This window comes from Lampetra planeri, chromosome 2 (genome assembly GCF_965212315.1).
Source record: "Lampetra planeri chromosome 2, kcLamPlan1.2.h2, whole genome shotgun sequence".
NCBI classification, from domain to species: domain Eukaryota; kingdom Metazoa; phylum Chordata; class Hyperoartia; order Petromyzontiformes; family Petromyzontidae; genus Lampetra; species Lampetra planeri.
Genome location: NC_136108.1, coordinates 16,011,727 through 16,066,329, shown reverse-complemented (window position 1 = coordinate 16,066,329; position 54,603 = coordinate 16,011,727). Strand labels below are relative to the sequence as shown.

Below are 54,603 nucleotides of genomic sequence, written 5' to 3'. Positions count from 1 at the left end.
GACGGCTCCCACACCATGGGTGAGGAACCTAGCAGCGGGGGGGGCGATTGATGATGTTAGCCTGGCCGTTAGCATTATCGAGGGATGGATCTCGGGGGCTAGCGACCCCCACAAGAGCACTGCCAAAAAATAACTGGGGATGTTAACACTCGGTAAAGTAAAGTAAAAGTAAAATAGTGCCTGTCAGATAAGATGGTCCAAAAAAGTGTAATTAAGTCTTTTTTGCGTGGTTGATAACATCTTTTTAATGATTACTAAGTTAGTTACTAAGTTAGTAATCATTGGAAAGATGTTATCAACCACGCAAAAAAGACTTAATTACACTTTTTTGGACCATCTTATCTGACAGGCACTATTTTACTTTTACTTTACTTTACCGAGTGTTAACATCCCCAGTTATTTTTTGGCAGTGCTCTCTTCATTGTTCAGCCAGCATTGGTATAAACATGGGCATTTTCGTTCTTTTGTCTATCATGTGTATCAGACCTCCCCTCCCCCCTCTCTGTCCATTGTGTTGGCGTGTGCAGCAGCAACCGCGTCCAAGCCGTCGTCCATTGTTTTGGCCCCGCTCCCCCCCCCCTCCCGATGCATTGTACTTAGCACTCCGTGCTGTCTTTGAGCCCCGCCCCCCTCCCTCCCGATACGTTCCATTCATTGGCTACCACATTCTGATGAGCCCCCCCCTCTCCTCCCCCCTTCAACTTGCTTATAAGGGATTACTTCTTGAATCATTGCCTCACTTGATGCAGCTAATTCGGCTGTGACGGTCCCACCTGATGACGGTAGCTTGTGTTGCCTCCGAAACGTCGTGATTTTTGTTTTATTTTATTTTATTTTCATTAATTTTGATGTTTTACCTACGTGACTTTACCGAAAAAACCTAAGAATATAACGCCTTCAGGTTCACCCTCGCACTCTCCCTAGTCGTCTAGCCTAGCCTTAACACAACCCTGACCGTGTAACACCGACGGCTCCGACCGACACAGCCAACAACTATCCGGCCGTGCAATATCTAGCGAAGACGAAAGCGACGAAGGCGGCGAAGACGACAGCGACGACGAGACGAGTCCACTCCCAGAACCAGCAGCCCTGAGCTCCCGCTCTCAGCTGCTTTTATGCTACCCGGCGTGGCCTGGCTCCGCCCTGGCCGCATCTCCCTTCTCGAACCCACTAGCGGGTTCCAGGGGCTTCCAGATGGGGTCTTCCATGACCCTTGCCCCAGTCCCTCCGCCCTGCCGACACACACACCGTGTATACGCTCACGTACATATGTACGACTCGTCCACAGCAGTTTCCGTTGCTGGACAACAGTCGGCGCTATTCCACTACACATGCAAAATATCCATCTTCATGATGAAATGAGGATTTCACTGTGGTATTTTACGATAGTTTTTTTTTTGCCAGTTTGTGGCAAATCTGATAAATACTGTTATAAAACAAATACAAAATACAATTCACCAGGTAGTACTACATTTACTGGACCCAAAGAGACGATGGGCTAAATCAACACTCAATCGATCCACATTCTTGTGGTCGTGATCAGTGGCGGCTCCTGCAAAATCTCTCAGGGGGGGCAAATGTCTGGATGATTGATAAGGATAAGGTCCACCCATGCAATGGATAAATTAACAGCTTAAGCATGTAAAGGCAACTTCACTTCTTTAATATTAATGAAAAATAAAGTGACTCTTACAATACATCTTGTTTGTTTCTATACTCACTATTAAAACAAACCACTCAAGTTTATTTTATTCAAGATTCCACTAGGTGGCGACAAATTATATTGTTGGATGAAACGTGCTTACGTATGATGACGTAAGCACGTATGATGACGTAAGCACGTTAGGGCCAGCCCTCCCGGAAGCCATAGAGAATGCATTGCAGCGCCCCCGTTCGAAAAAAAACATCTTTGAATGTAAGTCTATGGGACCACTCGGGGCGATTCTCAGCTGGAGGGAAATCGCCCAAAAAGAGGCGGTACTCCACAGAACGTAGCATGACGCTGATTGGACTATATCCAGAGGCACAGTGACGGCTAGCCTGACTCTGTGGTTGAATGACATTGGTGGTGCGTCGCCCAATCGCCCTAATGAAGAAACCGCCCCTGGTCGTGATCCTGTGATTTCACCTCAGTAACCATCATATCATCTACATCTTGGAACCAAACTGTAAAAATAATCGAGATCGTCAAGGACTGCTCAAGTTGACTTTGCAAAGAGCATTTTTTAATTCACGGATAGCAATCACCCTCCGAGAGCAATTGGTCTGCTGCTGCTCTTAATGCTGCTGCTGTTAAAACATGCAAGGATGGGCAAATTGTTGCTCTCCTTTAAAAGCTGTAACCAACCTAATGCAACCACACTTTCATCTCTCTTCAAAAATGAACAGCTACTGAGTAAAAAAAACCTTCAGAGTGCTGTTCACTATTGAACTTGACAGCACCAAAAGAGTGTAATCAAGAATGCATGTACTGAGTGGTGAAGGAGACAAGAAAATGCATAAGGGAACTGTTACATAAAACAATGATACACCTATGCGGTATATTTGGAAAGCACTGGCACCTTCGGTTACTTGTATAAATGTTTTGCTTTGTGTAATTGATTTGATCTGATTTAACAAAAGTTTTACTGCTGCCGACACGATGGATGTACATCCCTAAATAATAATTCCATAAATTTCGATTTAAAGCTTTCGTGACTGCAGGGATTCATCTTCTTGGTTCTTTCGGTAAAGTCACGTAGAAGGGAAATAACAAAATAATAAAAATAAAACATAATAAAATAATTATCACGACGTTTTGGCCACAACGCAAGCAGCCGTCCTCAGGTGAAGAACAGGTCTGTCGGAAAGCTGTCTTTCCGACAGACCTGTTCTTCACCTGAGGACGGCTGGTCTTTCGGAAAAAGCTGTCTTTCCGACAGACCTGTTCTGCACCTGAGGACGGCTGTTTGCGTTGTGGCCGAAACGTCGTGAGAATTATTTTTATTATGTTTTATTTTTATTGTTTTAATAATTCCATAATTCATGCTGACACTTATTTATAATGTATGAAAATACGCAGCTTCGACTTATGAATAAAAAATGAAGGGATCTTTTGCAGTGCACTCCTGTGAACTTTTTTCTTTCAACAACGTAATTAACTTCAATTAGCTACAGCAATGTTCGGCCTTTAGGCGTTTGTGGTTTCCTTCAATTTTAAATGCAAACTGCACGCTGAGGTGGTGAGCCTGTGCGACAAAAGATCGATAAAAAACACTTTTTTTTTCAGTGTAAATTGAAAAACATGTTAAAATATTCCATTTACTTTACATCAGTTTAGATTCTATGGAACGATGGTAGTTTGTATATGACGCGACATTTGAGTTAATTTTAACGTTAAAGTGTGGAGTTGCTGTAGAAAAAAAAGTTTGACATTTTCTCGAGAACATCACATTTTCACGTATATCCGTTGAGAGTTAATGCTGCTAATACACAGTCGTGTGTCCATAAATGCAATGTACCTTGGGAATCTTAAAAATAAATAACTGCAATGACAAAATATTGATATCCATTTGAATGAAGGCTCCATGTTTTATTGTCATGGAAATTATTTAATATACAAGACTGTCCACTTTATGAGAATTCCTGAATTGCCCAAAGTTTGCTATTGTGATAACGTCAGGCCTAGGTTTATTAGGAGGGGGCAAAGCCTCTAATTGTGTAATAAACGTATATGTCAATTGGCTTTTTGAAGGTGTGCGAAATTTGCATATGTGCCATTTAATGAAGCTTAACGTATTCCATGTTTTATTTCTCCAGCTTGCAATAACAATGACCATCTAAATTGACTCACTGTTTTAGCAGTCTTATAAATGTATTTTGTGCAACAAATTTTTGTTTTACTGACCAAAATAAATCAATAACAGCTAAATTGAGCACCTTTTGGTAAAATACAAGTAACTGGAATGAAGCCCTGTTAAATATCATGGAATGGGCAAACGCAACATTACTTGGATTTGCTAATATTGTGCGGTCTGGTTTGAGATGTGGATATTTTACAACAGTGTGCTGTTGCATTATTAGCCCCCATTACGCATCTTCATTTATGCAGCATGCTGGTATTGATGATAATTAGTGCCAATATGATATTTTCCCCAAAGGGATTACCTTTAGCTCATGGTTTTGTTAATCCTTTTTTTTGCTAAAGTGACTACGTAGATGCTTTAGTGGGCATCGTCTTTACGAATGGAGCTGTCGTTTTAACATCTTCACAACAAAGTTATTGGAATATTTTGCATCAGCCAACTTACCTTAAAGATTATTTATTAACATGGTTATTCTTATTACTATCTCGCCTCTCTCTAAGAATGCAATGCAGTATTCTACCAATTAAATAGGAATGTCTTCTTGGTTCTTTAGGTAAAGTCACGTAGAATGGAAATAATAAAAATAAACCATTATATAATTATTTTATAATGTTTTATTATTATGCTTTCTTTTTATTATGTTATTATTTCCATTCTACGTGACTTTACCGAAAGAACCAAGAAGACATTCCTATTTAATTAAAAATAAAACATAATAAAATTATTTTATAATGTTTTATTTTTATTATTTTATTATTTCCATTCTACGTGACTTTACCGAAAGAACCAAGCAGATGAATCCCTGCAGTCACGAAAGCTTTAAATCGATAAATAGGAATGCTTACCAAGAATCATTTATCAATCAAATTAGTAATATGTTATATATTTTTTCTGCCAACCTACATGTCATACCTCGGGGCATGATCTATTGCTGGCCAATGTCAATCACCTCTCTGGTGGCTACAATGTAACTTCCAGATTTCATAAATTTGACATACAGTCTTGCCAATGGACAGAATCATCCTTTCATGGCCACATTTGCAACACTGAATGTAGCTTTGTCAGTCATATATTCTCATCACATGTCTGTGTGTGTGTGGAGGGGAGTTAGTCAGTCCAATAATCCCAAATCCATGCAACAAAATGTGTAATGTAAAGACATCTGCCTGACATTCTTGAAACACAACTAAGTCTATGAAGATAATTCAACACCTTTGTCAATAACACCGTCTTAAAAGCATATCCTATGAGAATGGATCATTGCATGCAACAGCAGATATGATAAGTTTATCCTTGGAGGCAGTGTTATTGATAAATGTGGTGAGTTCTGTTATTTGTGCTTGTGCAATACTGCCAACGCCATATCACTAAATAACGTGTTCAAGTCTATAAAGGTGACATTCCTGGCAAAATCACTCATTCCCCTCTATACTCAGCTAATCCGAGTAATACAAAGCCATACAAAGTGACCACAGTTTTCATCTCTCTCCGTGCGGATTCTTCACATTTCTGCTCCATCCGAACTGAATTGTGTTTAAATATAGCTTTGTAGCGAAGCATCATAGACCACGTGTAGAGCTGTGTGCCTTGTCCTGCTGCTGTCCCCACGTGTTATTTTCTCCCAATACACCTCCTCCCCCTATCATGCCCTCTTGACCTGAGCCCTTAGAAATAAATCACGAATGAATGTAGCCTTACAAATGACCTTGTATTTTAGGAATGGCTCACAAAGTCAAGCTACAGGCCTTGTCTGCAGCTGTAATGGCAAAAGGACAAGTACTCTTGATGTGATATGCTGCGAGCGTGATAGGATACTGCCCATTGTTTTTCTTTTGCCCTTGGTCACTGCACGGCCACCGGTGTTGTCAGCGCCTCCCCTTACACTGAGAAAGATGAGGACACTATATTTGTGTTTTATTACTGTGGGTGATATTGTTGGGGGCTTGCTGCGCATGTTATTTTGGTTGTTTTATTGTGTTAACAATGTTCTATCCATGTCTTTTGGTCATGCCTCAAAGACCGAAAGTTGTACCCAGAAAATAAACTACATTTTTTCATGGTCTCTTGGGATACAATTCCGTGCACCCCCCCCCCTCCCCCGCAACCACTGTCTTTCGTTGGACTCGGCTCTGTATGAAATCCGACTGAGAATTTCATGCAATGGAAGGTCCGTACTTGAACATTGGCTGAAATGTATAAAAGAAATGTCCACTTTAGAGCATCTGGGGTCTCTTGTCACGTGGCTCATTGGTGATTTCTGGAAGGAACTGATCTTCCTTATCGATTTGCTTGACTCCTTCCCCTTTAATGATCTCAACTGGCCAAATCCTTTCTTTTATATATTCAATTTATTCGTTGCTATCTTCTCCGTACTTTCCCTCTCTGCCTTCATGTCTCTGGCATTTTCTTGGTTTCCTAGATCACTACAAGGAAATACTGATTTTATATGTATACATCGAACATTAGATTTTTTGTCGACCAATGTTCTGTCTGCTCTTTTGTTGAAAACCATAGAAAAAATTAAACAATGGGGAAGAGTATTATGAACCAATCCTGCCCACCTTCCCCTTAACAACTTACACAGATCAGCATGATGAAGTATGGTCCACCCCCATGACAATCACGGTAAAACCACCCCCATAGCAATCGCCTTCATTCAGCAGCAGTGGATAGACAATGGGTGATGATGATGACGTTCTCATAGGTGTTACCAGGTCAGCATGTGTGTTATACTGCCACCAAGTGTATGCCACGGTCATAAATCAATGAACACGTGGCAATGCCGGACATGGCAGTTTTGGCAATGGTGAACATGCAGTGTGACGAGCAGGTGCAACTGTTGTAAAAAAAATATATTTTGGAAGTCAAGCGTGAACCTTACACCTGAATAAGTGTAAAAAGAGAAAATACTTTGTCTTTCACTGAGACAGAAAAAAAAACGTTGACTTTGCAGCCAGATGGCAGCTGCCATCACAATATCCTAATGGCAGTGTGCCGTGAGTGGTGTGCTGTTTGCCTGCGGTGCACTTTTTCCGGATTTTGTACATTGATCTTGAATATGTGAAGCGCATAGCAGTGTCTTGTTAATATTGAATGCTGTCTGAATGTCCATTTTCAAGTTGTTTGTGCATCAAAAGGGCACATCCACTATAATTTCATTCGTTAACAGCTGAATTCAACATTTTACATGCTTGATATTATGTTCTAAATTGATCACTCTACAATAAGTACTGTATGCATTTTCTTTATCATAGAGTACATATTCACTCTTAATTTTAGAACTGTCGTGACTGCAGGAATTATTATTTGGTTCTTTCGGTTAAGTCACGTCTAAAGATAAAATAATAAATTAAATTAAATAATAGAATACGACGTTTCGATTGCAACAGAAGCAATCATCATCAGGTACAATGAAATAGCGACATAAAATCTAACCAGAAAACTATAGACAGACACATTAGCAGACAGACATCACCAAGATACATAGAGAGAGCAACACAGGCAACAGAGAGAGGTGATCGTCTCTGTGGGGTGGCCTTAAATAGACAGAGTAGGGCGGACGCAGAGAGAGGGAGGGGGGTTAGAGAAAAAATCAGCATATCAATGAGTGGACAACAAAACGTGGTGCTGCAAGTGCGATGACACGGCAAGCAAGCCTGAAAATCAGGAGAAGGACACACCAAAATTAAATAACCTAGTAAAATATCGAAATGTAATGTAATACAACACAGAGGGTCGGTCAACACACAATTAACGCATAGCCTGGTTGATTACGTATTTCAAAGATTGCTAAATTAAAATTTAAGTGTGAACATTCCAAAGAGAGGACACAGGTAGAGAGAACAAGTAGTCAGAGAGAGAGAGAAAAGAAGATAAGTTTAAAACTTCCCCGTAGAAGTGGTTCAATCTTAATTTTAGAACTTTCGTGACTGCAGGAATTATTATTTGGTTCTTTCGGTTAAGTCACGTCTAAAGATAAAATAATAAATTAAATTAAATAATAGAATACGACGTTTCGATTGCAACACAAGCAATCATCATCAGGTACAATGAAATAGCGACATAAAATCTAACCAGAAAACTATAGACAGACACATTAGCAGACAGACATCACCAAGATACATAGAGAGAGCAACACAGGCAACAGAGAGAGGTGATCGTCTCTGTGGGGTGGCCTTAAATAGACAGAGGAGGGCGGACGCAGAGAGAGGGAGGGGGGTTAGAGAAAAAATCAGCATATCAATGAGTGGACAACAAAACGTGGTGCTGCAAGTGCGATGACACGGCAAGCAAGCCTGAAAATCAGGAGAAGGACACACCAAAATTAAACAACCTAGTAAAATATCGAAATGTAATGTAATACAACACAGAGGGTCGGTCAACACACAATTAACGCATAGCCTGGTTGATTACGTATTTCAAAGATTGCTAAGTTAGAATTTAAGTGTGAACATTATTATTTTATCTTTAGACGTGACTTAAACGAAAGAACCAAATAATAATTCCTGCAGTCACGAAAGTTCTAAAATTAAGATTGAACCACTTCTACGGGGAAGTTTTAAACTTATCTTCTTTTTTTTCCCTCTCTCTGACTACTTGTTCTCTCTGCCTGTGTCCTCTCTTTGGAATGTTCACACTTAAATTCTAACTTAGCAATCTTTGAAATACGTAATCAACCAGGCTATGCGTTAATTGTGTGTTGACCGACCCTCTGTGTTGTATTACATTACATTTCGATATTTTACTAGGTTATATAATTTTGGTGTGTCCTTCTCCTGATTTTCAGGCTTGCTTGCCGTGTCATCGCACTTGCAGCACCACGTTTTGTTGTCCACTCATTGATATGCTGATTTTTTCTCTAACCCCCCTCCCTCTCTCTGCGTCCGCCCTCCTCTGTCTATTTAAGGCCACCCCACAGAGATGATCACCTCGCTCTGTTGCCTGTGTTGCTCTCTCTATGTATCTTGGTGATGTCTGTCTGCTAATGTGTCTGTCTATAGTTTTCTGGTTAGATTTTATGTCGCTATTTCATTGTACCTGATGATGATTGCTTGTGTTGCAATCGAAACGTCGTATTCTATTATTTAATTTAATTTATTATTTTATCTTTAGACGTGACTTAACCGAAAGAACCAAATAATACACATTCACTAATTATTAATGTATTAATAAAAAAAAATCTGTCTGTACACCCTTATCTGCGTATTTGACATTAATTTAATGTTCATTTGTAATATGTAATATATATATACTGAGGTTTATCGTGCATTCAAACCGTACACTGTATTATGTCGGAGGAAACCTGCTGCTTTGCAGGTTATTTCAGGGCAGATGGGACGTTGATTATTCGAGGTAGCAAGTGCAGGCTCGCAATACTTTCACAGGTTTATAACTTGAAAATTGCCCGCCAAAAAAATAAATCCCATTTCTCTCAGCCGTTCTCTTTCGCATTTTGTATCATACAAGACATCTGAAGAATAAGAATAATCGTGTTCAGCCCAGTTCTAACTACAAATGATATGAGCACTGTAAATGTCTTAACTTCTAAAATAATCATGATTACATTTTTATATAGTAACACATTGCCTTGCTTATGTGTTTTTACTTCTAAATGTTTACTTATCTGTTTTTAATATAAGCGTACATGTACAAATACGTACATATATTCCCTTGCATAACTAAGTTTGCATTTAAAATGTATTTCATATTCTACACAATATAGCCAACAAAATTAATTCAATAAAACATTTTACTCAATGTTAATTGACAATGTGGAGGGTTTTTATTTTCAGCATGAGCTCCAAAATATTATTGAAATCAAACTCAAGTTAAATTTTATATTTTATGTGACTATCATTGGCATGTTGCATTTTATAAGTCCTGTATAGTACATGGGCGTTTGGTTATATTGCTCGACTTGGCTTGTATGAATAATTGAGAATGATGGTTCACTTTCACATTGCAGTACTGTACTTTATTCTGTATTTAATTTTGGGAGGGGAAAATACCATTTTGATGAATTTGTTCTTACCCAGGACTCCCTTAAAAAAAAAAAGTTTCGTTTCACTGGGCTCCTACCTGGATAGACATAAAGGACTTTCTTATGCCAATAATTTACCCAGGAAAGTTCCATTGAATATCGGGCTCTTTTTTTCCCCACATTGGTATGTTTGGCGAATACCATTAATGAGCATTTGGTATATGGTGAGAATATCTGGAGAAAATCCACACATTCACCACTTTGCACAGAGATTAAGTCCACAGGCAAACCTTGATCCTCCTACAAAGAAAACAAACATATTCCAAGTAGATCCCTCTTGAAACAGAGTCGGGAGACCCAATCAAGCTTGATAAACACTGAATATATATTCATATATTCACATATATCTGTATAATGGTAACTTTCCCTTTTGACACTACATATTACCAAATTGTACTGCATAACAATGTCTTGAGGATAACGTTTAAATCAAAACACTATAGTGTGCATTTGAATGTATTATCTCCATCACATTCAGCAGCAGAAATAACAAGAGCATGGTATTATCTAGAAAGAATGAATTAATTAATAATAAAAATCTGAAATAGTATACAGTATTGCCAAAATAAAAAAATATATATGGCAAGACTTCTAAATCTGCTACCAGGACATTTTCATGAACTTCAACACTGAGATTTTAAATAGGTGCATGTCATGAAGCACCATATCATATGTCCTCTGGTCCTCAGTTATCAAAATGACATTGTGCAAAAATGTTAAAGTAAAACTGATTTATGCAATTTTAAAATAACTTCATCATGTAAGCTGATTTATATAGCAAATCATTTGAATTCACTACTGTCGTATTTTTTTGCACGGTACGACATAGTTCAGACCTAAATACAGTAATTAATGCACATGTTTATGCAAAATAAATTATTTACTATACAGTGTTTTAATTTTAGTTATTGAGAATACTTTACACTAAATTACATATATTGTTTCCATTATCAATTGTTTTACAGTGCACACTAGAATATTACAAAAGTTAATTTTGAACATATGATAGCAAATATTTCATGGCCACAAAAAAAAAATCTGACTATGAAATGCAACAGCTCTAAATGGCATGATCAAGCATACATTTAAAAACAAACGATCTCAAGTGTAGATCAAGCCAAGAAAAAAGAACATTAAATAAAATCACGTTCAACATAAGTTACTGCTACAATATAATATAGTGCAATGCATTTCAAAATACAACTGACCAAAATACCAATTCTTGCAACACCATACGAACGGAATGGGAATTCGCTGGACCAGCCTGAAATTTGTTTGACTGGAAAGGCAAACCAACCTTCAATTGCAGACATGCCGCTTGTTATGCTCGTGCTGGAGACGTCTCGGGGAAAAGCGAATGTGAAAATGAGCACCGCAGCAGTGTCAGCGAGCAATCTGGATGGGAAATTGACTGACAAGTGGCAGATCCACTTGGCCTAGCAGGGGACAAACCCCCCACCACCTCCACACTTTGATAGCAATAGGATTTGGCAGTGATAGAAGGGGACTCGTTAAAGGGCCACAGCTTATTATGCTTCCTTCCTATTTTCAAACATATCCCTCGATATAACGTCTTAATTGTCTTAGTGTAGCTTTTTTTCTTTAACGCCCCTGCTGCTGATAAGATTGATAAAAAAGATATATATATTATTTTCTAGCATTTACCACAAAATATACTAAAAAAATCATTGCACGTCAAGAAAAAAAAACTGACGGAAAATTACTGAAATTATTAGGAATTACCCCTGGGTTTAATTCCAAATTATGGTTGCATATATTATTTAACACCAAATGAAAACATAAATATACAGTATGATTGGAATAGGGAATTTTTCAGTGAATAAATGTTGAAAATGTAATTACAACACACGCACACACGCACACACACACACGCAAAATTTAATCAGTATTAAATTATAGTGTTAAAGTACACACCGTGTCGCTAGCGAAAGTAATTAAACATTTCGTACTGAAGAAATAATTGGCCACAGTCAACCCACCGATAGACAGAGGCTGCCCAGAGCTGTCGCTACCCCCACTAATCTTGCGATACAACAATCCAGCACTCCTCGGTAGACGTCCTCTCGGGCGCATTCCATTCTTTGGCTGCCACTCCGTTGTTATTCTCGTTGTTATCCTCATTCTTTTGGCTGCCACTCCGTTGTTATTTTCGAGCATCTTCCATCATCTCTTCTAGCGACGCATTTTGCCCAAGCCCAATTACTTTTTTTATATAGTTCGGACGGTGTAATTCACCACACGATCTTCTTCACGTCTTTCAGTGTTACGGTCATTTCAATTGTGCATTATTATTGCCCCATACTTCATTGCACACTGTTGAGTTTTTCTCGAAATTTTTCACGAGTCATCCATATTTCTGAACTGTACGTCACAGCAGATCGTACGCACACTGATCCTTCCATGAAACACTGCCTCTCCAAGGAGAGAAGGCTTGAGTAAATAATGCCCCACTAGTCTATAGCGATTCTAGATTCAGCAGCCACGACATTGTCGGGACAGGCGAAGGAGCGGAGGGAGGTAAGAATCACTGGGTACTACACAACACATGGACTCTAGTGAATCAAACCTTTTAGAAATGGAGATAGAATTGGCAAAAATAAATTGGGACATATTAACAGTGAGGTGAGGAAAAAATGTGATGACTCCATACTTCTGAACAGTGGCATCCTGTTCTATAATGAAGACACTTTGAGTATTTCACAAAGGAACACAGCAGCATTCATGATATACAGAGCGAGCATGAAAATGTATTACATTTGTGGAACTCGTATCATTCTTTGGTGCATTTTCCTGGAAAGGTTTGTAATCTATAATGAATGAAAGCACATTATTCGTAATACATATCGGTAATGCAATAATTGCTTTAAAATGACAGTATGTTTTTGTGATGTCCATGTATGTTTCTCTAAAATCGTAAACGATTACTTGCAAAATGTAATTGAGCTCCTCAATTGCATGCCCTCATATCAACTCTTATCCCACGAACATCCTCCTGGTTCCCTACCCAACGCAACTTTCCGTCTGAAAAAAATAAATCTTGCTGTGTGCATTTCAATCCTGTGCACATATTGCATTATGTATAATACTCCCATCAGTTAGACATTTGCTTTTTCACGCTTTGTGAAGCCTATCCAGCTGTAACCGCCACTTAAAGGTCTTGCATATTTGAAATTCTGTTTTATTCCTATGCATAATAGAATAGCATAGACAAAAGCCATCAGGGACATATTGAGTAGTATAAATAAGAATAAAAAAAATACTCCCTGGGTCTTTCGGTAAAGTCACGTAGATAGAAAAATTATATTTAAAAAATCACGACCTTTCGATCGGAACACAATAGTCCTCACCTGAGGACGATTGCTTGTGTTGCGATCGAAACGTCGTGATTTTTTAAAATTATTTTTCTATCTACGTGACTTTACCGAAAAACCCAATGAGTATCAATTCCTGCAGTCACGAAAGCTTTAAGTGAAAAGATAAAATGTGAAGACTTTATCAGACACTAATGATTAATTTTCATTTCAAGCAAAACTGCTCACAAGTTATCAAAACTCATGTTGCTCAGAATAGCAATTGCAGTCATCCGTTTCGACTTCCAATCAGTGTGGCACGGCTATGCTCTAGTAAAACAAAAGTTATCTTAAAACAGTTTTTACAAGATGCACCCAACACGTACGCAGTAACCATACACGCTAATTGTATGCATGACAATGAAGTTTAACCTGGTGGGGTTTTCGTTTCAGTTGGATAGAACATCTGCTTGTAAATAAACGCCGATCACAAAGGCGTATGGTAGTTTGCAATGATATAAATAAGAACATATGTTTGAATGCTCGTTTACATGATGTAATATTTGTTTTAATACACATTACTTATAGAACATTACTCACACAGTAGTTTGTATCCAATGTGTAGTGCATATCGCAGTATCTTCGTGAATTACATGTTTTATATTATCATCTGTCATTTCAGTTCAGAGCACTGAATACAAAAAGCATTCGTCTGACTTACGTTTGTTTCTCTGTTCATTCTTATTAAGTCAGAAAAAAAACCCCACTGGACATTGGTCACGAGTAACTAAATCGTATAAAACAAAACAGCGAATAACTGCAACCAAAACAAACTGTGACGGCACAATACCTGAATTTGACATCAAATCCACACAAAATTTTTTTATTACATTTGATTTTTATTATTTTATTATTTCCCTTCTACGTGACTTTACCGAAAGAACCAAGAAGATAAATCCATACAACTCTCAACGCATCTAATTCAACAAACGACGCACATTGACGTCAGCGAAAAGGACACCGTGCGACATGCTGTGCTGCGCTGGTGAACCTGTATTTGTGTGTAGCTGCTGATGCTGCATCGGTGTCCTGTCAGAGACGGATGGAGAGGGCTGAGGGGATGACATCGGGCTGCTTGAGGAGGAGCCATCGGGCCCAGGATGGGCCACCACAGCCGAGCTCTTGCTGCGGCGCTGAAGTGCCGAGTTAACGCTGCCCATTGCCACGAGGAGCGCACCTGTAGCACGGGCAGCCCACAGCTGCAACTTCACTGCACTCAGCTGCTGCTGCTGCTGATGATGATTCCACCGACGCGGATTACCAAGCCGTGCGAATTGGGGACACGTGCCGCACCTGCCGTGTAGCCCACCTTGTCAGGTAACCTTTTTGCACCATCAGCTCATACGCAGGCAAAGGGATGTAATGATTGTATAGAGAGAGAGATAATGTTTTGCGTAGATATTCCTTCGCAATGTCATTTGTTTCAGACGCAGAGGTCTTCTGCAGCAGACAGGCGCTTCCGCGTGATGCGTGAACAGCCACAGATGAGTGGAAACTGCAGCATTGATGATTCACGCTGGTAAAGTAATTTGCGGTGTTACTAGAAAAAAAAAATTACGTTGAAAAGCCTACACGATGAGCACCGAGGTTGCAATGACCTGTTCCTACAAACATATCACATTTAGAATGGGGCGTTTGTAAAATATTTTCTTAATATACAATGTGTGAACTGCACATTCACTGGTGTGTGGGGGGGGGATCATTGTGTATTTAAGTACGGGGTAACCATGGCTCTCCGTTTAAATCCCGAGAGAACAATGTCATGTGTGTATATATGTGCCATACAGAACTAGCTGCCTCAGATAAGTTTAGTTGTTTTATCCTGCATTGGGTAAAGTATCCCAATTTTAAGATGAATAAATCAATTGTACGAATAGAATTGTGCAGGAAATGTGTATTTATTTACCTGCTTTCATGTGTAGACTTACATTGTCTGATTCAATTATGTAAACATAGAATTATAGCCATGGAATAAGTATTGTAATAGCAGGTTGTTCATGCGTCTTAGTACAGCTATAAATGTATATGGAAGGTACTTGTGAAACATAAAAATATATGACCACCACCCATTAAAAAAAACACACACTATGGCATTTCTGTACTTTATTGAGCAATCCACTGTAATCCCCATTTATCCTTGACTGATGGGGACAAGTCATTTGAGCAGATATCTTTAGAAAACTGGTGCGACATGCGATAGATTTGATGCCACAGTACTAACCCTCCTTTGTCTTTCCTTGCATGGGTGTTGTTGACCCACCACTCCAGGTACAGTCCTCAATCTCGACTGAGTCAACCCAGGTGAGTGGCCTCTCATATTAAGTTCTAGCGACCTCCCAGAGGCCAACGTTGCCACGTCAACCAAACTTTTCTATTCACCTGTGCACTAGGTTCAATTGTTATGTAAATTCGGTAACCATTGAGAAAGGCTGCTAATTTGATGACATACAGTGAGGGAAAAAAGTATTTGATCCCCTGCTGATTTTGTACGTTTGCCCACTGACAAAGAAATGATCAATCTATAATTTTAATGGTATGTTTATTTGAACAGTGAGAGACAGAATAACAACAACAAAATCCAGAAAAACGCATGTCAAAAATGTTATAAATTGATTTGCATTTTAATGAGGGAAATAAAATGTTGTGTGGATCACAGTCTCAATTTTAAATTCACTCGTGTAATAGAATACCACAGCAGCAACAGAACTACCGGACCCACAGGTGTCCAATGCCAGTGATGTGCATGAATGGGAATTGAAATCAGGATGCTGCGTTCATGCAGCAGTCTGTCAGCTGCATTGTGTTAAAGCCCGTGGACAAGATTCATGTCGTGCAGATGCTTCATGTAAAGTGATGCTTCTAAGATACTTGATTCACACAGAATGCAATTTGTAATATTTACAGTGGTGGGAGGGGTGGGGGGAGGCGATAAATAATAACGGCTTTTACCAACGAGGACTGACCAGAATGAAGTATGGTCAAACAATTCCCATGAACTAAAAAACAATTATAACTGGACACATAACAGATGATATTATGCACGTTGAAGGTAAAAGGTATTTTACCTTGGGAAGCCTAACTAAGTCTCAGTACTCTTTTTCAGGAGGGGCCTCCGACATTAGGATATTTTGGTGAATTCCAATTACGAGTGCTTTGACTTCTTGTGGGAGAAAACCACAGTATTCAGAGAAACCCCACCACGGATTAGGATGAGTGACCCTCAAAGCGGAGCATATAAATAGTGAATATATAACACTGTGTAACAATTTTTTTATTTTTTGTTCCTGTGTAGTAAGCATTATTTCCTAATTGATTATACCTTAAAAGTACAGAAAATAGGCTATTATTCCCCACAAACTTTGCTTTTGTGACCAGGACAGTGATAGTTTTAAATTTACCTATTTTCCATAACATTCCAGATAGATTTAGTGCTGTGTAAACTTGGAGTAACTTCTAGAACATTCTAGAACTTTCCAGTAATATAAATAGTAGCATAAATACAGGGGCTTTCAGTCTACCAGTTCAGTTTAGTTCCAGCTGCCTAAGTGGATACATATCTGCATTTTTCTGAGATGGCATCAAGAAGCTGCAAGCATGTGGCAGACGCATTTTGCTATGTCTGCAGCCAATTTATCAAGACAAGAGTGAAAAAGTACTCTGTGGAAGCATCTGCTAAGATGTATGAGGCCTACAAGGCATATTTCATCATGCCTGTCGGGGATCAAGACAAATCCTGGGCACCTCCTTTCACCAGCGAGCAATGCTAAAATACTCTGATATAAAATGTGTTTAAAAAATGTAATTGTTAAAGTTTTATATTTTAAAATGTTTTATAATTCTCAATGTTATTGAAAAAATATATCATATATGAATAATGTCAGAATCTCTTACACATAAGTCATGGGTGAAATAAATGTATTTTTATAGGATGGTACAGAGGGGAAAAGAGAGCCATGAAGTTCGCTATTCCAATAATTTGGCGGGAACCCACTGAACACTCAACTGCTACTTCTGCATGGTGGACCCTTCCAAACGTCGGACTAGCAAGAATGCACCTGCTATCACATATCCGGACCTTCCTTCATCCATCGCCCCAGTGGCACACTGCCATGAGCTCCCCGTACCCACTCCTCTGGAGGGAGAGCAGCTGTCTTTAGAAGAGAGCAGCAAGTCAGAGAGCGAGGAAGACGTTGTAGATCCAGATGACAATATCAGAGGTGGAGTTGATTAGAGAAACCCATACTACCCGAACCAAAAAGACCTCAACAACTTAATGAGAGATCTTGGTCTCACCAAGTCCAATCCCGTGCTTTTTGGTGTCTAGGCTCAAGCAGTGGAACGTGTTGGATAAAAGTGTGCAAGTCACAGATCAGAGGAAGCGTCACCAACCTTTTTGCAGCTTCTTCACCCGTCAAGATGGGTTCCGCTTCTGCCACAATGTGACCAGTCTGTTCAAGGCAATCGGAATCGCCTGTAACCAGGATGAGTGGCTCCTCTTCATTGGCAGCTCATCCAGGAGCTTCAAAGCCGTGCTGCTCCATAATGATAACAAGTACCCGTCTCTTCCACTGGCTCACTCGATGCACCTCAAAGAGGATTACAACAGCATCAATACCTTGCTGGATGCCTTGAAGTATTATGAGTACGGCTGGGAGGTCATTGGAGACTTCAAAATGGTGACATTCCTGATGGGTTTCCAAGGCGGTTTTACCAAATTTCCCTGCTATCTTTGCCTTTGGGACAACAGGAACACCAAGGCGCACTACCACAGGCGGGACTGGCCACAGCAGACCGAGTTCTCTGTGGGGGGGAACAACGTCAAGTGGGAGCCACTGGTGGACCCCCCCGGAAGGTGCTGATGCCACCACTGCACATCAAATTGGGCCTTATGAAACAATTTGTCAGAGCTGTAGATAAGGAGTCGGCAGCCTTCAAGTACCTTCAAGGCTTCTTCCCTAAGCTGTCTGAGGCAAAGGTCTAATCTTGTGTCTTCGTCGGACCACAGATAAAGAAGATCCTGGAGTGCTATTAATTCCCCAAGAAGCTCACTAGTAAGGAGAAAGCGGCTTGGAACAGCTTTGTCGCAGTGGTTCGTGGCTTCCTGGGCAATCACAAGGTCGAAAGCTATGTGGAGCTGAATTTTTATTTAAAGCTTTAGTGACTGCAGGGATTCGTATTCTTGGTTTTTTCGGTAAAGTCACGTAGAAGGGAAACAATAAAATAATAAAAATATAAAACAATAACATTCTCACGACGTTTCGACTGAAACGCAAGTAATTGTCATCAGGTGTGAAAAACACGGCAATTTTTTAAATATTTTTATTCTTTTATTGTTTCCCTTCTACGTGACTTTACCGAAAGAACCAAGAATATGTGGAGCTGGTTCAGACTCTGGTGAAGAACTACGGCACAATGGGCTGTAGGATGTCTCTCAAAGTCCATATCCTTGATGCTCATCTTGATAAATTCAAGGAGAACATGGGAGCGTACTCGGAGGAGTAAGACGAGCGCTTCCACCAGGATATATTGGACTTTGAATGCCGCTACCAAAGACAATATAACGAGAACATGATGGGAAATCTTAATTTTTGGAGCTTTCGTGACTGCAGGAATTATTCTTTGGTTCTTTCGGTTAAGTCACGTCTAAAGATAAAATAATGAATTAAAATAATAGCGACGTTTCGATTGCAACACAAGCAATCATCATCAGGCATATGAGAAATAGCAACAAAAATCTAACTAGAAAACTATAGACAGACATACAAGCAGACAGACATCACAAGGACACACAGAGAGAGGACACATATCGGCACAGAGAGAGGGGTCGTTTCTGTGACGGTCCCTTAAATATAGGGAAGGGGTGCGGGGACGGAGAGAGGGAGGGGGCAGAGAAAATTAGCATATCAATGAGTGGACGGCAAAGTGTTGCTGCTGCGCAAGTAAGACGACGACGTGGCACGGCACGCAAGCTTGAAAATTAGGAGAAAGACACACTAAAATTAAATAACCTCGCAAAATATCGAAATGTGATGTAATGCAACACAGAGAGTCGGTCAACACACAATTAACGCATAGCCTGGTTGATTACGTATTTCAAAGATTGCTAAGTTAGAATTTAAGTGTGAAAATTCCAAAGAGAGGACACAGGCAGAGAGAACAAATAGCCAGAGAGAGAAAAAAGATAAGCTTAAAACTTCCACGTAGAAGTGGTTCAATCTTAATTTTTGGAGCTTTCGTGACTGCAGGAATTATTCTTTGGTTCTTTCGGTTAAGTCACGTCTAAAGATAAAATAATGAATTAAAATAATAGCGACGTTTCTATTGCAACACAAGCAATCATCATCAGGCATAAGAGAAATAGCAACAAAAATCTAACTAGAAAACTATAGACAGACATACAAGCAGACAGACATCACAAGGACACACAGAGAGAGGACACATATCGGCACAGAGGGGTCGTTTCTGTGACGGTCCCTTAAATATAGGGAGGGGGGCGGGGACGGAGAGAGGGAGGGGGCAATCTTTGAAATACGTAATCAACCAGGCTATGCGTTAATTGTGTGTTGACCGACTCTCTGTGTTGCATCACATCACATTTCGATATTTTGCGAGGTTATTTAATTTTAGTGTGTCTTTCTCCTAATTTTCAAGCTTGCGTGCCGTGCCACGTCGTCGTCTTACTTGCGCAGCAGCAACACGTTGCCGTCCACTCATTGATATGCTAATTTTCTCTGCCCCCTCCCTCTCTCTGTCCCCGCCTCCCCTCCCTATATTTAAGGGACCGTCACAGAAACGACCCCTCTCTCTGTGCCGATATGTGTCCTCTCTCTGTGTGTCCTTGTGATGTCTGTCTGCTTGTATGTCTGTCTATAGTTTTCTAGTTAGATTTTTGTTGCTATTTCTCTTATGCCTGATGATGATTGCTTGTGTTGCAATCGAAACGTCGCTATTATTTTAATTCATTATTTTATCTTTAGACGTGACTTAACCGAAAGAACCAAAGAATAAACATGATGGGAAACTACATTTGGGGGCTAATTCGTGAAAGTGATTTACAGTATCATCGTAAATCTCGAAAAACCACTCACTTCTCGATCTTTTGTAGTCATTTTTATATTACTTTAGTATAAATACCTGTTAATTTTGATTCATATGTTGTTGTTTTCTCACTTTATGTGAACGAAAAGACACAAATTCGCCCGTTTTCTCATTGAAAATGGGTACATTCAAAATCATTGTCCTAGTCACAAAAGCAAAGTTTGTGGGGAATAATAGCCATTTTGTATACTTTTTAGGCATAAGCAATTACGAAATAACACTTACTACCCAGCAACAATAATCGTGTTAAATAGTGTAATCAATTGCTTTACCGCCATCTACAGGCCACCTCGCAGTCAGCTCCTGCCACAAAATAGCTGGTACAGTATTTCCAGGCAGTCACCTATTCAAATACGAACAATGCTCGCTCAAACGTGGCATTGTGCATTCGGTCTATTATCTAGAGGGAATACATCCCATAGTTAAATATAGAGCAGAGCCAGGGAAATCCCAACCATCCCCCCTCAATTAAATCTGATGGCAGAATAAAATTGCAATTGCAAATATGGAAATGATAATTACTCATGCCTTAAAATATAAAACACTTGTACTAATCAGAAGAAATGTGATACACATGATATATACTGTAATATAATTCGGAGCTTATTTTTTATTTCCTCTATGTATTTCAAGCATAAGTATACAAACACTAGTAATACGTACATTTTAGGATTACTGCTGGTTGGGTCTACTTGCATTATATTGTTGTGTTCATACCAGTTTTGCAATTTTAATAATATAATGCATTGAGCATTGAGCATTACATCCCAAGAGAAAATTTGCTCACTTTAATAATAACTGCTGTATACCTCAAGCTAAAACGAAGAATGCATTAAAAGGTCTGTCTATAACAATTTAACTCATCATTATACTTGTACGTGCTTTTCATAGTCTAATTATCGTGCATCAAATAACTTCACTGCCCACACGGTGAGGCAGTTGAAACAATGGGAAATGTTGTGAAATATGTATGCCAGGGATGACCATTCCAAATTCCTTTTTGAGGTAGGGGGATGATGACTAAATCGATCAAGAACCCTGATGGCTTCCAACAAAGTGGTACACATTTTAGTAACCCTTGATGACAAGTTAAGTCCAACCCTGATCTTCCAATTACGAGTCATATACCACTGAACCACATCGGCTGCATGCATTTATAATTTTAGTAATACGAATGTGAAGCTCTTTGTCAATCCACTGCTGGATAACGACCTTCTGTGTCAGCCGTGGGTGTTGATTGACCATACTTCACTATTCTGGTTGATAAAGGCCAGGGGGGCAGAATCCAACATTCCCTCAAGGGGGGAGGCGGTCCCGAGATGTCAAGCTTTTCAAAGAGGGCCTTACATTCATAAATCAAATTCAATGTATTTACCTCTGGTAAATATCAATAACATAGCAATTTTTCGGGGTAATCAAATTCAATTTGTAATCAAATTCAATTAAATTCTATTACTGGTACATAGACTGCATACGTTTTAACTATAGTACAATAATTTGCTGACTTACCTAAATGCTGAAGATGTCGTTTTTTTAAAGACACAAAATAGCTTGAAATAGTACCAAGCAAACATTACAAGGAGTTTACACTTGCCACACTAATCTATTTGTTAAGCTCTTTATATACCATAAAGTGTATATATAATGTGTTATCTTTACTTGTACATTTACACTTTCCAGACTAAATCTACTTATAAGAGGTCAGTACATATAATGGACACGATACGTGAACGTTTGTAGAGAACCAACTGCGAGCTCTACTCATGAGCATGTGTAAAACCCAGGAGCCTGCATCCGAAGGCCATATTACTCCCCAGTGAGTTTGGTGAAACCAAGACTTAAATGACCATTCACTGAAAACATAATCGACCTCATCCTTAAAGTCAATCACATGCCCTTGTGCAGAAACCCACCTCTCTCTCGTAGCGTGTGAATCAGGTATCTCGGGAGAATCGGGTTTTTTTCTTCTAATCTCAAAATTGCATTTGTGAGCCACTGTACTGCAGGTGTGATGCTAGAGATGTCAATTGCTAAGCAACTGCTACCATTCTAATAGCTCTTAAATGCACATGTTCTTGACTTTCGGTGATAATTTAAGGGTGAATATTGTACAATATTGTTACTATTTATATCCAAGCGACCAATGCCTGATGCCAATTTCCCCGATCAACCTTCTTCAATGGAGGAAGGTCACTCCAATCTCTTCCACTGCCTTTGTTGTTTCGAATGCTTTCATCAAAGTTCACACTAAAACAATTTAATCTGAACCTCGTATGTTCTGGAAATCACAGGCACATAGCACGTGTTGTGGCCAATAAAGATGCACTTCCCAGCCAGTAAAGAAAAGTGCATTGTGGTAATATATAGAATGGGACATTTTTTTGTAAATAAAGTAATTTGCGCATATTATGTCATGCGTCTCCAATTAGCACGGTTGGCTATGTACTGTGTGAAAGAAGTTCTACATACATACATACAATTGATATCAGAATATTTATATATACTGGAGAAATCTGGTGAGCTATAACGCTTTTTTTTAAGATGTCCAGGAGGTGCATGTCACACCAACAAACAATACAAAAACACGACAGGGGTGCACAATATAGGAAAGGTAAACAAATTACGAAAAAAACATGTTTTTATTTCACCAGATAAAACCCACTGAGCAAGAATGCTTTTTCAGAAGCGACTTCAACACAAATGCTGGGCCAACAAAGTGGCTTATCATGTGGCAATGTATAGCAGCCAAATAATCTAAATAATACAGACATACATATTCTTGGTTCTTTTGGTAAAGTCACGTAGAAGGGATACAATAAAAAAATTAAAAAAAAATTATTTTATTGTTTCCTTCTACGTGACTTTACCGAAAGAACCAAGAATATGAATCCCTGCAGTCACGACAGCTTTAAATCAAAATTTAATACAGAGATGTGTACATTTGGATACATATTTAGCGACGAGAATAAAAGTCAGTCCACAATATGGCCCTGCGTGCATTGTGTGCATTGTGGTCTGGAATGGAACGCATCTTGAGAGTTTGTCCACCGAGGAGATGGAGCAATGAAATCAGCTTGTGTAAATGTATTAAGTATATTACTACATTTAGAACGACTCGGTGAGGCTCTCATCCATCCCGCAGTGGATTGGCCATGACCGTGACTGAATAAAAATGTGTATTGTGGTAAATAATAAAATATTTAATGCGGTCTCAATATTTGATATCGATGTGTTAATATCACCTGATAATTAATTAGCATTTGTTTAATAAGCGTGAATGCTGATGAGACCCAGAATGTTGAAACCGTTCCAGTTTGCTTGCTTAAATAAATGCTACTAAATATCGTCTGGAAAGCCAATTGGAGGCTGATCGATTAAAATAGTTTTCAGTATTTGTGGACAGTATGCATCGTCCTACGTAGTATTTGCTTTTACCCATAGTGAGTTTGCGAAAGCCAATAAATGAATGGCCATTGTGGCTGGTTGCATTGAGCACTTTCCGTGGTGTGTTTGTTATTCCTTGTTAATGTGCACAAATTGACGGTTCTTTACGACTCCCTCGGTGTGTTTCATGCAACGTGACCCTGCCGGGGTATCAGAGGCGTAGCTAGGGGGGGCAGGGGGGTACATATGTCCCCGGGCGCCAAGGTAAAGGGGCGCCAAAATGAGGTTTACAATGTTACATTATAACTTATTGCGGCGGGCGCGGCAGCCTGAAACTACTGCACAAATCTACACCTCAACCTAAAAGTTTATATATCCCGCCACACACAGCCTACATGTCACGTCATTACATTTTGGTACACGCGCCTATTAAGAACTTACATGGAAGAACGTCCCAAACAACAGACAGGCGCAGTCTTTCAGCCTTAGTCACTGGCCTGTTTTTTGGTGGCGGAAACTACGACGGCCTGAAACACGCTGGAGTGCACGATCAGAAGCTGTTAAAGCTATCTATGAAGGACTGGATGAACTAGTAGGGCTGTTAGACAAATTATCGGAGGACGTAACTATGATGCCTCAAACCAGAAGTGATGCAGAACAGTTACAGGCATGCGTATTAAATTTTTACTTAATAGTTTCATTACATTTCTGGAATGTCATTCTTGGAAAAATTGATCGTGTTCAGAAGCGGTTACAGGATCCTACTATGAATTTCAAGGAAGCAGCAACTGATCTTTAATCTTTGGAGCATGCATTTGTCAAGCTTCGTGATGATTTGAGCCAAGTTGCTGTAGAAAACGCCAAAACAAGATGTACAGCCTGGGGGATCGATGTGGACAGGGGCGGTTTCTTCATTAGGGCGATTGGGCGACGCACCACCAATGTCATTCAACCACAGAGTCACGCTAGCCGTCACTGTCAGCCTCTGGATATAGTCCAATCAGCGTCATGTCACGTTCTGTGGAGTACCGCCTCTTTTTGGGCGATTTCACTACGGCTGAGAATCGCCCCGAGTGGCCCCATAGACTTACATTCAAAGATGTTTTTTTTCGAACGGGGGCGCTGCAATGCATTCTCTATGGCTTCCGGGAGGGCATGCACGAACGTGCTTACGTCATCATACGTGCTAACGTCATCATACGTAAGCACGTTTCATCCAACAATATAATTTATCGCCACCTAGTGGAATCTTTAATAAAATAAACTTGAGTGGTTTGTTTTAATAGTGAGTATATAAACAAACAAGATGTATTGTAAGAGTCACTTTATTTTTCATTAATATTAAAGAAGTGAAGTTGCCTTTACATGCTTAAGCTGTTAATTTATTCATTGCATGGGTGGACCTTATCAATCATCCAGACATTTGCCCCCCCTGAGAGATTTTGCAGGAGCCGCCACTGGATGTGGACAGAAGAAGATGCCAGGAGAACTGGCAAGAGATGCAGGACTTTCAGCAGAAGAAGAAATTGTGCGCGTTATGAAGAGTGTATTTTATCGACTTCAACTGGAGATGTCAACACGGTTTTTACGACTAAAAGACCTAAACACAAAATTTGGATTTCTGCTGGACGTCAAAACTCTTCTATCCGACACAGATGTCGATGCAATTCGTCGAAATTGCACAGATTTTGGAAATTTATATGACATCGACATCAATGGCCACGAACTTTTCACAGAAATTGGAGATTGCAAAATGCTGCTCAGTAACCGGAATGAAGTTCTACCAGAAACCCCTTTGGATCTTCTTGGTTTTATTGTGTTTTATGGAGACGACATATTTCCGAATTTGCGAATTTCACTGCAAATTTTATTAACATTAGCAGTTTCAATTGCAAGCTGTGAGCGGTCGTTCAGCTTCAATGGGATAAGATCGTCTCAGCGATCTTGCTCTTCTTAGCGTTGAAAGAGAAACAGTGGAAAAAACAGATTTTGATTACGTGATTGACCAGTTTGCGACAGTGAAATCAAGAAAAACATTTCTTTTGTAGAATGTCAACCAGTCTACAACAGTGACTGAGTGAGCCATGTAATATAATTTCTATAAATTTGCTTCTTTAAATACAATGTTTCATTAAAATTTAAATTGTTATTCCTTATTCGATGTAATAGGAAATGTGATTACACGGGAGGGGCGCCAATTTTATAGTTCGTCCCCGGGCGCAAAATATCCTAGCTACGCCTCTGCGGGGTATGGGAGTCCATCCACCTTTAGCCACATATCACTGATCAATCATCACACAATCATCACACAATCCTCACTGAGCCATCATCACCCCAATCCCACTGATCAATCATCACACAATCCCACTAATCAATCATCACACAATCCCACTGATCAATCATCACACCAATCCCACTGATCAATCATCACACCAATCCTACTGATCAATCATCACCCCAATCCCACTGATCAATCATCACACAATCCCACTGATCAATCATCACCCCAATCCCAATGATCCATCATCACCCCAATCCCACTGATCAATCATCACCCCAATCCCACTGATCAATCATCACACAATCCCACTGATCAATCATCACACCAATTCCACTGATCAATCATCAGACAATCCCGATGATCAATCATCACACAATCCCACTGATCAATCATCACTCCAATCCCATTGATCAATCAACACCCCTATCCCACTGATCAATCATCACACAATCCCACTGATCAATCATCACCCCAATCTTACTGATCAATCATCACACAATCCCAATGATCAATCATCACACAATCCCACTGATCAATCATCACCCCAATCCCACCGATCAATCATCAGACAATCCCACTGATCAATCATCACCCCAATCCCACTGATCAATCATCACCCCAATCCCACTGATCAATCATCACCCCAATCCCACTGATCAATCATCACACAATCCCACTGATCAATCATCACCCCAATCCCACTGATCAATCATCACACAATCCCACTGATCAATCATCACACAATCCCAATGATCAATCATCACACAATCCCACTGATCAATCATCACCCCAATCCCACTGATCAATCATCACCCCAATCCCAATGATCAATCATCACCTCAATCCCACTAATCAATCATCACACAATCCCACTGATCAATCATCACACAATCCCACTGATCAATCATCACACAATCCCACTGATCAATCATCACAACAATCCCACTGATCAATCATCACAACAATCCCACTGATCAATCATCACACAATCCCACTGATCAATCATCACCCCAATCCCACTGATCAATCTTCACACAATCCCACTGATCAATCATCACACAATCCCACTGATCAATCATCACACAATCCCACTGATCAATCATCACCCCAATCCCACTGATCAATCATCACACAATCCCACTGATCAATCATCACACAATCCCACTGATCAATCATCACACAATCCCACTGATCAATCATCACCCCAATCCCACTGATCAATCATCACCCCAATCCCACTAATCAATCATCACACAATCCCACTGATCAATCATCACACAATCCCACTGATCAATCATCACCCCAATCTTACTGATCAATCATCACCCCAATCCCACTAATCAATCATCACACAATCCCACTGATCAATCATCACACAATCCCACTGATCAATCATCACACAATCCCACTGATCAATCATCACCCCAATCCCACTAATCAATCATCACACAATCCCACTGATCAATCATCAGACAATCCCACTGATCAATCATCACACAATCCCACTGATCAATCATCACACAATCCCACTGATCAATCATCACCCCCATCCCACTGATCAATCATCACCCCAATCCCACTGATCAATCATCACCCCAATCCCACTAATCAATCATCACACAATCCCACTGATCAATCATCACACAATCCCACTGATCAATCATCACCCCAATCCCACTGATCAATCATCACCCCAATCCCACTAATCAATCATCACACAATCCCACTGATCAATCATCACACAATCCCACTGATCAATCATCACACAATCCCACTGATCAATCATCACACAATCCCACTGATCAATCATCACCCCAATCCCACTAATCAATCATCACACAATCCCACTGATCAATCATCACACAATCCCACTGATCAATCATCACGCAATCCCACTGATCAATCATCACACAATCCCACTGATCAATCATCACAACAATCCCACTGATCCAATCATCACCCCAATCCCACACACCACGGGGTAGGGGGGGGTGTACCCCTTTCTCGACTCCTCCCACTCTTCCTTAACGCGTGCGGCGTGCCGAGCGAGCGTCTCGTCGCAGCGACTACTCGGGTCTGCCGCGAATGGCGACGCGACACGTCAGTGCTGCCCGGCCTGACGCCTCGATCCTTCAGCCCAGGCGCTTGCAATCGAGCTGCCGAGCGCGGAGTGGTTTGGAGTGAGCGAGTTGAGTGAGTAGGTCGGCAAGTGGCGGGTTGAGATTACCGGCCCTACCGGCACACAAGTAAGTTCAATGTTTCGCCAGCTCGTCTTGCCGCTTCACTAACTGCTGGGTTAGCTCAGCTTCGTGGCTTTCTCGTGAATGTCGTCGGGATGATGATGATGTTGGTGGTGTTGGTGGCGGGCAGGAGTTGTACTGCTGAGTGGTAATGGTGTTGGCAGGGCCGCCGAACTCAGCTGATTTCACTCGGGCTGTGCGTGCCCTGCTTGTTAATAAAGCATTGCCCGGTGGCTTCTACTGCTTCTACTGCTGCTGCTGCCATTGTGTGATGATGGCTCAAGGAATGGCCTGGCTCTTGTTTAGTACTTGGAAGCCGCAGTGATGGAGATTTGATTTCCGCAATGCCACCAATAAACAGGTCCACGTGTACCTGTTTATTGTGTACACTGGTGCAGGTGTGCACGATGTCACTGGTTACATAAAGACAGATCTCCTCCCTCTCTCCCGTGTAGCCATACCAGACTGTAGGGGCAAGTGCTGTTAGCGAGTACCTATGAAGGCCGGCACGGTACACGAGGGGGTGGGTGGCCAGCAACCACGCCCGGCCGCCTTTGTCTCCCCAGTTGCGGTGTTTACTACACACACCGCATCAGGTACTCATTTTAGGCCGAGTCGACCTAGGAGAAGCCCAGGATCGGTTCAGATAATCGTCACTGGTGGTAGACTACCATAACATATACAATACTTAAATGGGTTCTTCTTGGGATATTTTTTTGACTTTGTCTGCCTTTCCAGGTGAATTTCACTCGGTTCGATCCTGAGCCATCTCCATACCATAGAGCGGTGGTGGTTACCAACCCTCATGGACTCTTGGGACAACTGAACCCTGTGGCGGTACCCAGGGGGTCAAATAGGACCCCGGGGTCAAATAGTACCCCGGGGTCAAATAGTACCACAGTGCCCCGGCTCTCGCATAATGTCCGTGATGCAGTCATTTTTATTAGACGCTTTTATTTAACTCACTCTGTTGTATCCTCAACACTGTCTGTTGTCGTATCCTCAAATCTTGTAACTCAATTTTAACCCACTTGCCAATGTCGCATGGACTGCAAACTTGGTATACGTATGTCATACTGGTGACAATACTATATTCTATCATTAAAAATTAAATATTTTTAAGCAATCTTTTTTTATATGTTATGTTTCGGCTTGGGTCTAATTGTCCACGCTCAACTCACGTTGGCTGTAAATCATCACGGCACCCTTACGTTATGGCAAGCTTCGGGGCCACTTCCTGGAGTCGTGGAGTTCTGCCATTACTCGTACGGTACATTTCATTAAAGCGTGTTTAAAAAAAAGCCTTTTTTAATATGACAACTGTTAAATGATGGGTGCTTCATCGGTAAGGGAGCTAGCCCAGAACCACTAGCATATAGGTTTTAATCTAGGTTACAGCCACTTGTGATTTAACTGGGTTCTCAAGTGCATTTGATGCTCTAAGCTCAGTCACCAATGACTATGTATGTATGAAACATTGCAGGTAAAATGTTCAATTTCATTTGGCTGAATAGCAGATCTGTCATGAGAAAAACTATCTCATGGCTGCACGCACACTCATACACAAAACACATTAGTTTGGTTTTCACTTTGGCTATATTCCAGCACTGGAAGCTTGAACATCGGTTTGATTTTCATGGAAAAAAACTCATCGCAGGGTGCATGGGAGAGTTAGAGTTTGCATATAATAACAATTCGACTGTGAGACTTCCAAATGGCTTCTTCGTCTAACCACATGGCGTGCTACGACCTTGAAATAAATTGGACAGAACAAAAGATAAATTTTTTTTCCGTTTCACACGCACAGTTTATGGCAAACAGGCAGCGAGCCTCACTCATCTTTTAAAGGGCATTAGCGACACTCTTGCAACACGGTAGCCCACCACAGTACACCCGAACAAAATCGCTATCCTCAGGGGTGTAACAATTCACTCAACTCCCCCACCCTCCACTCCCCAAAGAAAGTGTCCCAGAAAAAAAAATATTGAATTGCCTCGACCATTTTGTATTATTTGGTACCCCGGGGTACCGCCATAAGGATCAACTGTCAACCCTAAAAAAAAATAGACAAACCACTCAGTACAGCGGTGGCTGTGCTCGTGAGACATCCAGCTCGTTAGAAAAGAAACGACACCACATCGAGGGAAGGAGAGAGACACCGAGAGGCACACCCACGCACAGAGAGACACAGAGAGAGAGACATATAGAGACACACAGACAGAGAGACATATAGAGACACACAGACAGATACAGAGAGACACAGAGAGATGGAGACACACAGAGTGATCCCAACAGGAATCACGATTCCTCTGCAGTCGATTATCATGCTTAAATATTTACTTGAGTGGCATTCACACATAGATTCTGCCGTATGAGGAATTACCCAGTAGAAACCCATCCATCTCCAAATTGATATGGTTTAGTGGGAATCATCCAGCATGGTTGCCATGTATTTCACTGGCAATTGTACATGGCCAGCCAGGCCCAATGGCCCCTCACCTCTATAGCCTGATAGCCATGCCTGAATCAGGCTGGAATCAAGCCAATTCACTGCATGAGACATTGACCATACATTTCACAATGGTGAATCGGGTCAATACTAATCAGCTGGTATTGAGGTCAAGTTCAGCCAGTTGGTGTTGACCAGATTAACCATTGAAACCTCTTATATCAACATTTACTGAATTCACCAAGCCAACCATTGCACGAATGCCACTCGTGGCTTCACACAGCCTGGCTCCCCCTTGATCCTGTCCTGTACATTCATTTTAATTAATGTACCCTCCAAGCAAATTGCCCAAGGGCTGCATTGTGAGGAACAGAGGGTAATACTCGTAATGCTCCCATGTCTATGCTGCCAGCCTTCACCAACCCACATTGACCAGCTTGGTGCAGTATTGTCAAATAATACCCACAACCCACACAGTGTGGGGGAGGTCTGTATCCAGTAGTGAATTACATAAGTGCTGTACAAGTACTATGCAATTCATGTAAAGCCGTTTGTGACATTGATCTTCTGAAATGTTATTTGGCATTTCAGTTTCCTACAATTTTAAGTCTTCTATGATAAACGCCAGCAATATTTTACCGAACTGGTATTTCCGATGCGGAAGTCATTCGCTTTGTGGTATTTATTATAATAAAGTATTCACAACCATGCTGTAGCAGTTTGTATTGCCTTTACAGGAGGAAGCACCATACAAAGAGTGAGAGAAAAAAGTGGACATTTTGCAAGACGCAGAGGGAACATGTCTGGATGGTGTGCACATCAGCAGGGCAACCTCACGAGTGCCTCGGCCATGCTGCTCCGGTTGCTCCTGCTGCTCTGTTTCATGGCACTGGTCATAGGGGATGATGACTACTACCAGAGGCTGGACGTTGCACGTGATGCCAGCAGCAGGGACATCCGCAAGGCCTTTAAGAAGCTGGCACTTACCTTGCATCCTGACAAAAACCTGGTGAGTTGTTAATGGTGAAGCTTTTTTTACATTTATTTACAGTCGATATTATAAACAGCATACCATTGCAACACAATTTTACTGTACTGAGGGAAACAACTGTGGATCTTTGTATAATATATCCCATGATGTAGTGTGTGTAATGTGTTGCATTGGTGTCTTTTAACAGTTGGAATAAAGAACATTGATTCAGTTGCATTCAGTGTTTTTAAATATTTTGTAATACTACTTTTTTAACTGTGATTGCCTTGGTTTTGAGAAGTAAACAGTGGTAATTGGCTCATGCACATCTGGCTGTGCTTATTTTATACGTCAGCATCATATTTATTATGCTATCCACAGGAGACAATTGAAGCTGCGTCATGCGGTAAAGGTTTGCGTGGCACTTTCGGAGGGCCTCTCTCGCAAATATTTGCCTTTGGGGTTTATTGTCATACTCGGTACTGTACCTTGTCCATTGCATTTTCTTGCAAATTTAGAGTTGGTCACGAAAAAGGAAAGTGAAGTTTCAAACAACAACTACATATTGTTCAGCAATAACGCCTAATTATAATATATGGGCGATGGTAAAAAGGTTAGCCTACCCTTCAGTGGGAGTGTTGTTTAGCTATAGCCGTAAACTGTGATGAGTTCAGCCTCACCTGCTCCACAAAGTAGGGTATTGATTTTCACTGCCAATGCTGAGGCTTGTTAAATGAGCTGTAGAGAGGTGGAATAGCCTGTGTGATTGTCTTGGTAGGGCCCTTAAACGTTGTGAAGGGCTCTTGATAAGAACTTTAAAAGGATACAGCAGGGTAATTTGGCCGTTGCCTCTGTGACCAGTACGTTTTGATGCAGAAAATAAAGAATCGATTTTAAATTTGATCAAAGAAATGCATCAATTGGGCAATGTAATAGCAATAACTTTTTTTTATTCCTATGTGACAGAAATTAATAATGTAATGTTTTATATAATGGAGTTGAGCTTTTGACACATTGTACACCATCTTGTTTGTGTACATTTCATAAATACCTAAAAATAGGACATTTTAAATGTTGTGCTTTAGCCACAATACCTGCAATAAAAATGCTTGACGTAGAGTATTGTGCAACAACTCAAAAATGTGTTACTGTAGTACAGTCTTTTCAATTTACATGTTGGAGATTCAGTGATGAAATCGGCCCATGTACTGGACCTATTTGGTTTTCTGCTTCATGAAACCTTGAGGAATGGCTCGAGCTTGGCCCCAAGGCCTTCTAGCAGCAAATAGATCATGTCTGATAATTGTGGGGTTTTTTAATTATCCAGATGCAAGTATTCCGATTCATTAAAGTGTTGGCACAATTATGACACCATACCATTTTGTAAAATCTCTCAAACGTGTGTGCATTGTTAACTTACAAACGCTATGACAACATAAGTACTGAAATAAATGCTGAGTGCTGGTGTGGTTTTCTTGCAGGCATTTTGTTTGCACCCTAGCAGCAGCTTAGACGACACAAATCAACACTCGTTGAGAGGGGCAGCTTGGTTGTTTTACTCGTTATTCAATAAACTTTTGATGCTGTTTTGCTGACCAGGATGATCCTGATGCTCATGAAAAATTCGTCAAGATCAACCGGGCATACGAGGTATTGAAGGACGAAGAGCTGAGGAAGAAATACGACAAATATGGCGAGAAAGGGTTGGATGGTCAACAGCAGGGTGGCCGCTATGAGAGCTGGAACTTTTATCGCTATGACTTTGGTAAGGATGCTGAAAGGTGCTTCAACTGAACAATCGTTTATCGGAATCTTTATAGTCCATGGGCCAGTTAAGAAATTGGTACCACTTACGGTGCCAAAACTCTTATTATACCATTGCATTTATATGACTAATAATAGTAAATAAAGCTTGTTTTGAAGCTTTCGTGACTGTAGGAATTACTCTTTGGTTCTTTCGGTAAAGTCACGTAGAAAGAAAATAAATTAACTAATAGAATAGTAAATAATTTGATAACCTCATTTCAAATGGCTATCAAATGGCTGTTATTGGCCAAAATGAAATTGGAACTGCTAATGTTATGCCGCCTCAGGTGGCACGGCAAGTGAAATATCTGGTCTCATGGACCATTAGAGACAACGTTATGATTTAAACTAGGCTCTCTCAACCCTTTGATCACCAGGGCTACTTTTATGGTTTGTTGACTGCTCTTCCACAGCTCTCATATAGTGAAATATATGTTGTGTAGATGTTATTGTAGAAGTATTGTAAACATATTTTTTTTCTCCTGATGACAATTGCTTGTGTTGCGATCAAAACGCCGTGATATTTTTATAATTTTTTTATTCACTTTATTTTTATTATTTTATCTACGTGACTTTACCGAAAGAACCATAGAATATGAATTCCTGCAGCCACGAAAGTTTTAAGTCAAAATTGGCAACGCTATCACCTTTTGCCACCAGACCAGTGTGGGTGCATGGGCATAATCTCGTGAGGTCGGACCGTAATATCAGTGCCGGAACTCCTAATGCTTCTTAGCCTTGTAATTATGTCTGGACTGTCTAATGATCAGTATTCACTCTTAATGGTCTAAGGAACCCAATTGAAAACCATTGGTTTAACAATTTAAAGAGTATTCAAATATCCATGCCACGTTTTGAAATGGTGTAACTGTTTTTTATGTTTTTTTCTCCGACCCATAGGAATTTATGATGACGATGCAGAAGTTCTGACACTTGACAGAGGAGAATTTGGTACGATATAGACTTAGAATCATAAACAACCAAATATAAAATGTAACAGTCTTTATTTAATCGGTCCCCTGAAAATACATATTTTGATAATTATTAAATGCAGCATTCGCCCAGGTCTATGTTGGGTTTCGTGTTGTTTCTCTGGCTGTGTTCGTGAGTGTACAACTATGTGGCATGTGTCCACAGCAGTCAGCACTTTGGTATTTCCTGTAATTATCAGGTTGCCACTCTTTAAACCTAAGTGCTGCACAATCTTTGAAACCAATTGTACTAAAGCATTTGGCTGCATAATAGCAATGCTAAAATGTGTATTTTTTATCTTACTATTACTGCCCTACAGTAAAAAAGCCATATAATTGCTTTATGTGTAAAAGTATTGCACGAATGCTTTTGAAATAAAATAAAATAAAATCCCCTCAAATGAATTCTTTTTTTCCAATTGTAAAATGTTTCCAAACGTTTATTTTTCATTGAAAAAAAACAATATAAAAAACACGGATGTAAAATAAAGTAGTGCAATAACTTGTTTAATTCTTTGCTTTATTTAAGTGCTTCCATTTGATTGTAATTCACAGATGCTGCGGTGTCTTCAGGGGAATTATTTTTTGTAAACTTCTACTCACCACGCTGCTCTCATTGCCATGAGCTGGCTCCTATGGTGCGTTCCCTCCCCCCCTCTATATGCAGCATATTGCGCGGACTTTACATGTGGGAAGGTGTGCATGCACACATGGTGTCACAACACCGGTGTTTGAATGCTTTCATCATGATTCTCTGTTATAACCCCATCCCCACCCCTTGATGTTTTCCTCTTTTTTCGTTTTAAGTGGCGAGAATTTGCCAAGGAGATGGATGGTGTGATCCGAGTGGCGGCGGTGAATTGTGGTGATAACCGCATGATGTGCCGCTCCAAGGGAATCGGAAGCTATCCCAGCCTGTACGTCTATCGGGCTGGAATGGTAGGTTGTGTTCGGCGTCTACAGGGGCATGTTAATTAGGGCACATTAGTAGAACATATTGTCGCTGGGGACAGTTGTGTTTCGCCCTGGCACTTTTTCAACGTTTGATTAGACAATAATTGACAATGTCACCACTTGTCATAAACGCAGTATATTATTTTAACATATCCAAAATCCCTCTTGATAGTTTAATAATATTCCTTCAGGTATGTGTATTCATTTTTTTAAATTAAATATTTGTTTAATAGCATTAGAAAGCTGGGTAATTATATTACAAGATGGGAAAGCCAGTGTGAAAAGTAACACTTGGCTTAGTCAATGAAGGCATAAATTGTCTTCCTCCTGACGGTCATTTTTATACTAATGTTCTCTTTAATATACCGCCTATAAATACATTCTCATCAGAGTCCTGCGAAACATCAACGAAATGTAAATATAATGTACTGTATGGATATATCCACTACCATATTCATGACGACAAAAAGCAAAACGTTGATTTGAGCACCCTTTTCAAATGTAATGGTTTCTTGTTTGTAAAGCTGTGATACGTCAGGGTTAACATATTTAATAATTTTACAAGGTGACCATACTCTCGTTCACCAAATATACAAACTCATGCCCACATGAAATTTAAAGAAACATCTACAAATTAACTGGGTGATTGTGCTTGTTGTGTTTCCCGTATTTCAGCAACCAGTGAAGTACTCAGGAGACAGGTCTAAAGATGACCTGGTCAGATTTGTCATGAAGTACGTAACCAGTAAAGTAACGGAGCTCTGGGCTGGTAAGAATCTCATGATGAGGTTAATATTTGAAATGCTCTTGGTAATGTTATTTTATATATGTATTTGTGTATGGATTAATGTGGCATTGATTATGCTTGAACATGAATTGCATTAAATATTCATATTAGCGGCAAATTAATAAATGTCAATAAAGCAAACATTTCCTTTATAAATGAATTTTAATTCCAAGCCTGCATAATTGAAAAATTATATTCCTTTTTCCCCATAAATATATGGGTAAAAATATACTTTATAGAGGGAGAGACAAAGCAAAGAAATATGCAGAACATCAGATAAAGCAAGGGTAAAGCAAAACTGGAACAAGATCAGAGAAAGGCAATACCGTGGTACTTTTCGTAAGCCTGGTGTAATTACATTGCCACCGAGATTTTTACACACTATATCGTGTTCCGGATTCTCTGCTTTTAAAATTTCACATTGGAAACCTAAAGTGAGATAAATAAAAGAGGAAATGTGTACACAGACACGGGAAGAGATTAATTTGTTTATTCTGCTTCTGCATCTGTGTGCCTTACTAAATACCCTTTATGCTCTTTGAAACAGAGGGAGCAATCACAGAGAGTGATTGAAAAAGAGTTAAACACATACAAATGAAATAAGGGGTGTCAGCAGTGACCATACTGAAATAAAGGTTTTCAGCCTGATATTTGTTTTAATTCTCGGTCATGTTCTTTATTCATTATAAATACATGGATTTGCTGTCTTATTATTGTGCCTGTGAATACTTTACTTACACTGAAAATGAATGTATGAATCTAATCCTTGTAACTATCAGTGTTCACGGTTCATTAATATTGCATTCCGTCATTCCCTGCCTCTCATGGGAAATGACATTTTAATGGTCATGCAACATCATCTGGCGTGCTTTGTCTTGTGCAGGTAATTTTGTTAATGCTTTCGAACAGGCTCGATCTACAGAGACAGGCTGGCTCCTTTCCTACTGCTCGGACATCGGAGGTAATTGGCCCTACCTTGAACTATATTAATCTCATGGTGACCCCGGACAGTTGAGAGTGCGATGTTTCCACTGTGTGATTTCATGGAAACAGCAAGTATAGTGATGGCTTTGAACTAGCAATGTACTGTAAATGAATAACTCTATATATATTCCCTATAAAAAGGAAAGTTAGGTTTGTCTTTGTAGTTTGGCAAGTTTAAACAAACTAAATCAATCTTTGTTTCTGAGTAACCTTTTACTTTAGCTTAAAGAAGCTCTGTTAAAAGTGCACGTTTTCATTGGTGGACTCCAGTGTTGGCTGTACTGCTTGTTGACTGTAGCCAAGGCATTTTCAGACCTTTTTAGGGCCTTAATTAACTGCAGTCTTCATTCTAAATAATCTTGGTAAATCTCCCAAAGGGGTAAAAAGCATTGCTATATCTGGGAGGTTTCCCTTACCCCCTGGCATTAATTACATCACTGCTGATGCACACATTTCCATGGTGCTAAATCATAGAGGTGTTTTGTTATTACCGCTTGCGTATTTGGGAATAAACAAAGGAGCTGAGGCTTGCTAATTTACAGCCTGGAAGGAAATAATATTCCATTTAAAAAAAATGAATTTATTACATGGATGCTTTCATTGTTAGTCTCCAAGGTATTTTAAATCTCACTGCATTATTACCTTAATTCTAACCTAATATTTTGGTGTATTTACAGTATCGCCTTACTTTATATCATAAATGTAAAGAGTAGTGTAAAACAATCCTGGTTTTTCATGGTATTGCATGTGTTACTCATTTGGTATGAATTAGCCAAATTTCAGATATCATATGCATATCTAGTAAAACCACATAAACTTCAGTTCTCTTAATATAGAGTTTCCTAATATGCAAGGTTCTGCTTTTCAAGGACAGTAGTTTGCTTAGCCAATGACTTATGGACATGTGGGTTGACAAATACGTTTTTTAGCCAACGTGTGGTTTTGCCATGGTCAAATGACACTTGTACGAATGTTAGTCATTTCCATACATACGCAGTGTTGCAGTCATCCTCGTGCCATGTGTTGCCATGTGTAATATTGGATACGTGTAAAAAAAATCCATTGGAACTTCATAATTGCGGGTGCATGCATTATAGCTCAAACATTCTGTATCCTATTTAACTTTAAAATTCCTTCATTCATGCATAGTGTGTGCACATTGTTTCAGGGTTTGCGTTATATTAGTTTCTTTGGACCTCAAACCCCAGATACACCATCTTGGTCTTATGTTTTTTTTTTGCCCACTGTCCTACACTGGTCAGACTTTTTCTCTTGCGTTAGGTAATATACATATGGGCATAACCTAATATAAATTGTATTATTTATTTTGCTACTATTAGTGTTTATAAAGGTAACACATGGCAGCTGGATAACACGGCTATTAACATATGACATATCCTCATATCTCTTGTGATAACCAGATTCTAAGTGCATGTGCTATGTGGCTGCTTAGAAATGCATTACATGACTTATACAGGATTATATGTAATTTGCTGCTGTAGAACATGTATATGGTTACACTTATGTGAATTTGTGTATTTGAAATCAGATTCCATGTATTTGATGTGGAGTTTTTTTCCATAAATTTCCAGTCTTTTAAATAGAAAATAATTCCAGCACTTCTGTGTATTTTTCAAAACTGTTTTTTTCATCTAGTCCTGCTGATGAGTTAGTCATACAGACTAATCTAACTACGTTTATTTTTTTACGAAACGCATATGTGTTATGTGGATTTTTTTGTCATTTCTCCAAATAACTGACATTGTATAAGCTAAAGGTCCTCTTTGAACAGTTAAGGGATGTTAGACTGGAATAGTCAGTGTGCAAAGTATGTTTCTCTAGGCCACTGGAGGGAGTCTGGAGGCCAAAATATATATTGGAATGGGCAAACTGTATCCCACTTCAAAGCTACTTACAATCGAGACAGGGAATTGATTGTTAGCAAAGACAAATGTATTAACATGATTAGCGTGTAGTCCGATATTATAGCGAAAAGCAATCTTTCACAATGTGTCATCTCGCATTGCTCTGTTCATACATCACCATGGGAGAGTCGTATGTAATTACCAACTCATCAATTGAAATTATAATTTAGTGTGTGCTATTAAAAGCATACGTTTCATGACATCTAGGGATGGATAAGTCACGTCCTAAAAATTATTCCATTCCAGTATAAATAAAGGAACATTTTACTGGAATGTTTTCCTTTTTTAGGTATGAATGGCTTCAATGGGAAGTTATTGCATGAAGAAATGTGCTCCAAACCTTTATGATGCTGATGTCGTAAAACATTTAGCTCAACCTCAGGTGGTCTCTGGAAGGATCGCTTATGCTGTGTTTTTCAAGTTAACATTGGGAATACCCTATGGCAATCACATATACAAAGTTGAATGTGTTTTCCCCAACCTTTCACCAATAATTTAAATTGTAATTATACATCTGTAAATGGGAATGTTGCACAATACAGGTTATTATAACATTTTAACTATTTTTAAATGAGAAACCATTTTCACAAAGGCTGGCAGCATATCCCTACCGATGCTAATTTATTCCTAGGTTCCAATCGGAGATTAAGTATGAGCAGGAAAATCAGTATTTGTGACTCTAAACTAAATCTCATTCTACATGGCCTTCATGTCAAGATCTGTCTCAGCTTTGTAGGCCTTGCAAGTCCAAGGCTCGATGAGTAAATCACTGACAGAGGCAGCCAAAATTATTTTTTCGCTGAAGGATGTGTCAACCATATGTTTGCAATGCTTAGACCAGGAGTCATTCTTTCCATTAAATCACAAACTTTATGAAAATTTTCCATTTGCAAAAACCGGAATATGGCCAGTTTATAATACCATACTTCTGTTACTGTTAAAGATGCTATGTTAACAGTGTCATATTAGTTTTCTGTAGAATATCTAGACGGTGTAAACATACAACAACCAGGTGGTTGGGTTTCTCCAAAGGAAGTCTGCTGGTTTTTTATATCATATATATTTGTATTCTGCCTTGTGTATTTTGGTGTTGCAGATTGCTTATCTCAGCACACCAGACGTAAGCTCGCTGGAATGTTGGTGAGTGATACGATTTGTTTTAGTTGTCATGAATTTGAGTTGGCTTATTCAACTAATGAAATAATCTAGCGGTATAGAACTGATAAATACATTAATATAATGGTATGGTATTATCAGTTTAATCATGAAGTGTTATGCAGATATGTCTTGTTTGTGGAATTGTTTGGATGAAAACACCTTGCTTTATATCTCATATAATGTTGATGGCAGACATTGCATCCCCTTCCCACAGGATGGAATGGCAAATGTTGGCTGGGTGGACTGCAGCACCCAGAAACACATTTGCTCGCAGATGAACATAGAGGAGAGCAAGACGATCTTCTACCCACCAGGCGAAAGCCCTATTAAGTCTGGTGAAAATGATGCTGACCATTCTCTGGTATTCAATGCATGCCACTATGGGAGAGCTAATTCTTCCAACAATGAACCCTTCAGAGCTTTGGTTAAACACTCGCACAATAAACAATACTTGTATATTGTACTGATCATCATGATGCAGTTGTACATTTGCTGTGAGTTGAAATAGCACCTTAAAATTATTTCAGCTTCAGATTAGCTGGTCCTGTACACACTTGCATCAACGACTGGACCTATGATCTCATAGTAACTCTCAAGATGCCTAATTAATAACAATGAAAGTATGAACTTTAACCTTACACCGTTGTGCTGTGTGTTTGGTGACAGTGTCGTAAACTGAAAAAATAGGCTTTGTAATAAGTAAGAGCCTGTTAAATAAAAAATCTATATTTCTATCACATTAAAGTCCTTTCATAATATTGAACTTCCTTTATATTTGTCTCCAATAAATGCTCACGCATCATCTTAAACCCGTTTAAATGTAACTGTGACGTCAAGCAAAGCTTGAGTATAGTATGGTTATAATATAAAGCTTTATCAAACAAGCAAATTGATCAGCTGGGAAATGTTCAGAGATGTGAACAGCCATTCCTCAATATTTGTTTTGCCTCATGTCATAATGATAGTGCTCTTATGAAAACAAATGTTTGAAATGTAATGTGGTAAATTGTAAAAAACGTGTTACTACATTATAAATACATACTTAATGCCATGATGTATTCTGTGTAGGTTCTGACGAGTCTTGATGCCAAGGAGATTTATATATCTGTGATGCAAGCCCTCCCTGCTCTGGAGAAGCTTACTGGCGCCAACATGAAGGTGAGAAAGGCAACACGGATGAGCATCTTGCTTTCCATATTTGTAGTCGTATATATGCTTATATAACAATGATGACTGCACTGATGCATTATCTCGTTCCAAAACAGATCCTGCAAAGTCCTTGGCTCATTTTCATCGTCTTTGGAGACAAAGGAGAGGCAGGAGATTACGAGTTCAAGAAACTAAATACACTGCTCAAATCTAAAAATATAAAGGTGTGAATATCACTGTGTTTTGCGTTTTTATATATATATATAGCTTTAGTTACATGATAAAACAGTCTCTTAAAATAAAATCTACCTTTAAATAGCTATTATCGTATCGAGTGGAATATAGTTTCAGTTTATAGTGTCAACATACAAGGGTGTACATATAATTTGTCGAGCAGACAGAATAATAAAATGAGCATGAGGTAAGAAGCATGAAGTAAATGCAAATTGTCAAAGTGGAATTTTTTTTGTATAAAATAGTTTAATAAATGGACTGGCTTCATGCAAGGAAAATTTCATTAACAGCATTCTGCAGTTGAGATTACATGTTTCATATGCAAAGGTAACACAGGTGGTGGTGGTGGTGGGGGGGAGTATAATTTGTACAAAATGTGAACAAGTTGTTGAGGTCAGAATAATGTTTGCAGTCTTATGAAACCAAAAATGGTACTTTAAGACAGTATTGAAGGTGGCTGGGTGAGATGAGGAGGCGAGAGCCAATTCTCAAGTGTTCAAACAGAATTTTCATTTTTCTGATTGACTAAAGCAAAATAAAAATATATTTGAACGTAATAGAGGGTTCTTTTAAATCACTCCATTGTCAATATTGTTCCTTCGCATTTTTGATTGGTTTGTCTGCTAATGTTAAATTTTTTTATAGGAGTCTTTCATTATATAATTTAAACGTGATGGTATTGTGTACGTGTTGCATTGCTGTTTGATTTATGTGATTTTCTTTTTTACAATCTGAAACATAATTGTGCTAACTCACAAAATGCTCATTCACAGGTTGGAACACTTGATTGCAATCCATTCCCTTACATTTGTGACCAACTGTACATCAACAGCCGGGCAGTTGTTGTATTTAAAGGAAAAGGTCTCGATGAATATGAAATACACCATGGTAAGCTTCAATATTAGTTTCAACGTTGCTTTGAAAACTTAACAGTATGTGTTGCGTACATGACACGCTCTGTGAAATTCATTCATTGCGAGTTCTTTTTTTCCCCCCCACGCAGGTAAAACTACACTGTACGAGCTCGTATCCTTTGCGAAGGAGAGTGTCAACTCGTTGGTACACACACTCAGCCCAGAGACCTTCCCGGAGAAAGACAAGGAACCCTGGCTGATCGACTTTTTTGCTCCTGTATGATTTTTTTCTCTCTCTTCCGGGGTTACACCAGTTATGAAACTGTAAACAGATAAGGGTCTGGTAATTGTTGTCTATCACTCATTACCGACTATGTTTGAAGCAGTGTCGTCGTGTGGAAATGTAGTTTGGCAGCCGTAGCGTGGTTTGTGTACTGCACTACAAGCCCAGGAACTTAAGATCAATTCCCAGCCCCACACATCAACGGGAAGTAGTATCTGAAGCGACTTTGGGTCTTCCCTAGGTCGCTTTAGCCTTAAGTGACATGGTGCAATAAGGTTGGCTGCTGTGCGGTCCTCTATTGTCTGCCTAACGGCCCTTCCTGCCAGATTGCCTAAGGATAAGCAGGTGACCTTTGTTTTTTTTTGTCCGTGTCCTTCCCACAGTGGTGCCCTCCATGCAGAGCCCTCCTGCCAGAGTTGAGGAAGGCCTCCCGACTGTTGACAGGACAGCTCAAGTTTGGAACTATCGACTGCACCATTCACAGCAAGATCTGTAACCTGGTGAGATTGTCTACGACAGTTGTAGTGTGAGGTGGTCTGCATGTTTTAGGTTATTTAATTATCACTTTGGACTTTTAAGTGCAGTATCTTGGTATGTGTGTACATTCGGGAAAATTGTTTTGCTTTAATACACAAGTAAAAATATGCCTTTTTATGTGTTCGGTAATGTCAGGGATGCATGCATGCAAGCAAGTGTAAATATCTTTACATTTCTTTAAAGAAAGTGTAATTGTTTAATGTGTTTTATAGGTACTTTCTATTCATTAGCTATGCTGTTTAAGCATATATATGTCATGTTTAGAAATACATTCTAGTATGTACAGTAATGCTTTGTCCAGAGCTAAAGCATTTCTTTTTCTACTTGAGGAAATATTGCTGGTGTATTACGTAAATATCATTACTCGTGTGCCATGCCTCGTGTTCTGATTATTGCAACAAAAATGACATGTAATTTGAATGTTTTAACAGCTGTAAGCATGACATCAGTCTGAATGAAACGTTTTATTTTCTCTGCAGTTCACTTTCTCGGTCACAAATTACATGATGGGTTTGTAAAGCTAATAACATATTCTGTTCTCTGTGCTGAGAATCCAGTGACACCAATCATAAACTATGCTGTTTGTCTTTGAACTTTGAAAGCATGTTTGTTTTTGCAGCACGGGATCCATGCGTACCCGACAACACTGATATTTAATCAGAGCAACATCCATGAGTACAATGGACAGCACAGTGCTGAACAGTTGATGGAATACGTACAGGTACATAACACTGTACAAGAAGCATTCTCATTTTGCTTAAACTTTATAGATGTTCGTCATCTATTAACATCCTAATATGTGTCTGATGGAATCTAAGTTTTGATTCAAGATGAAACAAATATTCATGTACATTCTAAACTAACTTGCCTATCCACGGACATTAAGCAAGTTTGATAAAGGTGTGGTCTCTTACTGAAGAAAATAATTATACATATATTGTATTTAGCATTGATCACAATTCAACATTTTTTTTATGTAAGGTACTTATAATATCTTGGGGGTGTGGGAAAAACTATTAAAAGCTGTATAAAATCTTTAAACAATTGGCATAGATACCAATAGCTAGTGCAGTGTAAACACAAAGCAAGATGTAAAAAAATATGCAGCTATAAAAGTTAAATATAACATTCTGGAATGAGTCGTGCATGAAATGGCCTATAACGTATGAACATGTTGGAGGATGCCCTCGTTTTTGCTGTTAACAAGAGAGGATTCAATGATCTAATTTGTGTTCAATATTTTTTTAAATACAGTGTGGATAAATTGACCATTTCAAGATAGGGCATGGTTATAGCCACTGTTTATATTGTCACTATATTGTGTTATTTTTGGCTTTGTCGTAATTACAAAAATGCAGACATAACCTATTATCATTATTATGGCTTTTCAGGATCTGATGAGCCCATCAGTGGTCACACTGACCCCAGAGACATACGCTTCCCTGGTGAAGCAGAGAAAGAGAGATGAAGTTTGGATGGTCGACTTCTACGCTCCCTGGTGTGGGCCCTGTCAAGCCCTCCTTCCAGAGTGGAAGCGGATGGCTCGGGTCGGTGGTGCATTACCTACGCACGTGCGCACGCCTTTTGCAATGGGTTCACGGGAGACATGGTTTAGGGTTGCATCTGTTTTGTGGGTGGTGGGCTCTACTTTTTGACGTTTCTTGTTGAATATCAAATGTATTAAATGTCAAGTCACAGAATGTTGAACCTGATCGGCAGAATATGTGCTATATGGTAAAGTGACTTTTGAGTACAAAATAGTATAAATGTTAGCCTTAAAATGAGGTTGCCAAATTAGTTTTTTAAGTCCGATCTGGCACAATTGGCCGAGAAGTACTTTGCTATTGTTGTGAATGGATTTCATTGTTTAGCTGTTACCTTCGAGCTGTATATTCAACCATCATATTGGTGTTCTGTTAATTCACAAGCTTGAAGTTGCTTATTCGATAAATGGCCAGGAGGAGGCAATCTTCATCTACAAATGAACAACTGCTTTCGTACATTCACACTTTATCTTACATGTATTTTTTTGGTTATTTTTGCTTTTGCATACTCCATGAAGACAACATTTTTATTCCCAAACAATTGTATTTTATCCATATGCTGAACTTACAATTAATCAAAATTGCATGGAAATACCTTGGAATATATGTTCATAATATAACAATAAATATCTATATGACATAACCTTCTGGTATGTGAATTCCACCCGTGACCACTTTTATTTGTTACATACAGAAGCACGGTTTTACACTATTATTGATAAATGTCCCTGCAATTATTGCGTCGCCACCCTTTTGTGTGTGCATTCTTGGGGTTTCTAGATGCTGTCAGGTATGGTGCAAGTGGGAAGTGTGGACTGCCAGAAGCACCATGCCCTGTGTCAAAGTGAAATGGTTCACGCCTATCCTGAAATCCGACTCTTCCCCATGAATCCAGCTAGCTCTGACAAATACTTGTAAGTAGTTTTATACTTTCTTGACTGCTTTACACAAAAACACATATGGTTGTCCACGATAAGTGCTTTGCTTCTTGGTCAAATTTTTATTAAAATCACGATACAGTAAAACCTTGGATTGCGAGTAACTTGGTCTGCGAGTGTTTTGCAAGACGAGCAATTTTTTTTAAAAATAAATATTAATTTGATAAACGAGCGAGGTCTTGCAATACGAGTAGTACATGTATACGCTTTGTCTGCCGAGCGTCACGTGATCACCACTTATATACGAGTGCTTTGATATACGAGTGCTTTGGATTACAAACACGTTTCCGGAACGAATTATGCTCGCAATCCAAGGTTTTACTTTAAATGTATTTGCCAGATTATTTCATGTAATTTGAATATATTCACAAGTTATATTTTGATTTTAAATATGATAAATAATATATTTTTCCGAGTAATTTCGTGGCAGGATAAAAAAAGCAACTTACAAGCTTAAAATGGCAAGTAGTAGAATAAAAGATAGTAGACGTGGTTCTGATTTGCCTCATACCACTTCATGGTAGGTAAAGTTTCAATCAGGAAGAGGATGTGTCAATGGCTTGGGTACATGTGCAGGGTGGAGAGAGGAACGTTGGAAATATGGACATTTGAGTCAAAAATTCGAGACTCTGAGCCAAGGGGAAGAGGTTCGGTAGCATAAATAGCATTAGCAATGATGACCTTTTGATTTGTAGAACTCGTACGTTGTGATTTTGTAATGCCAAACTGACAAATATTTTTATTTTTAATTTCAGCAAGTACAGTGGCTGGCACAGAGATGCCAACTCTTTGAAGGGATGGGCTTTTGGGTAAGTAACGATAATGCGTATATGTATTCTCTTTTACCGGCATTAAAATGATTGATAAAAGGCTGTAGTTATTACACGTGATAACAGTTACGTTGTCAGTTTTTAACGAGGTGTTATGCACCGGATTCGTTGTACACCTAACAGATACCTGCCTCAAACAGCAGAAGATCTCACCCCCCAGAAATTCAACTCGGAGGTGCTAGAAGGGATGGAGCATTGGCTGGTCGATTTCTATACTCCATGGTGTGGCCACTGCCAAATATTTGCTCCAGAGTTTGAAATCGCAGCAAGGGTGAGAGCCCCATTTGATGACCTCATGTTATTATCTTTGTATATAAAATACACAGTTATATGGATTATATACATTTACAGTACATGTACAATGTTAGTGTGTGAAAAGCAATATTGAGCCACTGTAAATAAACGGCTGTTGTAATTGCGGAGAATATCATGAATTTGTGGTATTTACGAACCGTTTTGTACGTGGCCTTCAAATTGTGTTTGTTCACAGCTGCTAAAAGGTAAATTAAGAACTGGAAAGGTGAACTGCCAAAATGACCCACATGTTTGCCAGAGCGCTGGTGTCCATGGCTATCCCACAGTCATGTTCTACCAGTACCAGGGGCGAAGCAAGGTGAGGATTTATTTGGAAATTCTATAAAGGGAAGAACTTATGGTTTAACCGTCTTAGCGATACATTGATTAGTTCCACACATACCACCGTCATCCTTGTTTTATTACACAATTCGTAACATTATAATGGAACGATGTACAAGAGAAGGATGATGATATATTCATGTGCACCTTTTGATAACTTCACTTGAAATTCCGTTTAACAGAAATAATTTAATGTTTACATATGCATTGAAAAGTCACCCTTTATCAGTTTTTTAATGTTTCTGTAACTTAATTGTACTTGTACCAAGATCAGGGTAAAAAATAATCTGCCCGAGCCAACTTGCACTACAGTGAATTTATTTAGCATTAATTATTGTTGGTGCAATATTTTTTATATCTCATGTGATTCTTGTTTTTTGCTCAAATTTCTATTTGACTAATTGAGTACTTTTATTGGTTTTGCTTTTTGTCAAATTGGTGTCCCAGGTCACCCTTGCAAATGAGTATAATCCTGTTCTCTTAGTTCTCACCTCGTTAAATAAATACACTCAACTTGACCTTATTGTATGTGCAATCAGACCACAATACTGAGGTCACAGCCAGTTTAACCGTGTAGATCAAAGCTCACGTGTATGTATGGGGTGTAGTCTCAACATTTAAGTAACCTTCATATAGACTGTCCTTTATGTGTGTACTTATGTATAATCCATGCGTCAACATTTAAACTATCCCAGAGTATAAGCATGAATGGTAAACATGTCAACAACACATGTAACTATTGAATACAAAAATTGGGTCAAAACTGTAGACACAGACATATTTTAACTACACGTGTTGCTATAAATCATGGAATTTGAGTCCATAGGGTTCAGGTACACGTTAAATATTTATCCTAATATACTTTAGATTATGGTATATTTGACACATGTGCTTTGGTCGTAATGCCTTAATTTGTTTTGGTGTTTTTCTGTGTTCAGAGGAGTACAGGAGGGGAGGAGATAAACAGTAGAAATGGAAAAGACATTGCCGAGACCCTTCTAAGGCGGGTGGGAGACGTACCCCTACATGAAAGCACCAAAAAGGTACGTGTTATTGTCCATTCACACATACTCTGGTTTGTCACATGTCCAATACTTGCTATGTTGAGTATTCTTACAAGACATCACGTTAAATTTTTGTTTGATGCTTACCAATGTTTTGTGTTTTGTTCTTGTCCAACAGGATGAACTGTGACCTCATGGGGTGTGTCCACTATCATGTGCAATCTTGAAAGTTGTTTGAGATCATTATTGGGTTCAGATGTCGTTTTCTAACATGAAAATTATTCACCGCAGCACATTTGTAAATACGAGAGCATTTCGAAACCAACAGTGGAAACATCATATGCGTTGATTCACCTATTTTGGCAGCAGTAAAAAAAAATGTGAATACCAATTGTATATTGCTGGTTGTCATTTTTGTTATGGCAAGTATTAAACACCTTCTATAAACGCATATGCAAAGAGCGAAATGCCTCTTGATAATATGTTTCTCATCATCTTCCTTTGCACAAAGAATTTTGAAAGTGATTTTAAAAAATTTGTAACACTCCAAGGACCTTAAGATTTAGATAACATTTTACAATTCGGATATTAAAGGTATGTATTAAACAGTATGTGATATTGAACATACTGCATGTTTACTGTGTGTAAGGTTAATGCCAGCCAGACTGCAAACAGGATTCAGAATAAATTTCTGATCCTCCAAACAAACCATAAACTAGTATCTCATTTATTCTAGATTTGAAGCTTTCGTGACTGCAAGGATTCATATTTTTAGGTTTTTTTCGGTAAAGTCATGTAGGTAAAAAATAAAAATAAAAAAAACCGTATCAGCTATCGTGCTATGACGGTTCCACCTGAAGACGGAAGCTTGTGTTGCCTCCGAAACGTCGTGATTTTTTATTTAATTTAAATTTTTTACCTACGTGACTTTACCGAAAAAACCTAAGAATATAGTATCTCATTTACCATCAGCCAATCAATCCACTGCTGGATGAAGGGGCCTCCCTTAGTCGCCGCCATCCTCCATGGTCCCGCGATGCAACAGTTCAGCCAGCACCTGCACACAAGCCATCACTCAATCTCTGTGGTAGATGTCCTCTTGGGCAGATTTTCCTTCTTTGGCTGCCACCTCAAAAGTAATTCTCACCCACTGGGCATCATCCCTTCTAGCAACGTGTCCTGCCCAAGCCCACTGTTTTTGGCAGTCAACATGTTCTTTAAACTGCATTCTCTATTCCACATGTCCCTCTTTTCTGCGTCTCAGTGTAATCCCAAAGATGCGTCTTGCCATGCTTCTTTATGGACGTTTCAACCCTTGTTCCATCCTGTCCATCAGTGCCCATGATTCTGATCCATGTCAGAGCAGGTAAATATGCACTGGTTGAAAACTTTCCTCGTGCACATTGGTACGTTGCTTTTTTATTATCAAATTGTGCTTTCCAACGGGGCGTCAATCCACTTCCATCCACCTTTTTTGTTATTTCATCCTGATCTTAAATCCCCCTTTGATTCCTGTCCAAGGCATACATATTCTGCAATATTTTCCAGTTGCTTCCCTCCAACAGAGATCTCTAATTTGTTTTTAGCAAACTGGTTTAGTGAACTCAATCATCTTAGCTTTGCTGTTGATAGTCATTACCACTTCCATTCAGAGTGAACTGCAGGAAATGGTAAAATAACTTAATGAAGACGGCTGCAAAGTTGGACTTGGGATTATTATTGCTCCTTTATCAATATATGTTGCTTCCCAGCCTCCTGAATTGGGCACACATTACTCTAATACTCTTGCATTTTGGCTTCAGATATTGATATTCAATACTGAATATTCTAGTATTTTTCGTTTATTGAGCTTGCTTTTATTTTGAAGGAAAAAAAAAGACTCCACATTGACACCTCACAATGGCAGAATATATGTGCAGTGTGTTTTTTACTGTCACTATATTCTATGCATGGGAGTTCATGCTTCACAAGCAATATTGGTGGCTGGGTTTAACATATCCTTGCCTTGAAATATGGCCATTTTTAGCTCTGCAATTACATCTTGAGATGTGCAAAAAAAAACCTAAGCTGAGATTGTCTTCATTAATTTTTTTCCCGCATTTTTTTTGTAACTGGTGTTTGTTTTGGTGGACTTATTCTTTGCTAGACTTTGGTTTTGGATACATGTATATACATTGCATTTCAATAAATGGTGGGTTTTACACGTTTGTTGGTTTGTCTTTCCTGTATATCGGTGCAATTTAACTAATTCACTGTAATTGTTTTTTTACGAATTAACGTTTTATTTGGCTGAGGTTGACTTGGACTAGATTCCCAGTCATGGTTAACAGCAGTGGCAAGTGATATCCGAAATGGTCCTGAGGCACCCAATATCAGCACGGCATCTCGCCATATGTTTCCATCAGACTAATTATATTCCAAATCAAGGTAGACTTGACGCTTTACTTTCAATGACGTTTCTTAAATGTATTATAATTATTTGTTGATGTCTTAAATATACGGTTGCATGAGCAGTACATTAAATATTGCACACGTTCTCGGATACATAGAGTTGTGACCTACAGTATCATTACGGTCAAATAGCTAATCGCTGTTGATAGGAGATTAAAGGATTAATTATGTGAATACAACTTCAGTAAACATTGCATCGTGAATGCGGCTTTTGGCTGGCCATCGAACAAAGATGTTCACTGCATCGCGCGCATTCGGATGTGCTTCTGCGGCCGTCTGGAATGCTCTTCTCATATTAGGAAACCATGAGAGCTATACACTACTAAATCTAGATTGAAAACTCACTTCTCTAAAACTGACTTTTGTGTTTACTGTCATTTCTTCTTCCCCCGCACCTCCAATTAGCGTGGTTGGCTATGTGCAGTGCGAAAGAAGTTCAATTTACTATGGTTCTGGTTCTCGTGCGATATTTCCAGATTTTGCTGCTAGATTGCAGACGTTTCACATGATCAAAGGTGGCACCATTGCACCACTACACCATGGTCAAGCCACCATCATCACCTGCTCACGTGTTGGATGCATTAAATTCCTTGGTTGTCAATCTAATTCTTGGCCATCGGCCATCATTATTCTTAGAAACTTTCCCTGCTGAAGCCCGCTTACGTGTTTTTACTGTTAGGGTTACATTTCATCATTAACCTACATACTGTATGCTGTCATCTTGGTGCCACTCAATGTAAAGCCAAGAAGGCATCTCGATGCTTTGACAACTTTTTAAATGGCCATGCTTCTGAACCATATGCCGTCGCAAGTAGTACGCACAGATTACAAACTTTCTTTTAGACAAATTGGTGTGTTACTTTTCAATCTCAGCGAGCAGTCATTTTTGTCTGACCTTTAAATACACTTCAAATATATCAAAGGAAGCAGCAGTATGGTGACAGTTGTATCATGAAATTGTTTACAAATCATTGGAACACATACAATTGGGATATAGTTATGTTTGAGATGACAAAAATAGACCAGTGGATTATCCATCTTCAACCAACATTTTTCGTTTTGAGAGATTGGCTTGCAAGTAAAAATAAAACACATTTCACCATCTCTCCTCCCCATCACACTGGGTCCTAAAACTTCCAGCAGCAGTCCTCCACTGTTGGCGATCATATGCCAGATTGTACTAATGTTTCATGTCATTCATCTCCACCTCGCCATCATTCCATCTTTTATCTCCGTTGTCCTCTACTTCTGTTGCCTGCAACTGGAGTTATCATTGCTTTGGCTGGAATCCTGTTACTTTTGCTCGTGGCATTATTTTTGACTACCACCGATTTCATCTGAACCTATCAATTGCAGTATGTACCAAACAATATTGTTCATTATTTTGTTCGTAGTTTTGCGTATACCATGTTTATCTCGTTTACATCGAATCTGTCGATGCTATGTTCAACGTATATTTTGATATTTTTTGGTAATTTATGGGGTTTTTTAAATATATGTTTCATTTAAACTGCCACATTTTATGTTCGCCAATAATATATTTTAATATAAACTTAGTGTATTATTTGTTGCAACGCACTTGCTTCCTGAAATATACGTATTGTCCTAAAATCTGTATAAATATACTTATGGAATGCCATTGATGAAATGAACACATCACTGCATAAAGGGAAAAGCTCCTGGACCAGATAGTATAACTATCAACATCATAAAAGAAGTTGGATAAACTGCTGGAATACAATTAGCAGAATTGTTCATGAAATGTTTATATCGATATAAAATACGGCAATCATTGAATAATGTCTCAATCATTCTTATGTTTGGAAAAAAATGATGATGAAACCAACTTAAAGTATTCCATACCCATTACCCTCTCATCGCACCTATTCAAATGTATTTAGAGGTTTGAAATTTGCATGCAGAAGTCATTAATTTAATCAATTAATGCAGAGTTATATAAATTAGAAGGATGAACATATGTCAAATTGGTCATGTTATTTTTTGTACATTATATACGTGCATCCTTCACGCTTAACATAATAAACTCACCTTTTAATACAGATACAAGCGAGTCTGTCAATATTAAATTGCACTTCCATCCACAATTTTCTTGGAGAGATCTTAACTCTTCATTTACTGTGGAACAAAAAGTAAATCAACGACGAACTAAAATATAATAATAGGGGTTTTCCCCTTTTTTTTCTGGCAACAAAACTGAAACCTTATTACAAGGATTCATGTCTGCATTAACCACAATGCTTGCAGTCAAAATGCAAACAAAAACACACTATGATCATTTATGCATTGTCCTTGAAACTGATTGGTCCACACCAAGGGACGGCTTTCTTTTGAGCCTCGACCCAATTGGTGCTCGACCAGAGGACGCCAAAAGGCATACAGCTCAAAGACAATGTACTATCAAAGTAATGAAGGCTCGGGGTGAGCATCTACATCATTAGACCTCCTTTGCCAGTACAAAAATATAATAATAGGGTTTTCCCCCCTTTTATTTTTATGGCAACAAAACTGAAACCTTTTTACAAGGATTCATGTCTGCATTAAACACAATACTTGCAGTCAAAAAACACACTATGATAATATATTTTAGTAAATGAAGAGTTAAGATCTCTCCAAGAAAATTTTTACTGCAAGTAGTGGTTAATGCAGACATGAATCCTCGTAAAAAGGTTTCAGTTTTGTTTCCAGAAAAAAGGGAAAAACCCTATTATTGAAAATGTATTATGTTTAATTCCATGAAACAGCACGTGGTCGAAGGAATGTGGGTGAAAAGGCTTCCATGAAAACATAGCATTAAACAATTTTTATAAAAGTGTAAAAAAAAATGTACATTCCAATGAGTTAATCTAAGTGATTAGTAAATCATCATTCATCATGGTATGCTTTTTAAGTCACAATGAACTATGGAATTATAGAAAAGGCTTTACCGTTTCGGGCATAAATACAGGTGTTAAGATGTGCAAAACACCAAATAGGCATCTATTAAAAGGCGTGAAGTCAGCATTTGGTGTTGGAACATCTTAACACCTGTATTTATGCCAGAAAGGGTACAAACCTTTTGTATCGTTTAACACCTTGATACTGCCAAAAAGGGTCCCGTAGATAACTGCTTAACCTGAGCTGTTAATGCTTTGGTGCACGTATTACTGCACTTGTTTACCTAGAGAGGTAAATGTAAAAAAACACAAGCTTAAGTTTTACAATGTAATACTGGAAATGTTGGTCCATTTTTAATCATGTACAATAATTTGCTATAATTTTGGTTGCGTGTTGAATGTGTAAATTCTATTTAAATGTGCATTGGAAATTAAACGCATTTTACATGATTATATGCACGTTACACTAAACATAATATGCGTGTTTTTTACAACGTGTTATACTTTAGTGTAAGCAGTATTCATGATAATTGAAAAACTCCAGGAACACTAATTTTTTTTATTCATGCAACTATGACTAAACAATCCATTATTTGGCAGATTAAAGCATTTGAACCTAAATAAGCTGGGCAATGCATTCTAGATTTGAAGCTTTCGTGACTGCAATGATTCATACTCTTAGGTTTTTTTCGGTAAAGTTTTCTATTATTTTTATTATTTCCTTTTTACCTACTGGGCAATGCAACTTCGGTTTAGCATTTTCAATCCAAAACGAGACCATGGAATTAAGCAATGACTGCGTAACTTTATGCACATTAAATTTCGATGTAAAGCTTTCGTGACTGCAGGGATTCATCTTCTTGGTTCTTTCGGTAAAGTCACGTAGAAGGGAAATAATAAAATAATATAACATACTAAAATACAATTCTCACGACGTTTCGGCCACAACGCAAGCAGCCGTCCTCAGGTGAAGAACAGGTCTGTTG

General features: G+C 39.0%; 1 protein-coding gene across 1 annotated transcript; it reads left to right on the top strand.

The window, feature by feature from the left end:
* Window positions 1–28,129: 28,129 nt before the first annotated feature.
* DNAJC10 (DnaJ heat shock protein family (Hsp40) member C10) lies at window positions 28,130–48,980 on the top strand. The gene is made up of 23 exons (XM_078608778.1): window positions 28,130–28,265; window positions 31,446–31,717; window positions 33,278–33,443; window positions 34,385–34,435; window positions 35,011–35,093; window positions 35,263–35,394; window positions 36,085–36,178; window positions 37,080–37,157; window positions 40,202–40,245; window positions 40,478–40,624; window positions 41,332–41,421; window positions 41,529–41,636; window positions 42,420–42,534; window positions 42,650–42,777; window positions 43,167–43,283; window positions 43,940–44,041; window positions 44,712–44,867; window positions 45,645–45,778; window positions 46,558–46,611; window positions 46,756–46,903; window positions 47,123–47,245; window positions 48,207–48,311; window positions 48,451–48,980. Exons 2-23 carry the CDS (start codon window positions 31,508–31,510, stop codon window positions 48,460–48,462), a joined length of 2,397 nt encoding a protein of 798 aa, XP_078464904.1. The 5' UTR covers window positions 28,130–28,265; window positions 31,446–31,507; the 3' UTR covers window positions 48,463–48,980.
* Window positions 48,981–54,603: the final 5,623 nt, after the last annotated feature.

What these genes read in the sequence shown, in the direction of transcription:
- DNAJC10 (XM_078608778.1), top strand. Translation starts at nt 31,508, where the DNA reads ATGTCTGGATGGTGTGCACATCAGCAGGGCAACCTCACGAGTGCCTCG. An exon ending in CTACTGCTCGGACATCGGAG is followed by an intron (nt 37,158 to 40,201) that starts GTAATTGGCCCT and finishes TTGGTGTTGCAG; the next exon opens with ATTGCTTATCTCAGCACACC. An exon ending in AGTACCAGGGGCGAAGCAAG is followed by an intron (nt 47,246 to 48,206) that starts GTGAGGATTTAT and finishes TTCTGTGTTCAG; the next exon opens with AGGAGTACAGGAGGGGAGGA.